Source organism: Conger conger, chromosome 2, assembly GCF_963514075.1.
Source record: "Conger conger chromosome 2, fConCon1.1, whole genome shotgun sequence".
Lineage (NCBI taxonomy): Eukaryota > Metazoa > Chordata > Actinopteri > Anguilliformes > Congridae > Conger > Conger conger.
The window spans coordinates 48,439,809-48,511,897 of record NC_083761.1 but is presented as its reverse complement, the minus strand read 5'-3'; the positions used below and the strand labels follow the sequence as shown (position 1 = coordinate 48,511,897).

Below are 72,089 nucleotides of genomic sequence, written 5' to 3'. Positions count from 1 at the left end.
TTTTGGCTCTTCATTAAACCCGTATTTTGCCTTCTAAAGATGATAAAAATTAATTTCAGTATATGTATATATATATATATATATATATATATATATATATATATATATATATATATGCATTGTGCCTTTTTATGTTCTAGAATATACTTCACTTAAAGACAAACGCCTATGTTATGGCTCAGACATTCCAGTTACTTATGGACATTGTGATCTGCTACTTAGACTTAAATAACTGTACTTCTTCAATTATTTTCAACCTAATATGAGATATTTTTAAAGTATATATGGGTCATTAGGGTCAAGACCATCCAAGTTAATTTATTTCCATTTAAGAACTGCAATGGGCTGTTCATTGCTGAAGGAAATTTACTTTTGGAGTTTATTCACCCTCCCACCACAGATGGTTCAGGAAAGGCATTAAGCTTTGGGCAGCTCTGGGGGCACATTTTCAAGGTGGTGTGAGGTAAACCAAGACCAATCAGCTCCTAATGAACCCTGGGGTCCACCTATATCTGATCAGGTCAGGTCAGTTAAAAACTCAAAGTATGTTTTGGATTTGCAGGGCACTACAGTTTCTATTTGGCCACTTTTCAATAAACCCCAGAGCCAAATCTGGGTTTCACCAAACAGAGGTTATTGAAACTGAATGTCTGTGTCGCTACGATAGTTCCCCAATCCCCCAAAGAAAAGTCCTAATAACCCGATCATGGGTAATCAGGCTAACTACCTGGCCTGGGGTCAAGGCCTTAGCCTCCTCAAGGCAGAGTTCAAGAGGTGTTAGTAATGCCTATTGTGGGTATGAAAGGCTGTCTGTCTAAAACTGTGAAAGTATGTATAACAAGCTTAAACCAGGAGACAGAGTGCGCATGCTATGACATGAGAGGAGCTGAAATCTTTTGTCAAAGTCATTGATCCCAGATTTGTGCAATCTAATCTTTTTCCCCGCTTTAATGCTTCTGCAGACCCATTTTCGTACTGAAGTGCAATTACTGAAAAGGAGGCTACTCAGTTTAAATGCTTCCAATTTTAAGTACTGAGGAGTTTTGTCCAGCTGGTAAGAGCCTTTGATTTCAATCAATGTTCAGCTGAAAGGTCTAGTGTTAGATACTTTATTGTGCATCATAATGCCTATTCAGAGCTTTGAGCAAGAGCTTCGAACTAGCTCTTTGACTGTAATCACTTATTAAGCAGCATTAGGTCTACAGCAATTAGTTTTGTTTTTAACCATCTAATTTACATGCCAGCCTTTTGATTAATCATTGCAGGATTACCATGGTGGCCTGGCAAAGTTAAACAGCATCCCTGATTGACATGTCTATTCCGTAGAAGAGGATAGAAGAGGGTTGAGGAATGTAAACAAATGATGCTGGGATAACCTGCTCTGATTGGACTTGTGAATGGTGTTTCATCTTGAAAAGGTTAACAAACTTACATGAATACCTCATTTGTAGTCCGTTAGAATGCTTGATTATTTAGTACATAGCTAGCAGGAAAGCAAGCACTTAATTCAGGCATCGCATGTCGTTGTTGAACAAGAGTTTGCCATTACATGAAGGAATGCATCTTGCATCTCTCAAAAGGGTTTCCAAGTAATATGTGCATACTTCCTACAATTAAGACAGAAGTCACTTTCATAACTAAAGTGCAATGATTATTAGTTTACTGTGTGAATTTATTGATTACAAACTAGCTTTAACCCCTTAATCATCACCTCTTTTCTCAACACAAGCATGACAATTATTATACCCAAAATAGAATGGCTAGCATCCTTGAACCCTTTTGTCTACAGGCATAATCCTGGTCTCTTCTGAAAGGGAAGCCTTTGGGATTTGTTTTCCAGAATTATTCTAAGTATTACTAAAACAAAGTTACGGAAGCTTAAACACAGTGGAAGATTATTGTGGCTCTGCCTGGTGCACTTAGAAACAAAATGGAGAAATCCGCTTTCAAATGTAATGGCAATTTCATACCTAGGCAGTTTTCCCAAAAACAACATTTGGAGACTCCAAAAGAAAACTACATTATATTATAGGTCTTATGAGTTGTAAAATACTGTATTTGTTTGCACTTCCCCTGGTCTGTTACCCTTCAGCTAACTCTCCCTCTTGACCTTACTCTACTTGTGTGTTCCTCAGACAGCAACCGGTTGAGAAAATTGTAAAAAATAAGTACAATAATCACAATAATAACATATTGTATACTAATATATTCATTGAGGTGAAGTTTTTGTCAAATACCCAACCACCATCAACAAGCAGAACATATTCCACAATTTAAAATGCTACTTTGGCTACTTGGGGTGGCATTGACAGGGTGTGGCTGCAAAAGAGCATGCGTACTCTGCCAACTTGTGTAAATAAAGGTTATAAATTATTATTATTCAAAAGCAGGCCTGCTCTTTATTTATATGCATAATAATAAAATATTTTGAGAATGTATTTAGATGCTCACTGATATAAAATGGGATCACTTCACTGAAAATGCCCTCTTTTGTGGAGTCAAAGGTGTTTATATATTTTGTAGAATATATTTTATATTATTTTATAAATATAAACCTTTTTGGGCATAAAATATCTAGAACTATTTTTGACAGTCTCAGCATGCCTATTGAAAATGCAACTGTTTTATTACGCAGGGAAGAAAATGCTGTGTTGTTTTATGCAAGGCTAACAAACTGTACACCATTGAAATCTTAATGTCATTAGCTAAAATGCTTCTCAGTTATTACTTCAATAGCATACCACTAGCCGATTCGAGGCTGAGCAGAAGTTAATGCTCATGGATGGGGCTCAAGCCTATACTGTGCAACTGCATTACTGATACTGGTCAGAAAACCTAGTACGTGGGCTTAGCATGTTCTAGAGAACCTATACAAAATGTAGATAACAGCATTTGTATTTGTATGTACTGTTGTAGAAGTATGCAACAGCGAAACTGACAACAATGATATTCCTCCAGATAAATTCTATGTATACATAGGGCATTCTACCAATGTTAGTACATTAGTAAATAGTTAGTAATAAAGTTAGTAAGCTTTTAGAGTTTAATTATTATGCATTTTTTCGCTGGCCCCATGTTGTGAAAATGACGCTGACATGACCTTGTTTTGGGTAGTATATGTATTTTAAAAATTCTGAGAAGGCAAGGTCCCCCCACCAGGGGGCACCCTTAATAAAAAAAGGCTGCATATAATAAACAACATGGATGATGATCTATATGTGATGTTCAAACATATGGGGAAACGATATACTTTTATTTCACTACATTTCCTCTCATGTTTCAATGTTTTTTATTTAGTAATCACATTTTTTCTGAAAAGCACAGGTGACAAAAAACAATTCTACTAAATAAAATTGAACAAAGTGAAATTGCCAATACCATTTACTTAATATAGTTAATCTCAGTCGAAAGGAACTATATAAAATACACTAATAAAATGGCTAGCTAACATTATCTATGAACAAAATATCTAGATAGGTGGTCGCAGACTGCCGTGAATTACGTACTGGTGTTCCCCTTTGAAGCACAAACTTGTCATGGGAAGGCAATCTGAAACCAAGCATGGACTCGCAAATGGCAGAATAGGTAGCTTTATTGACAGTCATACAGTAACATTACATTAATGGCATTTGGCAGACGCTCTTATCCAGAGCGACATACAGTTGATTAGACTCAGCAAGTGGAACACGAGAGCAGTTAACAGGAAAAAAACACTAGAACGAAGCAGGGCTCATAACAATCTTGAGCAAACAATTAAAAACAAAAATAAATATATTAATTAAAATTACAAAGAAAAAAGAAAAAGGTACGCAGTCTGTTTCAGCATGTGCAGTGGCGATGTAATTGTGCTCTCCAGTGACAATGTGGTGGGGAAGCTGCTAACGAGAGACTACCAGGCATGTTTTAGTAGTCTGGTATAGCCAATAAGCAGCCATAATCATAAAGCACATTCCTCAGGAGAAAAACTACCACTGAAAGGGTGTTAGATTCTGGTGGAAGTGACAGCTTCCCTGTGTTCTGTTCGGAACAGTGAGCCCATGTTAACGACAATGAGACTAGCAACGTTGCTACAGTTAATAGCCTATTCTGCACTGAATTTCTCCAAATTTCCCAATCTTTTCCCAATTGATGTGCTATGTCAATGGTTTTAGGAATGTTTTTACACCTAGTAGGGAGTAAGTTAGGTGTAAATTATAAGTTGTAGCTTAACTCTACATCAGAAGTAAATCAGTTCGAACTTATAACTGATTATAACTAAATCAGTTTGAACGTTATACTGGTGCTTTACAAAAAAATATTGAGGAATTTGCATGGATTGCAAAAGATCTAACGTGGTAAGTCCAGTGGTTTGATAGAAGCGACTTCCACGTGATATTAATCTTAATACATTGCTACATTTTCTCATACAGTAATGTGAATGAATAATAACTGTGTGCTGACTAATACAGTTGCTATTTCTGTGATATGTATAGTAGCCTATACCGCAGCATCCAATAGGTATATTTTGGCTTTGAAGGAGGCTAATTGATTTTGAATCTCAGTGTGACTTTGTAAATCTCATGCTTAGAATCCTCCTTTGCATCAGCAACCGCAGGGCTGATGCATAGGGGTGGCTGATGCAATGCGGGTGTGGCAGCGACTCCAAAAATTACCAGAGGCATCTGGATCATACGGAAAATGAACAGCATACCAGCTCACAACATACCAGACGCTGACTGGAGAATACTGCCCTGTATGTGCATGTGCGCACACGTGTGTGTGTGAGAGGGGGAGAGAGAGTGAGAGAGAGAGATTATTAAGGGTCATGAAAAGCTTGTTGGTGTCAATGCGGGTCTTGTCTCCTGAGATAACATGTGAGTGGATGAAAGTCTCCAAGACTAATAATTGATTGCAGATCCATTTCCCTTGCTCCACTAAACGTGGGATGCAAGACTGAAAAAACTGAAAAAATAGCCAAACTAGTATTAATGACAATTTGACAATATATTAGTGTTAGAAGTGGTTTGCTCAAGAGAGAGGGTGGAGAAACAAATGCTCAATAAAGGTGGGGGAAGTTTGTAAGTCGAGGACTCAAGTGGGCTAGCTAATGACAAATCCAGCTGCACAATAGTGATTTTAAATGTGTAGGGCCTTACTCATGGTTGAAGGTTGAAAGACATTTTATTGTTACAGTGGGGATAAAAGAAAATACCAATGCCATGCCACTAACCGCAAAAGTTCCAGTGTTCCAAGTTAGTTTCACATCATCTTCATCATCATCTCAACATAGATAAACATAGATAAATATAGACAAATGGCCTATGTAATCAAATAAAATCCTGTTTTTTGAATTAATGTAGGTGTAAAATGTGAAACAGGAATGCTCAAAATCTGAATTAAAATGTCACAGAACCTGCTTGACCATCAGTATGTGGTGGGCACTGCCCTTAGAGAGTAATTCCTGAAAAAGTTTAAACTTCAGTTGATGAAGTGTTGTAATGTCCCACTAGGGTTTTTAGTTTCATAGTGTACTTTACATGGGTACAGTGGGAGCTCATTATGCATCAGTAGCAAAAAAAGAAAAAAACCTCTAAAATGGATGAGAACCTTGACTGTTTCTGACAGAAGTGACGATAACCCAGGTCAGGATATTCTTTCACTGTTTTTAATGTAAACAGCCTCAGAAAGGGAAATATGGAACTGGGCATTGGTTCTCATTAACACTGCAATCTCAGCTAAGGTGCTATAGTTTGCAGAACGTTCCCTCTTATACTTTTTAATGTGGTGCCAATACCATCCCATTAATGACCAGTGGGGAGTTAACATAACATTCAATGTAGCATGTAGACACTACCACTCAACTTGTTCTGTTACTGAATTGAAAAGGCAAAAAGTGTTTTCCATCACAAGAGATTCACGAAGGGTGAAGAGATTTCCCTTTGCTGGGTAACACCCTGTCGAAAAGACCTCTCTTTTTACATACAGGGGGAAGCAGAAACTGACAGGTTTTCTTGCATGAACTGATCATTATCCACAACTTTTGATGCACAGAATACAGTAAGTGCCCTGAACAGCAGTAGAAAGAGGGCTGCCTATGCTGGCTGTGGGGAGTGTGCATACTCTGAGTCCAGGGACACGGAAATGAAGGCTGCACTCCTAAGCTTGGAGATGTGCTGTGGTTCTGTTCTTAACCTCCTGAGACCCTCCGCAAACAACATTGAATGTTGGCCTCCCTGAGCTCTATGCAGTATTTCTGTTAACATAAGGGAGATTCAATTAAAATGAAATAGAATCTATATTTTGAAAATATTTTCACTGCAACTGCAAAATATTTAACATACTTTTCTTGTAGGTCTCAGGAGGTTAAACATCTCCTATTCAAGTCCCAGTCCAATTCACCTTACACTATACAATAAGAACAGCTTACCTGCAATATACCCTTAGAACAATTTTAGCCAATATTTTAATTTGGTTACATAATGATTTCCATGCCAGACAGTAAACACAGTGGAATCACAAGGCAGAACAACTGATAGAACTATTGATTCATTTTTTTGTAGAGAAATGCTGGGAAGAGACAGCCACTGTGGGATTCATATTTACAGGCCTGTGTGAAACGAAGGGCTGACAAAGTACTGCTGGGAATGCTGAGAAAGACACTCAGTCTGGGATTTCCTTGTCAGACTCCTCAGCCAAGTCCTGAGAAGTGATATCCGTTGTGAAATATTATGGTTATATCACATGTACATTGTGGTGGGACCGGACCATCTCTGAAATACATTTTAGCATCCAAGGTTTTGGGTGGTAAGGCCATGTTTCTCATTCTTAACAACTATAGCTATAATATTTTTTTAGCTGTCAGCCACAGATGTTTTGCTTTGACTTTCTGTACTATTACTATGCACCTGGATTTGTACCAGAGTTCTCTCTTAAGAGGTCTCTTAACCTTTGTCCAAGCATTTACAGCTTAATACATAAAACAAAAAATGATGTTTTTATATAGAAATAAAATTTTGTTACAACATTTTTTGGTAAGCCTATTGTTTTACCCACGTATATCTAACAGTTTTTTTTTTTTTTCTTAGTTCACAAACTCACAATGGCTTACTTGGCTTTCATTGGCACAACTCTGATCCTCATGTTGACAACTGCCAATAACAGACCAAAGGCTGTCAAAAGCCTAGAATCAAGACTAGACTAAAAGCTCTCTTATATCTGCACTAAGGAAGCAATTGAACACACTTGACTAATCACAAACATCTGAAGCCATTTGTCCCAAAATGTTATGGCGCCATGAAATGGGGGGACTATGTATAAAAAGTGCCATGATTTCTACATTGTGAAACTAAGATGTATACAAATACCTTTTAACAAAAGCTGGAAATCTGCAGTTTATTGTTTCATTACAAAACTCTGGCCCAAGATATATGAAGATACTACTTTAATTTATTCTGGTGTTTATGTAGTGATGCATTCAGATGTGCACAACAGAAATAAACACAGATAAATAATACCCACATGTGTATAAGCACACCACTGGAGTTTCACCCAAAGTTGTATTGTTATTGTGCTTCATTGTTTTCTTTTCATGGAGATATCTGTACTAAAATTAAATGAATTTAACGAGAGGTAACAATAGCTCGGTATTATTTTAATAATATTATTCTGTAGTTACAGAATAACAGTATTATTACAGTCACTAAGCACTTTATTAGGAACATTTTTAATTATTACACCTACTTATTCATGTGATTATTTAATCAGCCAATCGTGTGGCAGCCATGCAATGCAAAAAATGTGATCTATGTGACTATGAGCGTGGAATGACTGTTGATGGCAGACAGGGTGGTTTGAGTATCTCAGAAACTGCTGATCTTCTGGGATTTTCATGCACACAAGTCTCTAGACTTTGCAAAGAATGGTGCAAAAAAAAAAAAAATCCAGTGAGCAGCAGGTCTGCAGACAGAGATGCCTTGTTAATGAGAGACATCAGAGGAGAATGGCCAGACTGGTCAAAGCTGACAGGAAGGTCACAGTAACACAAATAATCACACATTACAATAATGGTATGCAGGAGAGCATCTTTGAACATACAATGCATCCTAACTCTGAGTGGATAGGCTACAGCAGTAGAAGTCTAATAAATACCTAATAAAGTGCTCACTGAGTGTATATTATCAGTTATTATGACTAAGGTTTCCACAAACATAGAAATGTGCATTTTGTTTCATTATTATTTGATGGGACTATCATGTCATTGATCTCAATTATTTTTTCTCATATTTTCATGCAACATATTCACCTTTTGCTTCTCTTCTGATGATTTTAATGCACAAAATCAAATATTAATACCTATTGCAATCTATATGTTGGCTGTCTTTTTAATACTGTATTTGTGATTGTTATCAAAATACACATTATGTCATGTCAGCATAAATAATATTATTTGTAATTAGCATATTGCTATCACTTTTAAACAGTAAAACAAATGCATTTACTGTACACCATCACATTCGTGAACAATTTACTGTATGGTCGTCCAACATGGTGTGTTGTGCACATATTTCCATGCCAAGTTCAAATTCAAGGTTGACAACGGTTTTGGCATGTAGATAGTTTATGATGAAAGCTGTGATTATTATTTTATGTGTCTCCAGGTGCAGATGACATTCCTGAATTTGATGACCTGTCTCTCATTTTTTCCTCATACCAATTATCATCCCATATACAAAAGACAAAAAACTATACAAGATCAAACACATTTAACTGAGAGCTAAAACTCAAAACAATATTTAGGAAGGAGATTTCACTGTCTTTAAGCAACAGCATTAGCTAGCCAGAAAGATCAAAGGTTTGTGGATCTTTCACAACACATTAATTGTTTGTGGCTGAGAACAATTTTCATTGAGAGATCTACCATAAAATACTGACTGATGACAGGCAGGCATGCAACAGCATCTTTTACATTTCCCATAATAATTTATCCCATCATAAAGCCACTATATAAACCTGACTTTAACTGTATAATAACCATAACTCTTTTTTTGACAGGTCTACTTAGTAAGAGTGAAGGCTACTTTCTACTAACATTTTAATGTTACATCAGTGTCTCTTTCTCAGAGTTTACCCAGAATTATATGCTATTTACTCCTGTGTTGTATCTTTGGCATAATCAGGCTTGCATGAATTTGATGCTGCATAGTATTCCTGTGGCAATGAGCCAAAGGTATTTATCCAGCACAATGTCCTGCCCAAGAAAAGGAGCTTGCAGGCTTTTGAGTCCAAGGGAGGGTGATTCATTCTCGTGAGGCCAAGGAGGCATTCATGTTAAATTTTAAGTTAGGCTGTGAAACTTAATTAATTAGTCACACAGTCATTAAATACACAAGCTTTACATTTTCATTCACTTTGTTTGCTTGTTCATGCTTTTGCATTTTTTTTTGCAAGAATATACGACTGCAAGGCTATATTAGCTATGATATACAGTTGTATATTGTACAAATTTTGGAAGCCATTATGAGGCTGAGAAATTAGAAGAAAAAAAAACCAGTCAGAGACATTGGCCAAACAATAGACGGTTGGTGGGTAAGGAAGACCTTAACACCTGTCCAAAATATTGGCATTTAAATTTTTCTCATTCTGTTCCTTTTCCATCAGTTATGCAGACAATCTTTTTTCCTGGCTGCACCATTGTGGTGTGAATTGTAATTAATTTAACAAATCAGAAACGCTCTTAAGGAGGCAGCTGTGGATGTGCCAGAGACTACTGAAGACTTTACAAACAGAAATACAGAGACTACACTGCAAGATAGGGCCTGTAGCATAGTGGTTAAGGCAAATGACTGGGACACACAAGGTCCGTGGTTCTAATCCTGGTGTAGCCACAATAAGATCTGCACAGCTGTTGGGCCCTTGAGCAAGGCCCTTAACCCTGCATTGCTCCAGGGGAGGATTGTCTCCTGCTTAGTCTAATCAACTGTACGTCCTCTGGATAAGAGCGTCTGCCAAATGCCAATAATGTAATGTAAAAGATGCAAACCATTAGTAAGCTGCACAAACAGGATAGCCAGGTTACAGTTTACTAAGAGTTCTGGATAAAGGTCTTCTGGACAAAACCCCCAAAAAAAGATAAAACCAAGCTTGACTATCATAGTGATTGCAAAAAGAAAGGGTTAAAAAGGTACTGTCCAAAAGCCAAAGTACCCCATTCATCTTTGAAACATGGTTTGAGCATCTATGGCTGCCACAGGTGCTGGCTCACATTCCTTCTTTGGTAATGTAACTGCTGATAGCAGCAGCAGAATTAATTCAGAAGTACAGAAGCATCTTATCTTCTCAAGTAAAATAAAATGCTTTCAAACTCATTGGACAGTGTTTCATCCTACAGCAAGGCAATGATCCCAAACATACACCAATGCTCTATTTAATTTCAAACAGTTTAAAAAGAGCAGTTTGTAGAGTAGAGGTTGGGCAAGGCCCTTAACCGTGCATTGCCCCAGGGGAGGATTGTCTCCTGCTTAGTCTAATCAACTGTATGTCGCTCTGGATAAGAGCGTCTGTCAAATGCCATTAATGTAATGCAATGAAATATAATGTAACATTAATGTAAAAAGGGATGCAAATTCCAATTACCCAATATAGATGTACATACCCTCAAATTAAAGCTGACAGACTGGACTTTAACCTCATATTAATTGTTTAATTTTAAATCTAATGTGCTGGTGTACAGAGCCAAAAGAACAGAAATTGTTCAATTACTTACAGACCTCACTGTAGATGTATGAGAGGTTTCAGTCTGTGTTTAGGAAGCACCATAACATTGAAACAAGCTAACTGCTTTAGTAATGAATGATTTGTTTCTCTCCCTGGATTGTGGCTGTAGCTCCATTCTTGTCCTATTTAACCTAAGTGCTGCCTTTGATACTATCTACCCCCACATTTTCCTCTGTAGGCTAGGAAAATCTGTTTTGCCATTATTACATGTCTTAAAGTTTCTCTCTCTGACAGATCTCAGTTTGTTAGGGTAAGCAAGTCTTCAGAGTATTCCAGGGTTGGAGTATTTCAACTTTGGGGTCAAATAGTGTCAACTGCAACATGCAGTTTGCTTGCCTTTCTGGAATCAACTGTACAATGTAGTGTTCCTTATGTGACAGTAAAACAAAAGAACTGGAAGAGTATGTAGGCGTACCACACAGGATGGAGTGAACATGAACTGTCAACAATGTCTGCTATGCTTGGGAGAACTTCATGGGCAGCAGTCAAGCATGGTGGTCCCACCTGTGGGGTGTCGACGGATGTTTTTTTGCCATCATGTCTTGTTTGGAGAGATTGAACACCTTTTCCAATTTGGCTTGGATACTGAGCCAGAGCATATACTGTCTCTGCGCCACATCACAGCTGTTTCCAATTGTCTTTCAACGAGTCTACAGTAAGTCTGTTTTGCTTCAGCCAAGGTACTGGCAAAGGCGTCGAGTTAGTGGCAGTCTGAGTCTATCCGAGAGGTAGAGGCAGTCTAGCTTGCTATGGACATACAACAAGTTCTTGTTAAAAGTAGTAACATTTTCACAATGGATGGAGCAGCATCCCTGTATTCTCCTGGGCCATGTTTGTGACTGTCTGGGACAGGGAGCAGGTTAGGTGGTCTGTTTCAGGGATAGTGATGAGCCAACTTAGCTAGCTAATTAACGGAAACCGGCCCATGCTAATGTTTTCAGGGTATACCTTGGTTTGAAATTTCCTTTAAATACCATTCCGACGGTATGGGCTGTTTTGGGGGAAGATATAATTTGGTATTACATTGCTAGTGCAGTCTCTAGCTATTACATTGCTAGAGCAGGCATAAATCTCAATGCTAGAGCTAGTTTGACTTAGTTTGAGCTAGCTAATGTTAGTCTAATTTGAGTTAATTAACGTTACACCATTATGGGACAGTCTAATCTTGTGCAACATCTAGCTACTTATTCTGCCAGTTTTATTTACGCTCTTCTTATGACTTCTTTGATATGTAATCTGTTGTTATTAATAGACAGAATAGCAAATGTGTGTACGTCGAATGTTAACGTTATGGTATTGACGTTAAGATGTGTTTATGTATCAATAAGACACTTTTTCCAGTTTTTCTTCAGCTTGGGGAATGGAATAAAAATAAGACATCCCCCTTCAGACATTCAGTATAACATTTTCTGTTTTCCCAAAAAAATTTGCCCCTTCCTAATTTCTTCTATAATTGCATATTTTTCATACTGAATTGTTTCAGATCTTTGGCAAAATGTAATCATACAAAGGGAACATGAGTAAACACAACTTAAATTTAAACTGGTTTCACCACCTTTAGCAGCAATAACTATAACCAAACACTTCCTATAATTTGATATCAGTCTTGCACATGACTGTGGAGGAATGTTAACCCACTCTTTTATAAAGCATTTCAGGTTCTGCCACAGCATCTCTATTCGAGTCAAATCACAACTTTGACTAGACGACTGCAAAACTTTAATTGTGATTATTTTCAGTCAGTTAGATCTTGTATTTTGTATTTATTTCCCCAACCATATAAGTGGCCTTTGTATGGGATTAGTATGGGAAAATATTGGCATTTACATTTTTCTCATTCTCTGTACCTTTCCCATCAGTCATGCAGACAATCTTTTTTCCTAGCTGCACCATTGTGGTGTGAATTGTAATGAATTGGAAATGGAAATGGTCCAATTTCAGGTTCATTTTGTAAAACATTATCATGTGGGGAGAATGCCCCTGGACCCCCCTACAACAATCTCAGCCCCAAATGGTTAAACATCCAACACACACACCTGGGTACTGGATTTACAGTAAGTAGTAACTGACCAAGGACTACTAGTGATTTAAATAGATTTTTCAGAATTTAATCCCATAAACATTATATGAAGAAGTTGCTTTCCCCAGCAGTGTATTTCCAAATCTATTCAAAAAATGTACGACATTACATATTACGTATTACTGCTCATTAAAAGTAGTGTGATAATAATGTGTTGTATTAGTCATATTACTTTTGTGTTACTAATGCTTGTAGGTGGTAGGCCTGCACTAATGTCAAGGGCAAAATGCAGAAATAGGTGCTTGCTGCATTCTGAGAAAATCTGTTATAAAAATAGGCTTTAACACTTTATTTATATATTTTAATCACTAGCCTAAATAGCCTACATTTGTAGTAACCAATAAATAGGTGAGTGTTTCAGTAAAAATGCTGAAATAAAAGATGCATTGTGTGAAAGCTTGGACTGGTAGTCATCATCTTGTCTTCACAAATATACGTGGAATTGGCAGCAAAACAACCTTTTGCAAAATGGCAATAGTTTCAAATAAAAGGGGGGAAAAGGGTCACTATAAGTGCAGCTTCTGGACAAACATTTATTGAAACCACATCCACTGTATATGTTTTTTTAATTTTTATTAGTTTATTCATTTATCCATTAATAGTTTTTAGCATGTATCTGTTGTAAGAATTCTAGTATGTTCACATTTACATAGTACAGTGTGCAGCATTAGTAAGCACAGAATTTTCAGCACTTTCATTTGTTAGAAATGTACTCCTGGAACCTCTGAGAGCCACAGTGACACCTTCCCTTCGCCTTCATGTCATTGACCAAGCCCAAACGACTCTTCAGTTCTTCTCCTACCAACAGTGATATCTGATATGTAAAAACCTAAAAACTGGACTACTTGAATACTAATGAACTTAACATTGAAGGAAACAAATCATTTCTTTCAGAGTGTAAGAGGCTTTTATGTCTTGATGTCAGAAACTGGATCCATAATATTGAATAAGAAAAAAGTATAGAAAAGCTTCATTTCAGAATTATCTTCAAGACCTTGGATCCGTTCAGTCAACACAATTCCGAAGACAAGAATGTACACAGATCTCTGGAAGCATAGCCATACTGAGATATGTGCAGTGACCAATAAAAAAAAGAAAGTATTTTAAAATGAAAAGAAATCAGATAAGCTATCCAGTCATTCCCTTGAGTCAATCAGGTTTGGGCCAACTCCTCCTCCTGAGGAGGGAGCATGGATGTAGAATGGATTTGTGTGACAGTCATCCTTGGCTCCTGTGGTAAATGAGACATCCTTGGAGATGTGGGGAATGAGACAGCTGCAGTTCGAGCCTGAGATTTTACATTGCTATGACTACTGTGACCACAGCACAGGCAATTCAAAATATTTTTTTAAAAATTAAAAAATACATAAATGAAAACATCAAAGACCTCTGATGAGATTGCCAGGCACTTGCATAATACATATTTACACATAAGTGCTACAAGCAAGTCTTGTAAAAGTACACAATTTAAATGATAATACTATATAGTGCTATAATAACAAAATCCAAAAACATTTTTATAACATATACACAATGAAAATTCACCTTCATTTAGAGGTACTATATGTATTTACACATATTCAAGCATGTACTAATCATATGTTTTTACATTTTTATTACTGGAAATAAACACTCTTGTGCAGCGTTATCTGTATATGTTTATAATCTGGTGTCCAATGAATATGCAAGAAACAGAACATCTGGGGGATATTCTGATGGGCAATTCCACAGTAACCAACATTACAACTGCAGGATATTTGAGTGGTAAAGTCCAATACAGCTACTTAAGAGACATATTATACCCACAATCTGACACTGACACTGATTCCCACAATCAGTGTCACCCCACTCCAGGGAGGCACAGAGGAAGGGCCCCTAAGTGTTTGTTTTGTCTTGTTATTTGTTGTGTGGATATAGTCTCACAATCACAGTGTTTTAATTCACACATTTTATTTCTGTCTTTTTTTTTTAATCGACAATATCTTGTCTTTATAATTATTTGACTTTGAGCTACATTTTAAGTATGAAAGGTGCTATATAAAGCTTATAATTATTATTAGTAATATGGTTTTATAACACTTAGGAGGAAAAAACTCTTAGCGGTCTCCATTATGAAGCTGTATTGGGCTTTACCACACAAATATCCAGCAGTTCTTACGTCAGTTACCATGAAATTGATCGGATGGCTTTCAGGTACAGTGGTGCTTAAACTGATTGGCCAGATTTGTCATCATCTCTTGGCTGTCAATACAATGAGCACCGTAGAAAATATGTGGCAGATAATGACATCAAATACAAATAATCAAATTCACACTGAGATGATCCCCTTATAACACTGCAGAGTAGAGATGCCATGTACAAAACATGTTTGTTGCAAATTTTCTGTCAATTTTGTGAACAATCTATCTAGATCCTGTTTATTGTGAGTAAGGTAAGAGTAAGTAAGTAATTTTTAAAAACAAAAGTCATACATTCTACAGCTTATTTGTTAGGAGCACTCACAGTCAAGGTCTCTTGATTCTGTGCAAATAAAAAAACAGAGCTGCATTCTTGTATATTGTTGTGTAAGAAGGCCGCGTGAGTTCACGGTCTGGACGTGGGTTGTGTTAACGTTCCATGTAGTCAGTGGCATGTAAACATAATCAGGATTGAAATCTTGCTTTTGTATGCACTGAAAAGTCTATTGTCTACCGAACCTACCCTTTTTGATATTATAGTGAACATACTCTTTCGCCAGAAGATTGCTGACTCACTTTTGTATTCAAAGCTGTTAGCCTTCTGATTCACAGGGAGTGATCACAAAATTGTTTCTCTGTCTCATACACATCAAATTTGAAAACCATACTAGATTGTAGGAATCTGATTTTTACAGTCTGCATGCACTCTTTTCCTGCTAGTGGCACTAGAGTTTATTTGCTAAAGTATAGTGCGAGTTTTACCCTCTCAGAAGTTCTGCTCAGTCTCACAATCCATTCCCAAACACTTCTGACTATGTACTTTTTCATCCTTGGACAGAAATCACTTAATTATCTGCAGAGCTGGGTTCAACCATGCTGTGGAAACAAACAAGGTTTTACTCCAACATACTATCAACAGCATCCTATGACTAAGCTTCTCTTTTTACAGTGGTTATTCCACACAATAAGTAACATTAATATTTAAACTCTGTATGTTTTTACGCAGACTTCTACTCATATATAACCACACTGTATTGGCTAGTCGTTTTCAGTTACCCGCTATATGAAATTCTGATATTTCCAGCAGAAAGGGGTTTTCCCGACTGCGCACTTCTCTGTCCTGTAATGAGGCCCCTATCTTGCAATGTAATGTAATACCAATTGTCCATAATTTTGTTTATAATACAACCAAGCAATCGACTGCAACTGTCAAGCCATGTATGAGGAACCCTGAGAACATACTCCTGAATTTTCTGACCTGATTCTGAAGCATAATATGTATGAATACCTTTATTACTGTATATGTGGTACATTAGACGTGTGATTATGTGGATCAGTATACTTCACAAGCAAGTGGATTGGTCCTTTGCTAAGGAGGCAGCGCATAGCTACAGCAAGAAGACAGGCCACAGTAAAACATGTTGTAAATAATGTGACACCTAAAGAATACCTTCTGAGAAACAGAGTGCACATTTCATTCCGGCACTCCCTGATGAGTTCCTGCTCAAAGAACATAACAGATCTACTTTGTTCCACATTAGGCTTACAGCACTTGAAATAGCCCCAGTCGTGTTTAATATCTGTCTGGACAGTGCTCAATATTTATAACCACACTGCACCTGGCACACATTCGGGTAATGGTTAAGAAGTGGACGCCTAGGTAATAACAGGTATACTTGTAGAATCGGATTTGTTACCTTTCTGTAATGTCCATGCATTCTCTTTATGTTCTTTTCCCACCAGAAGTTATTTTGTATTTTGTATTGCAGCAGGGAGTGAGTACAGAGTGTAATGTGTGCCTGACTGCTGTGTCTTGAGAGGATCATGGCTTCCTTCCCTGTCACTCCCCTTCAGGTTCAGGGTGAAGGGCTGAGGAACCAATGCCTTGTGTCATGCAGATGAATCTCAGAGTGTAGCAGCCAGTGTCATATTTCCACTTTAAGCCGCTTGATGAAAACCCCTCTCCCCTTCCAGTCAACCTACTCAGACAACAGGTTTGTGTGAGAGTATATAGTTCCACAAGTTGCATATTCAATATACACAGCTCCACTCCAGTGTAAACTTTATAACATAAAAAAGCACGAAATACAAAGTAAAACTAAAAGGGGGATTTGTAATGATATAATTACCAGTAATTACTTTTAAAGGTACAAACTATTCTCAAAATGATTTAATCCCTGTTCATATGTGAGGTTGGACAAAAAAAGACTAGACAGGCATTAGTTTGTGGGGTTGTTGTCACTGAATAAGTGGTTATAGCCCAAACAAAGTGTGTGCTAACTTTAACCTTTGCATGCTGGCTCTCCGTTAGTTGTTCATGTCTGGCAAATCAGAGTCTCTAATCTGAGTGGGAAGATGCTGTCAGCCAGCAAAATCAGGCACAAGCCATAGAACTCTACTATATAATCACAAACATTGGTATACTTTATTTTACAGAATATACAATAGATTAATATATATAGCTTTGTGGTTTACTTCAAAATGGAGGCACTAAGGACAGTTGAGATTTGAAAGAGGATGGAATTGGTTCACTGCTTTTCCTCTAAAGAAAAAAAACGTGAGCAAATCCAATCAGGGAAATAATAGGAAGAATAATAGGAGAAATGGAATAGAAAGAGAAAATAAGAGAAATAAGAGAAAAACATAAAGAGGGAACCCACACTGGGACTTTCACTGTATAAAGTGAACCCACACTGAGATTTTCACTGTATAAAGTGAACCCACAGTAATGTGGTTTTCATGAAACAATGTGACAGACGGTGAGAGAGAGAGGCTCACCACTAGTGATGGTTTCAGGAGGGAACTGAGTGTGGTATTCTACTCTGAGGAAATACACAGTAAAGCATTATTATGGCTCTGGCAGTAGTTTAGATGTAGCCTATAGTAAACCTTGAGGAGATACAGCTTCTGGTCTCTGTTTGTCTTTGTACAAGGGAAAGGGAGTAAGGGGAGAATACTGACAATGGGTCACATGGGGAGCATACATCTGAAGGAGCGTTGGAGGTGGCGGGGGCAGGCAACTGGCAGGTAGGGGGACGAGGGCAGTGGGAGAGTCAGGCATAGTTACACAGAATAATGAACTGAGGACCACAGGTAATGGAAAGGAATGGGAGTCAGTGTGGAGAATGTGGACATGAACTCCTCGGGGGCTGGGAGGAAACAGAGGGAAGGGTTTTTTCTACTCAGTCCTTCATCAGAAACCTGTTCCCTTTGAAAGAAAAATCCAACAACCAACCAGACATTTGTCTTTGTAGGCGCCTTTCGCAAGGCGGCCTCCCCCTACCAATAGGCATCCCCTATCTCAATCACGCAAAACCCCATGGGGAGGAGAGCCTGGCCAGGCCTTCACACGGCTGACGTGGCGGTGGATTCAGTATTGGGACAAGGTGCCAGGTCAGGCGGCAGTGGGGAGGAGAGCTGGCCAGGCCTTCACACGGCTGACGTGGCGGTGGGGAGGAGAGCCTGGCCAGGCCTTCACAGGGCTGACGTGGCGGTGGGTTCGGTGTTGGGACGAGGGCGGCAGTGGGGAGGAGAGCCTGGCCAGGCCTTCACACGGCTGACGTGGCGGTGGGTTCGGTGTTGGGACGAGGCGCCAGGCTCTGGGCGACGTCGTCCCGGTTGATCTTGCGTAGGGCCGTGCAGAGAGCGTCCACGCTGGCACAGTCTTTGCTGGCCCAGTCGGAAAGCAGGGCCCGGATCGGACGCTCCTCCTGCCGGAAGGTGGCGATGTGCTCTTCCTCATAGCCCAGCAGTCCTGCGAGGTTGCACCAGTCCGTCTCCTCCTCCTCCTCGCCCGTTCCCTCGTTTCCGCAGCCCCTGTTCAGCAGCTTCTCCACCTCCTCGCGCTTGTGCGGGGGTAGAGCCAAGACGGGCCCCCCGTCCACCTTCACCACCACTGCGAGCAAGGAGAAATTAATGATGAATTAGCTCTGTGCTGAAAATCCATGTTTTAGTGATAGTCACAAAATTGCATTTTATCAGTTACCTCACAGTGAATGATGAAAAGGAAATGATGAAAACAATCATCAAGATTCTGCCAACAAATAGTGTTCACAGTCTTTAGATTCACAGTGTGGCCATTCTGCCATGACATTTGTCACAAATCTGTATTGTTGAGGCAGCAGCTGTGCTTGCTAGACTGAAGATCTGTTTTAAGTAGTTTGAAAGCCATTTCACAAATAACCTTTTAGGAAGCTGTAATATTATTATATGTGCATCATTACATGGTGTACACTGGGTGTTGTGATGGATTTTTTTGTTAAACTGAGGCTCTGAGTTCCAGATTTTCACTTCCTTTTAAATAAAAAGGGGAATGCTTAATCCCATGCAGATTTCTGTTTCTTCTTTCGGTTTGTATGGTTTTCTCCTGTTGGTTTTCATTTCATATCATCATTACAGGATTTCTGATTGAAATACTAGTTGAATGCCTTTCAAGAGCCATGGGAATTAGAATTCAAAGAGCAAAATAAACAAATTTAAAAGCAGGAAGCAGGGTGTCACAATATTCTATGTTTACAGCATCTTCCCACAAGGAGTGCTGTTTATCTCAACTGATCCCTCTCTGCTTCCCTTGTATTGTTCTCTGTATTCATGTTCATAGTTTGACATCTGCTCTATATTATAAAAATGAGATAAATACATCCTCAATATTGAATTGCATATACATTTTCTTTTGGTGGACTACATTAATACAATGTATTTCAGTCAGTCCTTTCTGTGTTCACATTGCACATGACTTGAAATAGGACTCTCTTTCTGGTTCACTTAAGCATTGATGAGATCTCAGATCACTTGTTATTCACACAGCGGCAAAAATATAAAAATGCAATTGCAATTTTATGTCCTAATGGAGGCATTTGCACTGTTGTGACATAAAACTGCTGTGCATTTCAATCTTTTTACTGTATGTGCTCTTGTGTCAACCCCTGATTATAGTGATTACAGGCCATTTTCTTCAAGATGGCCTCTGACCACACAATATCTCGGCAGCCATTCTGCTTTTTTTAGGCAGGGACCACAGGTCACGGTAGCTGCACTGAATCAATGCATGGCAAGTGTACAGCAAAACGTAAAGGTGACTGTGTTCACAGTGCAGAAAGCAAGTGGATTTCGAAAACCACGAACAAATCGTAGGGCGGCACGGATGGTGCAGTGGGTAGCACTGCCGCCTCACAGCAAGGAGGTCCTGGGTTCGAATCCCTGTCGGCCGGGGCCTCTCTGTGTGGAGTTTGCATGTTCTCCCCGTGTCTGCGTGGGTTCCTCCGGGTACTCCGGTTTCCTCCCACAGTCCAAAGACATGCAGGTTAGGCTGATTGGAGAGTCTAAATTCCCCGTGTGTGTGTGTGTGTGTGTATGTGTGTGTATGTGTGTATGTGTGTATGTGTGTGTGTGTGTGTATGTGTGTATGTGTGTGTGTGTGTGTGTGTGTGTGTGTGTGTGTGCCCTGCGATGGACTGGCGACCTGCCCAGGGTATATTCCTGCCTTTTGCCCAATGTATGCTGGGATAGGCTCCAGCGACCCTGTTCAGGATAAGCGGGTTAAGATAATGGATGGATGGATGGATGGACAAACAAATCGTGCCCAGACCACATCTTGAGTGTGTTTTGTTTGGTGATTTCATATATGCACAAAAAATGGCCCACTTGTGAGGCTGAAACAAATCAAGTGTGAAAACATCCATATTAAACTGACCAATAAACACTCAGTGAGCAGTTTATTAGATATTAATTAGACTTTTTTTAACTTATTAAGTCTTCTGCTGCTGTAGCCTATCCACTTCGAGGTTTGACGCATTGTGCATTCAGAGATGCTCTTCTGCATACCACTGTTGTAATGAGTGGTTATTTGCATTACTGTCGCCTTCCTGTCTGCTTCGACCAGTCTGGGCCTTCTCCTCTGACCTCTCTCATTAACAAGGCATTTCTGTCCATAGAACTGCTGCTCACTGGATGTTTTTTGTTTTTCGCACCATTCTCTGCAAACTTTATAGACTTTTGTGCACAAAAATCCAAGGAGATCAGAAGCTTCTCAGATACTCAAACTACCCTGTCTGGCACCAACAATCATTCCACGAGTCACTTAGATCACATTTTTTCCCCATTCTGATGGTTCATGATATCAACATTAACTGGAGGTCCTGACCTGTAATGCATTGCAATGCTGCCAAACAATATAATCACATGAATAAGTAGGTGCACGGGTGTATACTATATACTTTTTTTTAATGAAAAACAATATATCTAAATTTTCAAGTGACTCTGAAACTCTTTCTGTTTCAGACTATTTCAAGTGGCAAACAGGCAATCTTCATGAGGTAATTTGTCATTAGGCAAGTGGACGTTCTCCGCTCCCAGTCAAATTCTTAGTGAGCCAAAAACGGTGTCAGTTTGAAACTGACACAGTGCACTTTAAGTCAAATGTTTATGAACCAAAATATTTCAGTCCTTGGCTTGCATGTGCAGAGACAAGAGGATCTGACGGAACACGAGTCACGTGCTGCTTTAGTCATACTATCAGTTCGTCAACCTGACAAAACAACGTGTATTGTTGAATGTCAAAATACTCCAAACCGGTTCTCTAGGGCATGCTGCAAACTGTTCTGAGCAATGCAGTGGGGCGTGAGTAAATGCAATTTTCCATCTTTGCTTGTTGTTTGAAGCCTGTTTTGAAGTTCTTAAAGTTACATTGCTGAGGCCACCAGGAAAATCTCCTCAGGGAAGAAGCATTCCTCTTTTGCGTCCAGACTCTTCGGCAGCTAACCACAGAACCCATGCATCCCTTCACACTGGCCTCTCTTCACACACAAGAAAAAAGATTCACTGAGATCCACCCTGTTCTTCAGAGCAATCAATCCCTGAGCCTTCAAATCACAAGGTCCCATGTGCCTTAAGCAATATCCAACTCCCAAGCAAACATCAAATTTACACCAGGGTGAGGAAACAGAGACAGCATAACTGGCCAAAAAACCTTTTTTTAATTCAGTTTGCATAGCCTATTATATAGGCTATTATTTGTATGGGGGCTATGTTAGCAGCGTACCTAAAACAGAAAGACATTAGAACTGTGCACATTTCAATATTTGGTTATTTATCGCAAGTCTTATCGTCATCGCAACATTCAGTAAAGCATATTTTCCTTATATCGTGCAGCCCTAGTGGATAAGGGCCCATGCTGGTATACAACAGGTAGACCTTCACAACTGTTGTTTTTTAAAGTGTCACCCTACACTGTATGTCTGGAGCTGGGGAGGGAGGGGGGGGGGGGTGCCATCCCACCCAAATTTGGAATGTCAAATTCATAAGCATGCTCATACAGTGAACTGTTTGGGACAAAGACATATTTATTCTTGATTTGCCTCTGTAAATCATAGATTTGCATTTAAACAATTCACATCCAGTGGAAGTGCAAATTCTCTGCTTTCACTGAAGGGTGTATTTATACGTTTCACCATGTAGAAATTACAGCAATTTTAAGTACCTTGTCACATAACATTTGCATGCAATGACTGTTTACAGTCTGTGACCCATAGACACCAGCAGGTGCTGATTATCTTCGCTGGTGATGCTCTGCCAGGCCTGTACCACAGCCATGTTCAGCACCTGCTTGATAGGTGATAATATTACAAACATTCTATAAGCTCTCCCTGTTCAAATATGATATGAGCCATGCTTCAGTCAGGGTCTGAGATGTGCTGACAGGTTGACATATCGGTTATCTCACCACAATTAGAATAAATACAGCGCTATGCATCTAGAAGCATCTTCCTTTCAGGAGTTTAAAATATGTAAACAGTCTCTTATGACTTATGGCTGCAGTATACCAATGAACTGAAACTCCACAGTCACTTCACAGTTTCTTCATTTTTCAACATTTTTTTTGAAATAACCATAAATTAAGGGATGTACCCACTTCACATCCACTATACGTCATGTGAGGTGACAGTGTTATCCACTGCACCACCGTGCTACCACATATCTCATGCTACAAATATCTCTATAAAAAATCTCTATATAGAAATTTCATGAAACTATGGGAGGTGATATGCAATGAGAATAACTGTAGGTAAGGTGATTCTAGATGTCATCAAGGACCCTGTCTCAATAGCTAAGAGCCTGTTAATAAAAACTCCACCCATTTAAACCCCACATAGAAATGGAAATGTATAGACGTATAAGTCATAGTTCAGACTACAATGTAGTCTGAATTTACAGATTTACCTTTACAGTGACTTAGATTTAGAATAGATCTTTTCAATGATAAATGCATCACATATCGAATTCATTACTTAATGAATTAGAACATTTGAGCAGGGTAATTTCAATCTTGTACAATCGCAGTCTGACCATATCATTCACTTCATGAACATAGATTTCCCACAATGCTCCACTTCTTCGTTTTTTTGCCCATTCAAACAATGTCAAGCACTTGCAGTACTGTACATCACAAACGTGAATGATGGAGATCAGCTCATTCAGCTCATGTGTTTGCTTAGTTGTAGTCTGTGCCATAAGCTATAAGGAGTGACATGTTGTTATCCTTGGGTTTCCATAGCAAGCCCTGGCCTGCTAGCATAGTATATTGTGGCCCGAATAGAACATGAGTGTTTACCTGTCTGTGCCTGTGTCTGCTGCTGTTGTTGCTGCTCCTGTAGGCTTTGGGTGTCCACAGAAATGCCACTGTCACTATGCAACTTCTCCCCCTCTGGCGATGGAGTTTGGTTCACAGTGCGATTGTTGGCACCCTGCTTGTTCTGCTTGTAACTATTCCACCTGTTTCGTGAGAATGGAGAGACGGCAAAGAGGCAAGGTTTTTAAAGTCTACCACTGCCTAAAAAACACCAAGGGCTACCCCACCCACACTGCACAGGTCTCATCATGAACTGCTGATCTTGGACTGAGTAAGTCACAGACATGGGGAAGTCAGTTTGCATTCATCATAGTGTACTCCCACACCTAAACCGCCACCTGGAGCCCCTGTGCTTCAACGTATCGCTAACCATCCATTTTAAGCATTTAGACGCTGCTTATTTTTTTAGTAGTAGCTAGGTGTTCAAGGTATCCCCGATGGTTATTTTTCAATCTTTGGAAAATGTTGTGATCCCTTATGAATGCATCTCCACGGTTTACTTCAGTGTGTACAGTATGTGATGAAAGATGTCTAACTAGGTGCCTGAATATTTCATAACCCTATATTTCATAATCCTGGTCCCAGTCCCTATTGCCCCAGGCTGTGTTGCTCACCCAACTGTTCAGAACAGGATGAGTTTGATTTCATCAGCCTAGTTGTGTATAGATTACACAATCAAACAAACTATTTAATAATAGGACAGTGTGTGCTTGATAGAACTGTAATTGTATTGCATTCAAGAGCCCAGAATCAGATAATAATTATGCTTTTCATGAACCAATTTTCATGTTCCACTACCCACTTCACCAAGCATAATACTGCTCCTCTTTTATTTTAATAATTCTAAGCAATTAAAGCAATATCCAGCATGTCTTGAAATACAATCTGTGCCTGAATACTGATACCACCATGGTAATTGTGCATTCTGTGAAAATAACAGACTATTTCCATTCAATTGCAAATTGTAAAGACTTCAGAACTTCACAAGATGGAACAAGTGAGTGCAATCAGAAAAGCATCGCTATAGATAGTTTCCCAGTATTTTTGTGTCCCACCTCTTTAACTGTGCTCCTCACCTCTTGAAAATGATGAAGGCCAGGACCCCCAGGACCACAGCAGCCAGGATGGAGCAGTAGATAGGTATAAGCTTCTCATTGAGTCCATTGAACTCTGGGATGTTTGATATTGTGGTGGGGGCTCCATCCTCAGTGGGGGATACGGGCAGAGGTATGTCCGTGAAGGCGGCAGGTGAGGGACTCAGTGAAGGCAGTGATGTGACCGGATCAATGGGTGGCTTTAAATCTATGGGAGAAGGTACAAAATATGTAAGAGGAAGCTGAGGTAGTGTTATTCTTAATCATTTGTCATTCTGTAAACAGATGGATTTGCATACTGGTACCAGTATTTTTTCCAGTCTCACTGGCCCAGTCTTACCGCTCGCGGTTCTATCTACCTACCTATAACCTATTTTAAGAATGCCATTGCTTTAGCGACAACAGTTCCTTATTTTGTAACATGTGGATGGTAAAACAAGTGTGGGGGGACCTGACTTTCTCTGCAATTTGGAAATCCACATACTACAAGAAATACGGTGATGTCAGTGTCCTTTTCACAGTGTCCAGCGGACCATTATAAAAATGTGTTATCTCAGAGAAAGGTTGATAGAATGTCCATTGTATAATTGTTGTATAATTGGTTAGGCTTGCATAAAACAACAGCATTTTTTTTTACCTGCGTAGCGAAACTGTGGCATTTTCAGTACATACACCGAGTCTGTACGAGCCACAGCTACAATAATCTGTATCCAGTCAAAAACTGAATTATTATTATTATTATTATTATTATTATTTTAATTGTTTATTTTTTATTTGGCGTACTTCTGACTGACTTGGAAAGCAACCTCCAAAGTACAACCCCCTGTAGTCAAAAGGGTTCAAGAATACTAACCATTTTATTTTGGGAATGTAATTTTTAAGCTTGTGTCAAGAAAAGGGGTGATACACTGTCAAGTTTGTCTCCAGTCTGAGAGCCCTACAACATGTTATGTTTGAGAGCAGAGCATCAGGGTCCTGTTCCACAATGCAGGATTACTGAGGTAATCACATAACTGCACTGAGTAAAACCTAGACCCTACCCAAATCTGGAACATGGACTGAAGTATAAATAGCTGTTCCGGGTTTTACTTTGTGCATTTCTCCAGTTAGCTGAGTTAGCTGAGTCCTGCTTTGTGGAACATGCCCCAGAACATGCCACAGATCTCACCTCAAATGAATAGGAAACTCCACTGTGTAGGGGGCTCAGGTCTCTGGCTCTAATTGCACCTCATATTTCTGCCATTTTACAACTCATTATTTTGGTGCTGAAGTAATATGCCTGTTTCCCCCACGCTTACAGCATATTACATTTGAATAAACACTAGAGTCATCCAGGACATGAAATCCTGACACAAGGCAGATCTGAGGTGCTGAAATTCACAGTGATTGAGTTGAGGATAGAACACTCCTGGCCTTCAGGGTGACTTTACAGAGCTGGTGCACTCAGGCTGGTGGCAGATGGAAGGATGCATTTGTTCCCCCCCCCCCCCCCAGCCATCTTCCTATTCTCCCCTTTGAAGAGCAGCCCATGGGAACAGGCTCATCAGAAAGAGGGGGAATAAGCCTGTTTGCATATGATGGAATAACCCCTCAGGCATGACCCCAGTTCTAAGCCTGCTGTTCATTAGCACATATGGAACTGGGTTTAGAGGGGGCACTCAAGCCCAGTGGACGGAGGGAACTGGAACGCAAGTCAGTTTCCATACCCGACATGCGCCAAGCACTGTGAAAGCCTGGGCCTTTTCCATGACATCACCATTATCAGTTAAACCATCTTATGGTTCACTCTAAGTGAGGATACTGAAACCTTTCCAAAATGTACATTTGCTTATATGAAAGGCAGGGAATAATGAGTTTCAGGTAGACTTCAGACCTTCACAGCACCGTCACAGTGGAGAGGGAGGGGATGAAGGAGACATTTAGACTTCCTGAAATAGATACGGTGAAAATCTAAATGAAAGCTTGTTTAGAATAGGTGGGGAAGTTCAGCAGTTCTACTGTAGATAACATAATGGTAAGGGCAATAGGAGGAATGTGAAGTGACATATTCCCTCCACATTCAGCATGACTGTTGCTGTTGATATGCCCATTTGTTCTTAAATCCAGCAAATGGTTTAATGCCTTAAATGCATCTCCAGAAAGGATCTGCAGCTCTTGTTAGGATGTAGTATTCATAGGTGTTTCCTTTGCATTGATAGAGCAAGCTCTGCCCAAAATGGTAAAATGGTAAATGCCAGCATTTATATACTGCCTTTATCCAAAGCACTGTATAATTCATGCTTCTCATTCACCCATTCACACAACGGCAATTGGCTCCCATGCAAGGCACCAACCAGCTCGTCCGGAGCAATTGGGTGGTAGGTGTCATTCTCAGGGACACTGCGACACACCCAGGGAGGGATTGAACCGGTAACCCTCCGACTGCCAGACGACTGCTCTTACCTCCTAATGCTTGAATTTACTAGAAAGTCAAATTGAAAATGTAGATTGAATATACATTCCCCTCCAAAAGTATTGGAACAGCAAAGACAATTCCTTCCAGTCAGTTCAGAATTTCAGCTGCATGGTCATTGGGTTATGGTCTTGTGATTGACTTGGCCAGTCTAAAACCTTCCACTTTTTCCTCCCAAGTCAAGTTCTTTGGTGTTGGCAGTGTGTTCCTCCCAATTAGTTTGGATGCATTTCTCCATAAGTTGGCAGACAGTAAGTTGTAGACTTCTGAATTCATCCTGCTGCTACCATTAGTTACATCATCAATAAAGATTAGTGAGCCCACTCCAGAAGCAGCCATGCAAGCCCAAGCTATGATACTTCCTCCACTGTGCTTCATAGATGAGCTTCTATGTTTTGGATCATGAGCAGATCCCTTTGACCTTTCCATCACTTAATCTTGGTCTCATCAGTCCATAAACATTTGTTACAGAACTTTTGTGGCTCATCTCTGTACTTCTTTGCAAAATTGCCTTCTGATTCTTACTACTGATGAGTAGTTTGTATCTAGTGGTATGGCCTCTGTATTGCTTCTCTCTAAGTATTCTTCAAATGGTTGATTGAATGGTTCCAATACGTTCACCTCTGCCCTGTGGATATTGTTTGTGATGTCACTGACTGATGTTTTTGTGTTTTTCTTCACAGCTCTCACAACGTTTCTGTCATAAACTGCTGTTGTTTTTCTTAATTGTCCTGTTCAATGTCTATTGCTCAGTACGTCAGCAGTTTCTTTCTTCTTCAGGACATTCCAAGTTGTTATACAAGCTATCCCCAATGATTTCCCCTCTTTTCTAAGCTTCAAAATGGCTTGCTTGTTCCAATACTTTTGCTCACCTAAAAATTGGGTGGTCTGATACAATAGGTGATATGTTCTAGCCCTCCTATTATGTTCCAATTTTATGACCAGATTTACATTTGGGGTAAAGTTGAGCCCAACAAAAAAATTTTCTATGACAATTATTACAAAAATAGACACATATTGTCTCTCAAATTACTAGCCTTTTATCAATAAATATGAAAACTCTCATTTTAGAGCCTAATGAACAGTAAGTGAAAGTTAGCTACCTGTATGGGAAAATGCCACCAGAAGAAAAATGGTTGTGAATTTTGTACATTTTATACAAATACAGAGGGTCAAAATAACACTGCACAACACATTTATATGTCAAGTTGGTACACAACCTTGCATAGCATTATATTTATTTTTACTATTTAATCCCACCAAATTATAAAATTATAAAAATCATACAGATCAATATAAAAAAGGGTTAACTGGTTTTTAAGAGATGTCAAACACTGGGGTCAAATTGACCCAAAACATAATAGGAGGGCTAACAAATCTAGATAAAAATACCAGGAAATAAAAGCTGAAATTCTGTCTCATGTACATCTTTTGACCTCAAACTCAATTGTCTTCAGTATATAGAAAACAAAGAAATTGACCTTGCTGTTCTGATACTTTTGGACTGTAGGCCGAAGCCTGTTGCATTTGTCTGGCTGGATGAGCCAGGTGGCCTGCCTGACTGCAGTAGGTAAAGAAGAGGTGAATCACCTTCCCTCTGCCTGGTGTTAAATGAGCCTGGAGCTGAAGCTGTGCTTTTTCTGGGCATGCTGCTGAGTCAGCCCTTTGCTCTCTACCAACACAGCCAGCAGACTCGGTTGAATGTTCCCTACTGTTAATCTGTTGATGCCCTTTTGATGCTAATTTAATTGAGCAAAGACAGGAAGAGAAACAGCAAAAAGCTATTTGTACACAGCCATTTGCCAGGAAAGAAAATGTTTTGCTCTTTGCATTACAGACAGCACTAAGTGGCAAAACTGTAAAATTATACAATGACTGTGCATTTAGAAATAACAACTGGTGTCACTAGCAGGAATAACCACATACTCTCAATTAGCCATTTTAGCTTACCCATCTAAGGTATAACCAATTTTTTACAAGGTTTCTTTGCTGAGGATGACTGAATTTTACTCAACCCTGTTACCAGAATGTATGCAATTGTAATTCTTGAATCTAAGAAAGCATGTATTTAACCGTTCCAAAAATTTGTTTAACCTATTATCTCAGGTAATAATATCCTATTTCCGCAAAGTTTCGTTGCTGACGATGGCTGCATTTTGTACACAGAAATAAAGTGACAGTGGAGGTCCTCAAGGATCAAATTTCCCAAATGTACCCTGAACGTAGAGTAATATTCTCTTTGGGTACAAATAAGTATATTTTCCAAGCAAATAAGGTACAAATGAATTATATTGCTGGCTAGGGGTACAATTTCATTCACCTATAGGGTACTGCCCCAGGAACAAGCATTTGTACCTTTTTAGCCACTTTTCGTACCTTTATTTCTGAGACTGTGTTCAACCCTGTCAAAATAAATTATATTACTTCCAAAATAATTTAAAGGGGACCAGGGTTGAACATAACAGGGTTGAGTTCTTAGCATAGAATAAGTAAATATGCAAAATGTGGGTAACTAGTGTTCATGCTGACATGAGGACATTCTAATAATTTACCTAAAATGAATTTGAAAAAATATAAGTTCAAGCTATAATTTTGGTAACAAGGCTGCACTTGGAGAGTGTCTTTCTCAGTTAATATCACAATATCAGTGAAAATACAGATTATTATTTTTTCTTCTTCCCATGACCTTCATGAAATTCAAATGTTATTTTATAAAGGCATTTATTTTGTGTTACAGACTGGGACTGGCATACATGCTGTCTGCTGCTGTACAGTTCTGTATGTAGGCTTAACTAAATATAGGTTTAGGTGGTTTATCTTAAACTTACATGTAGGTTGTTGTATAGGACACTTCACTTGAAATTTTACTTGACACTTTACAAAATTCCTTTACTTTAAATGCATATTTGTAAAGTGTGTAAGTTAGACACAAATGGCACAATGGTGGAATCACTCATAAATGGATTGCATTGCGTGTAAGGCAAGACATTGTTTGTGGCCTTGGACATGTGCTAAATAAATATGCAATCATATAATCAAATATAATCATTTTTAATAAATCAGTCTCCTTTCATGATATATATTAAACATGACTTTATATCAATAGCAGCACAGTAGTGGCAGAGAGGCATCCTCTGAAGGAGTGTTTCATACACACTAGCTTTTGATGCTAATTGCCGCCTTATGCTTTTAAAACTGGCTATAAAAGCAAGAAAGGGCTGCAACAGGCATCGTATGACCAAAAAATAAAGCTAAAGCACCTGTACACTTTAGTTTGTTTTATTGTTAAATTTAGAACTTCATCTTTACAAGCTTAGCCCTATAAAGTGTATATGAAGGAGTATGTTTTTATTACTGCTAGTCTGGCCTTTCTCAAAATGATTTTGGATATCAGTTTGCACTTTACCTACACCACAAATCCAAATCTTCCCTCTTACAAAGACTTTCACCCCTTTCCCTCAGCCCCCGCATCACACTCCACCCCAGCCCCCGTAGAACTTTTCACCCCAAGGCTCTTTTTACCCCCACAAAACGAAGGCCTGTGGTGGTCGTGGTGGGAAGGGTCAAAGCCAAATGCCGTGGACTGACAGAGACTTCCTTTGTCAAGCACAACCAGTCCCTATGTTTCGATCTCTCAATGTCTCTCCCTCTTGTTCAATACTCTCTGTCTCTATCTCATTATTACATCTTGCTTACGTTCTGTTGCCCTTTCCGTCTCCCCCCGTTATCGCTCTCTGCATCTAGTCTCATTCTGTCGGTCCACAGCTCTTCTTTAGACCTCTATTCTCCCGATTACATCATTTATCTCCCTCTTTCTCTCTCTCCCTTCTATTCTTCTCTCTCCCGACTGTCTCTTCCTCTTTTTTTCCTGTTAAAATGTACATGAAATGTGGGCTAGTGTGGGAGAAAGTGAATAGAAATACTGCTAGAAAGTGCTGTGATTAGCAGGAGTAATTACGCTATAGTAAATGGACTGAGCACAATGTGACTCTCCCCCACCCATGGAAACTCACTGGTCACGTGTGCAGATGGAAAACATGTTCTAGCTCAGATTCATTCATTTTTCAAGCATTTACTCAGTCATCCATTTGATATAAGGGCAAGAAAATTGCTTAGACAGATGTTCATGTACACCTGGCCCATGTATTCAAAAGGAACCATTCAAAAGGGAAAGGCAGCCTCATTAGTATTGAAGCGCTGATTGATGTTTTACCATTATGAGGCTTGTCATGTTCAAGAAAAAAATTTGCAGAATCAAGAATTTATTAATTGACTCAAGGTAATGTTCTGCATTAGGCTATATTTGTATGCAGCAAAATATGCCAGACATTTTAGCATGTATATACAGTGCAGTCTGTAAGTATTTGGACAGTGACACGTGCTTTGTTGTTTTCGCACTGTACTCCAGCAGACAAACAGTAAAAAAAAAAAAGAAGAAGAAAAAAACAGCTCAACATAGTTCACCTAATACGGATGGAAAAACCCACAAATTAAAGCTGAAAGTCTGCACTTAAACCACATAGTGATCGTTTTATTTGAACTGTTTGTTTGTGGGATACAAAGCGAAAACAACACTGTCCAGATACATACGGATTGCACTGCGTATCTGAATATAGACCCATGCAACCACACTAAACTATGAGCACAAGCTTTGGGTTAGCTGTTGTCTAGCTGTAGTCAGCCAGACGCAAACTACACGAGTGAAAGCAAGTTCCAGCAGGTGGTGGAATATCAATGTTCCACACACACACACATTTGCACAGTTACACCCAAGCAAACATACAGTAAGGTCCATAAGTATTTGGACAGTGACACAATTTTAAAGGGCTGTAATTCCTACACGGTTCACTGAGGGTTTGCTATTTTGTGATTTTTTGTTTATTATTCTGTCACTGCTAGAGAAAGGGTTGATTACTTGTACGCTGTCGGACAGGAAGAACATAATAATATATTTCAAGTAGAACAGCAATGGCTACAGAAAAGACATAAATCTAGGATTTATGGGTGGTTCACACCATGAGCAATGATGTCACGCAGAGACAGAATCAGACATTTCAGGACGTGTGCTTGTGTGCGTCTGTGAACCTCTCAAGCTGTTCCACAATCCCCTGTAATTTCTGATCCTAACAGCAACCAACAGGTGTTCCAGCACTCTTAATGATTATACAGTGCAGTCAGACTTGACTAATGGATTCAGGGTTACAGGAAAAACATTTTCCTGCTGGCATAGTTTTATGACCTGTCATTATGGTTTGGGACCCTGAACACCACCGCTGCTGCCACAGGGTGATTCCTGTCTACACTGTGTTTAAAATTCACTTGCACTCATTAAATATGTATGCAACAAACAGTATATTAATCATCTCAGCAAGACTCTTACATTATATCATATGGCACTCTGTATTTCATCAAGTACCTTGAGAAAATATTTGAGTATGTGCAAAGTATGTGTTCTGGGTATTTAACCCACCTGGTACATTCTTAAATAGGTCTGATATAAATTACCGCTGTGACCATCAAGCTTCTCCATTGAATATGTTATTAGCTTTGGCACAAACCAGAAAATAACTGGCTGAAGCTAATGATCAAACACAAGGTGAATGCAGTTCATCTCTAGGCCATCAGGCGAGGATAACACACCCATTTGAAGAACAAGAACTGAAATGTCTTGTCATTTGCAGCTAGTTATCTTAGCGATGAGCTTTTTGTACGACAAGGAGAAAAAAACAAGAAAACAAAAGGGTTAGCATACTGCTATCAATCTCTATCACACTTCAAGCTGACTGCTTGCTTTCAAATCTCAAACCAGACTGGCTGGAACAATGACACGGTAAGGGAACCGGGGCTACCTCTGCTGCTGAGCTGACGTTTGTGGAGAGTGCTGCAGAAAGGGCTGGGCTCTGGCATGGGGAGGAACAGAGAAACAGAAGAGAGGAGAGGCAGAGGATGGGATTGCAGTGGGGGTGCACCTGGGGCTCAAAGTGAGCGCTCTGCAGCAGAATGTGATCAGCGCCTCACAGAGGTCACCCAGAGAAACGGGAGAACACGGAGGAGAAACCCTATCACTTTTATTGATCCGGTGCCTCTGCTGTCTCTCTCTTTATCTTCCCCCCTACCTTACCCTCTCTCTCTTCTCTTTTCCTCTGCTGTTCCATCTCAGCCTCAAGAAAACAGACCCCATTAAGAACTCAAGCTCAGAACCAGTGGCAGGCAGTTTGTAAACATATTCCCAAGAGATGCGTGTATTTCTGCAGCCTCAAACAAATGGAAGTGAATTCCTAGATGAGATTAGGACTCAATAATACAGACTGCAGCACAAGGGACTACTCAAGAAGCCATCAAGACACAAATAACCTTTGTTGAGAGCTTCAGTATAAAGAAGAATATGGACCAGCTGCAAGACTGGGGAGCCGTTCTATGATCTCAGTGCAGATGCATGGTGCATTCTCTTTATACTTATGAAGGTCAAGAAAAGATAAACAAAGCATAGAAAATTCCATGCGGGTCACTTCCAAAAGCATGTTGGAACATTTAACTTAATGTTCTTAGAATGCTCACCAGTTTCCCTTTAATCAGTCGCTACTAAGAAAGAACAACTAACAGTGACCTCAAAGTATGGAGGCCACAATATGCCTACTCCAAGCATGCATCAACAGGAGTCACAGAAAAGCAAATGACCTTTCAAGGATGCCAACATGAACGTGCAATGTCATGAGTTCAGAATAGCTACATTTCGGCTGTTATGAGTAATATGCAAGATGTGAATGCCAACAGTGAAGATGTCAGATTGCACAAAGGGTGAGAGGAAAGAGGAAATCTGTTGTTCCCCAATGGAAAATAAATCGTATTTGTTCACCCAGAGTGAGTAAATGCACCCCAAATCCCTCTTCAGTTCAGCATACATAGGACACAATGGGAGCGGAGAGGAGAACAAGCCTCAGCATACAGTGACACCCATCAGAAATTAACAAAGAATTTACAACCGGAAAATTGGCCATGAATAGAAGACACGAGCGCTGGCATAACTTTTGCCATCACCCCTGGCCGGTACAGTGGTGTACAGTACACCAGGAATGCCCCTGGAATGTTGGGCATCAAAAGCGGCAAATTCCACAAGATTGCAGACTGTGGCATATTCTGAATAACTGCCTCAAGAACACAATTCTTTGATTTGTTGCATGGGAAAGAGCCATGCAGGCTTTCCAACATCAGACCATGGCTCTGTCCACAAACGCACCACAAGGCTCACATTGTGCTGCAGAGGGAGCAACAAGTTCATAAAGAAGGTCAGCAATGGCACTGACAAATCTAAAGAACATGGGTTGTCAATGGTTGGCCTCCATAAAGAAATATGATGGTCTTTACACCCACACACGCACACACAAATAATGGTCTTCCTAGCTCTGACTCCTTGAGTGTCATACCAATTGATGTGACCATTGCCTACCTATTAAACCTTTGGCGATACTGGAATGTTAAACAAGGTCACTAAAGACCAAATGTGAGTATATGCACATGCATTTGGTTTAAATAAGGACCTAGTGACTGAATAAGCTTACCCTTGACTGATACAAGCTATCCATGCCAACTGCTGTGTCAGAGTAACAATAAATACGGAATCCCTCCTGCCTTCAACTCCATACACAGTACTCTTTCATGTAAGTGTCAATTGTGTAATATGTTAGCAATAGATCTCTAGTTAATCAGCAACTGTGTGTCAAGTGCTAAGTCCACCCAAACATGAGGATGGAACATTTATCTCAGAGCCCAGTGACTGGCAGAACTGACCTTCCACTGAACCCAATCTGACCTTCCTGTTACTCCAGAAAAAGCACATGCTATTGGCATGGGTCACCTGTCAAATCCTATAACACATCACATCAACCTCAACCTATTAGCCTGAAGCATTTGCATCCAGGGGAAGCCAGTCGTTGGAGTTAAGGCCATGATCTGTTAACCACAGGAAAAGCCTGAAGGACCTTGTGAGGAGAGCTTTCTCTCTCTGCTCACCCAGGGATGGAGACATCTGGGTCAGAGTAAAGCCAGACTAGGGGCAGATAACAGAGGACAATTGGGGGTTTATGGATGTGGAGAAGCCAGGAAAACACGCATGATCCCAAAGCATCTTTTTATCTTAATCTTTCTCCTTGAGTCCTTCACAATATTCAAAGAGAAATTAACCAAGCATTCACTTATATCATTAAAACATTTTTGCCATCTGTACAGGCAAGTTGTGGTCAGACCTTGCAAGCAACCAAATCATAGTGGATAGGACCGTCTTGTTTTGAAGGAGAACCTAGCTTTCTTTCAAGGAATTGGAGCTTGCATTAGCACAGTCCATGGCATTACATCATTAGACCATCCTGCTCTTCTTCTCTCCCTGTGTGGAAATACAAGATCCCGGAAACACCAGGCGCACAGCTACGATCCCGAAAGACAAACCCTGTTAATCGAATTGTGTGCCAATTTCATGCCACATCTTCTCCCATCGCAAATAACTTCCTATGTTTAAGATTTATGTTCACACTCCTGCTGTCACTGTGCCCTTGTACATACACGGTTACCTCTAAGATCTGAGAGTTGCGAGGATGGATTGTTTTCATTTCATCTGAAGACCTGAACTTGGCAAGGTCAAAACTTTAAGCAGCAGTCTCTCGGATCTCCATTTCGGAGGGGATTATTTTTTTGTTGCTCCATTTAAATTCCTCCCAGTGCTCCATGCCGATCCACCCTTCCAGACATCCCTCTGACGGCTGGCCCCTGATGACCTCTGCCCTTGGCTCAGATCCGTGAATGGCATGGGCGTGGGAGCTAATCACTAGTGATGACCTTTCATTTTCTTCAATAAATTAATCTTCAGTAGACATCTCCATGGACATATAACCCACAGTTCCTGCTAAATTTAGTCTGTTTAAAAAAAAAAAATGTTTGTAAAGGAAAATTAGTTACTTAAAATCCCATTATGTAATTTCCACAGAACGTTCAGTTGCATTGATGACAACAAAATACCTTGGTGGATCATGGTACCCACAGTATTTAATGTCTTGCACTTTGTGACCTGGGGCTCATTTCACGAAAGTGATTTGCAATTTATATTTTTATTTTACGTAGGCCTGTAATTCTAATTTAACTGCAAAATTTAATTTTCCACTCATTGGACACGCATGGACAGCCCACCTAGACCTTAGGAGTGTTGCTATGTGCAAAGCTAGCTAGTTTGCTAGGTTCAGCTTTAATAAGGACATTATAGTTGTGCTTTTATCTTACCTTGGCTAGCTAGCTAGCAAAAATTATTACTTAGTACTTACCTTAGCTAATGATCGTAGTTCATATAATAAGTTAGCTAGCTTGTGAAAATTCAGATGATCACATATCATGGAGGTAGCTATGGCAACAAACAACAATGTGTGGAAAGTGGGGGCACAATCTGTCAATCATAGCTAATTGACAGTTCTCATTACCACACCCAGACAGTTTGGGTGAAATTTTATAGAGGGAAATTTAGGCTTAGAAAAGTAAGTAATTCCAAACAACAACCAACCAACAACTAACAAGACAAACACTTTGGGGGCTTTCCCCTGTGCTTCCTTTGAGTGAGACAACAATGATTGTAGGAATATGTCATTTCAAACAATCAACCAACAAATAACAAGACAAGTCAAACACTGCATAAAGAATACTTTAGAATACTTCATGCAAAATAGATGGACACACCTACTCACCCACACCAGAACACATTTTTTCAAAAACAGTGTCGAAGGTGGAGCTAGGCAGAAGCAGCGAGTGGAATTACTCTTTAAACCAATTTCTTATTGACAAGGACTAAGTGAGGTTTTTGTTTTAGGAACTTTTATGAGTATGTGATTGGAAGACCTGGCATTGCATGTAGAGTAGGCGTATGGTAAGATGATTTGACGATAAGGCGGGGTCAGACCAAGAAGGGTTTTTTAAATGAGTGTGAGCCACTGCACCTTTTGAGTTTTGCGCAGAGATGGCCAGTTTATTGGGGAGTACAGGTTGCAGTGATGGTTTTTTTGTGAGGAGCATTGATGACGAATCTGACGGCAGAGTGACACAGAACATCTAGCTGCTCAAGGGCACCCTTACATACACATCTATACATGACACTTCCGTAATCCAGCATGGGGAGGAGGATGGTCATTTGGACATGGGTCAGTTTGGTTGAAGGAGTGAAGGAGGATTGGTTGCAGTACAAAAAGCTAAGTCTGGATTTAACTTTGTAAAATCTGTAATTTGGATATGTGTAATGAGAAGGATAGGGTGCTGTTTAGCCATATTTATAGGTAGTGACTGTCTCAAGCCAGAGGAGGTTGTTGTTTACTTCCTACCAAGCCACTTGACTTCGTTTTTAGAGCTGTTCAGGGCCAGGGTTAGATCAGAGAAGGCATAATGAATGCTCTGAAAGTTTTCTTGAAGAGAGCTCAGAACAGGATCCAGTGAGGGGCCAACTGAATATATGACCGTGCCATCTACAAATACAGTGCCCTCCATAATGCTAGGGACAAAGACCCATCATTTATTTATTTGCCTCTGTACTCCAGAATTTATGATTAGAAAAAAATACATGTGGTATAAGTGCACATGTCAGATATAGATTTTGGTTTCACCATGTATAAATTACAGCAGTGTTTATACATAGTCCTCCCATTTCAGGGCACCATAATGTTAGTGACACAGCAATATTATGTAAATAAAAGTAGTCATGTTTATTATTTTGTTACATATCCTTTGCATTCAATGACTGCTTGAAGTCTGCAATTCATGGATATTACATTACATTACATGGCATTTAGCAGACGCTAAAGGCATCACCAGTTGCTGGGTGTCTTCTCTGAAGATGCTCTGCCAGGCCTGTATTGCAGCCATCTTTACCTCATGCTTGTTTTGGGGGCTCATTTCCCTAGGTATTCTCTTCAGTATAAGAAAAGCATGCTCAATTGGGTTCAAAACGGGTGATTGACTTCACCACTCAGGAATTTACCATTTGTTAGCTTTGAAAAACTCCTTTGTTGCTTTAGCAGTAAGATTGTGGTCGACTGTTGCCATAGTCGACTGGTCTAATGATTTAACTTTTATGCAAATGGTTTCTGTACAATTTGGCTTATATTTTTATGTAACAGTAAACTTTGCCAATTCATTTGATTTTATATGGCGCAGGGCAATCTTTTGTGACAGGATTAATGTGGTATTTTTAAAGCAGGGAATTTTCGCTTTCAATGTCCGATGGATATCATAGGCTACTGGTCTAAAGATTTTTCTTTTATGCCAACAGTTCTACTTTATTTTAGAAATAGTTAAACTACATAAGTGAACCAAACAGCTACATATTTAAAACACACAATAATTATGTGATTACTATAATACTGCAGCATTCAATTCCCTGTGGTGTTTGCATTCTTACCCCCTGAAATAGCCCAGAAAATGTAACTGCAGTCAAGGTGTGATTCTTCTTGAATTTGTAAAACATATCCTATGAAACCCTGATCATCATGTCTGATTATAGCTTACGATGACCCCCTCCACCCTCCCAAACATTCCCTCCGTCCCCTGCCAGGCAATCAACCACTGACTGTGGTCATCCTTGGACCACAAACACAGTGGCATACATGTGTAACACACATTAATTTATTTTTATGACCTGTACAATTATTCTTATGTAGCATCTCAAGACACAAGTTGTAGAACTGTAGCCCTGGAGGTTAGGATGTTCTGAGTGACCTTCTGATCTGTACAGCATATATGCATACTGTAAGTGCACAAAAACTAGGCATCAGACACACACGCGCCTAGTAGCAAGCACAAACTGTGCTCTGTCATGTGGAATAATGATGATATTCCAAGCTCTGTCCAGTGAATTCTTTGCAACTCATCCAACGCGCTCCTAATTCCAATGCCCTGAGGGCCAAGGGACTGAGTGCGCTGATGGTTTATGGGAGAGACAAAAGACTCTTTTAGTTCTTGACCCCCTTTCTTCTTTTGCCTACGAGGATGCCCGCCTGACTGATACTGTTCAATGGACCGGCTTTCTTGTTACTTTACAATAGGGCCTATCTAATCTGGGCATAGAGAGAAGAAATCATCACTGACTCCACAGTGTGGAATGTCACTTCTCTGACCCTACTTGGCTCTGACAATGATGCATACACAGATCATCTCCAGATTAGATTAAATAGCAGTAATTGAGGATGCTGATTTACTACATCAATCTCTATTAATGCACCATTAGACATAGACCAGGCCCCTAACCACACAGGTGGATGTGCTAATTGAGAGCAATTGTCCAACATTAACTGTTCTCAATCCCACATCTACCATACTGAAATCCATGCATGCTACAGGAGCAGTACTTCTGAACAGGAGCCCCATACAATGTAATGCCTGGGCTAGGGCGAGCCTCACCTTTGCAGACTGTGTCACTAATGGAGGTGCACTCGTACAGCTCCACCTCCACGTTATCCTCACAGGTGTTGCACGGGAGGCAGGGGTCCAATGAGTTCTCCTGGTCAGAAAAGGTTCCATCTGGGCAATCTTCACAGATGGTGTCGTGGTCATGCTCGCAACGCCCCACCATGCCCGTACCCACAGGGCACAAGGTGCATTCCTTACAAAGTCCATTCTCCCCCTCCATGAAGTAGCCATATTCACACATGCAAATGGCGTCATTGCTGTCGGTGCAGGGAGTCTGCATGCGCAACACGCCGGTGCACTGTGTGCAGGGCTGGCAGGACTCTGTGTGGCTGTAGATGTCTGAGAAGGTCTCACCTATGGGGTCAGAGAAAGGAAACAGGGTGAGAGTTAGGGTTTGTTCTGGTTGAATCGCCGAGAAGTTTTTAGAGCAAAATAGCACAAGTGTTGTATTTCATGAATAATACAAGTCGTAAGTTATTCTCTGGGAAGGAGATCTAAGCAGTACAAAATAAGCTATCAATATTGCATGTTCTTATGGAATTAGGTTTGGCTATAATAGGAAACACACTAAATTATGCAGAAGGAGCATTTCTGTGAGTAGTTATAGTGGGTGGGATATATTTCTTTTCTATGTGTGTGTGTGTGGGGGGGAGGGGGGGGGTGCTGCTAAGGATACCACAGTGGACAGGAATTACACCACTGTAAGCATCTTTTCCTGGTTCTGAATACAGGTTGGGCCTACATAGGAAACAGGTACTATCTACACCTCATGGCTTGCTGCCAAATGATGCCCTGTGGCATGCTGACCTTGTTCATATATCCAACAAATGACCATTTATTGTATTCCACTTCAGTCAGCATGTAGCAACCAGGCAGTGGCCCCACTCATGACCTTGAAACCTTCTCAGAATGCTGGATTGCGAAGGCTTCCATTTTGAGGTTGTTAAAGTCAAGGGGAGATGACATCTCTATCAGAGTCAATTGGCACCCATCAAGCTGGAGCCTTTCTAAAATTGATCTGCATCATGAACTAATTACGAAAAACAGAAAGAACACCAGGCAAAGAATTGATGGCCAGCTTCTTGCACTCTGTGTGATATGTCCAATGGCATGTATGTGTCTCTGAGCTACAAACAGACCTTTTTAGGCCATCATTCAGATTGACAGGTAATATGAGAACTGGAGATAGTACACTGCATTTAACCACGAGCATAACATACAAACGTTTTTGGATACAAAACATAATGGAGGTATGTGTGGTTTTCATGTGAAACATTTCTGGAAAGATGGCAGCTTAACATATTGCCTTGTAATAGAACTTCTGTGTTTGACTGTTCATGTGTAAACCAGTAAATAAGTCGATGCAAATTATATAGTAAATCATAGGAGAAGAGGAAAAGGATGATGAGCAGCAAGGTGCTATGATGCATGGGCTTATATGGTATTGGATGGCTTATCCTAGAATTTGATATGGTATATTTAAGCAGTAACTCACGACAGGCAGTGGTATATACAAATTTTATCACAGCTAAGGGGCGTTGTTTGCACGATGCACAGCGAAGGGTCTGCAACCCCCGTAGCTGTGATAAAATGTCTATATATCACATCCTGGAGTTATTGCTTTTATAAAACAGTTACCAAACATAATAATATAGGTATTATAGACACAATCCTATTAAAACTTTTTTTTAATTAACAGTTTCTTTACAATAAAAATTTAGAAGAAAGTAGTTCCCGTATACTTGTAAGTAGTACCAGGTGGTTGCTATGCAACGTTAGTAAACTCTAACGTTGTTCTGGCAAACTCGCCAGCTAGTTAGCTTGCAAGCTACCGTGAGTGAGCAAACAAGACTATATGATGTTGATGTTTATATGTACCACTGTGTAAGCAATGAAAATCTGTCCAACCATGTTGCGTAAGTCTAGTCATTTTATTTTTTGCAGAAGCGCTGCTCTGTTTTCTCCAGTCCACAAAGTTTCCACGTTCTGGCCAGCCTAAAGCCCTCGTACTTCTGCCTGCTTACTCAGACAAATCTCTCGCAAATCAGACCGGCCCTCCAGGACCAGAGTTGTTCACACCTGATCGAACGGTTTTACATTTTTGACTCAAATGGCTGCTACCAATCAGATTGCGAGATTTGTCCTACCCGTTTTATAATCTCCCATTACTTGTAATGATATAAGCCTCTTTTTTTTAGATTTTTTTTGGCCTTTTTCAGCTTTATTGGATAGTATAGTATAGAGAGACAGGAATAATGGGAGCGAGAGAGAGGGGAAGACATGCGACAAATGTCAGATGGTCGGATTCGAACCGCTGACGTCGCGGCTCGCAATGAGCATGTGGTCTACAGGCTGTGCCACCGAGACACCATAAGCCTCTCTTTGAACAAGTATGCAAAGACCTCAAAATCTGATAAAAATGTCATGCGCTGCTTGACTTTTGACCTACAGCAGAAAAAAAAGGCGATTTTCTGTTGCATTTTCAGAGAATGGCCCCTGTGTTTTGTCTCATATATCTTGTCGAACAGGTCAACGGCCTCAGGGAAAGTGTCTTTGATCAGTAATCAGACTGGAGGGTGTGAGATGGATGGGTGTGTGTGGGTAGAAAGGTGAAAACAAAATTGTGGTCACTACTATTACTATTCCATACTCCGAATTCCAGAGTTCCTATTGAAATGAAGCTACATGTGTCAGCAATGTTATCCAAAAAAGCTATATTTTGCAGCATATGAAACATAATTTTAAAGACAAAGTGTGAACACATGATAGCATTTCACCAACCACAACAAATAAGGGAGCTACAGTAACAGTACAGTAAGGTTAGGTAACAATGTCACACTGTGTAGCCTACAAAGTAGATATGCAAATGATTTTTTATCCACACTCTGTAAAAGTAAAAAAAAGGCAGAAGTTGCGCAAGGTACTGATTTTAGACTGTGCAAGTACATATGCTCCCATTCACTGTTTTCTTCCCACTGCTCTGTAAATGCAAGAAACGTTTTGCTGATATCTTTCCACCTCTGGCACTTCTCTACTGTAGTCTTCTTCTTCAGATGTTAGCAGAGGTCCTGGTGGTCTCTGATTTTACGTGCATGCTCTTTTGCATTTGTCCCGCAACATTTTGTTTGTGAGTCATCAATTTGAATACGTGGTGGGAATGTCACACCGGACACCACTATGGTGTCGGTTTACTGCCAGTTATCAAGAGCAGAGTAATTAAATGTCAGAGCACAATTATTCTTCTCTCATGCAGAAATAAATACCCCCTCATATTAAGCCTGCTCTTGCACAGAACTGTGCACGCACTCTCAAATATATTCTGCTCTCACATACATTTGCTGTTCTCTCATTTGGAGACCATGTAGGCCATTCACACGCACTCACACTCCATGATCTTGCTAAAACTTCTCTACAATTTTCCAAAAACACTGCCAAAAGTCCTAAACCAGTTTTGTGGTTGTGGGTTTGACTAATAAAATGAAATTGTTAGGCCTACTGCTACCTTACATTCTCATTGGTTGGAAGAGGGTGGAGGAATAATTTTTTCCTGTTCAACATTTCCCTTAAATAAAACTTAATGTTATGACACATGGAGGGTCCCGGATAATTAAACAATATTATATGGCCATTTTATGCCCTTTGTTTCCAGTTCATTTCTGAGTGTGAGAACGGTTTCTTTATTTCCTTTTAAGGAATGATGGTATTAATAAGATTATATTCTCAGTTATAGTGGCCCAGAATCAGAGTTTTCCATGAAAAAGTGCCTTCTGTACAGCATCAGAAGGTTGAGGGCAAGAGCCTCTTTTTCCCTATGGAGTAGGCGCCTATGGACATTACATTCAGAAGATGCCAACCAGGGGCTAGTTTCATGAAATTTGTGAAGTGCGAGCTGAGATCTGCAAGATGCGAAAGATTTCCCCTGCTTTTTTTGGAGCGTTTCATGTATAAATCACAATTGCACACAGGTCGCTGGCACTCAGTAAATCGGCTATCATTTACATCTGCCTGCCTCATTTTCATTTTGTGCACAGCAACATTAAGCTTTATGTGGGTTGGCCATGGGCATCCGAGAGATGGAAAAAATTTTTTTTGAAGTCAGATGAAATTAGAATTATAGACCTACATAAAATAAAAATGTCATTTTAATTATTTTTTTTATTTGAACTATTACATCTCCCTGGTGCACCTTATAGCCTACACTTTATAGTAACGTTAGACATTTTGCTACTTGCAAAAGTGGTAACACAAAGTGGTAACACAAATCACAGTTACAGTACCCCAAATGTAGCGTGTTCCCAGATTAACCACAGTAGATAATAGCCTAGGCTACTCTGTAACTCCCGTTACGTACAACTGGCAAATGGCAATGTTTACAGAGTGGAAGCCTACCCTTCTCTACACAAAAGAGTGTTCGTTCTCAGTCGGTGCCTTGATGGTGGAAATTTGATGGAACTAAATTAAACACTTAAACACTTTAGCTACACTATTACATAACCTAGGATTTAGTTCTGAAAAAGTGTACTTAAGGTATAAAACCTTTTTTGTAAGGTTGACAGCTCTGTGCTTCCTTGCAAAAGGCAGCTTTCCCAGGGCTGTCGGACAATGCCATGGAATATGCAAAGCATCTGCATTTAGATGTGTCTGTTAAGTGATGACTGCTCTACACATTGTAAATACTGATTTCATTCATTTTCCCAAACCTCACAACATAGGTGGCAAGTGAAAGTTTATTCACTGTTTGAAGTCCTTTGTCAAATTGATAGCTAGCAAATTCCCATCAGGGCAGCAACTGATAAGGAATACACTTTTGTGTATACAAAATGGGACCACTCCATGAACATCATGAAGTCCATGAAGTCATATGCGAAGCATATCATGCTATATTATGTCTATTGGGGAGACCTAATTATTCAAATGAAATAAATAATTAAAATTACATTTTTATATTACAATGTATAATTCCAATCAATTTAATCTGATTGCAAGTCCCTTGGCTGCTGACCCACAGCCCATAGAGCAGAGGAGCACTACAATGTTGAAATCCATGTGTGTCCAACAGTGCACAAACGCAGAAGTGAGGCAGGTGGATGAGAACGATAGCTGATTTACTGATTGCCTACATGAACCCACTTTGTGACATGCTTTTCCAGTTTGCAATTGCGATTTCTATGTTGAACACTCCCAACACGGGCAGAAGAAATCTATCAAATTTTGCAGATCTCAGCTTGCATGTCACAATTTTCATGAAACAAGCCCCTGGAGTCTATGACCTAAAGGATACTAATCTGTCTCCTATCAAATGCAATTCATGGACCAAATCTAATTTTTACTCATTCTAACGAATTCTCTGTGTACAAGACTGTACGCTGCCTTAGCTCGCCTATTAAAGCTTCCTTTGGAGTGTCACATAGACATGTCTCAACATGGCCATGTGCACTGAGATATTCCAGTCCCACATGGCGAGCCAGGGAGAAGGTATATACTAGGACATTACGAACCTGGAAGCAAAATAACATGTCTCTCACTCCCATGGTGCACGCCACTCGATCTGTCTAATAGGACCATCATGATGACTGTGACTAGTTTAGGGATGGGGTGGGGTTGTGTGAGCAAGTGCATTTTCTGCTTTGGAAATATGTCCACTCAGCCTTTTCACCATGCCTCCCCTGACAAGCAACCTCCAGCATTTCTCTCAAGTCCATTACCATAATGCCATCCATCAATAATGCATGTCAATACATTAATAAAGTTCACCCATGTCTGCGGTTGCTCTTTTTTATGATCAGTACATTATAGCAGAGTGCTTTCAACAGAAGATAAGGTCTCCTCCAATATATTGTTTTTTTGTAGCTCAATGACAGGACTAGCTTGATGCTGAGTGTATGGGAAACCTATAGCATGAAGGCATAGGATCCTGGTGAGTTCTGGTTATTGAATGTCCCCGGACATTGCTGTACTCTCATTGTGTGATAAATTTCTGTTTTGTTTCCACAGGTCTCTCCATTCCATTAATTTTTCAGTACACCGTTAATTAATTCTCCATCACTTCTCGAGTCACTGAAGTCACTCTTTCTTCGTGTAAGTCTTCCTAGGATGTATTTTAAAGGAAAACACTCTTCTGCCATGCTTCAGTGCCACAGCTCCTGGTTTCAGAATGGTTGATTCACCCAGAATCTGTGGCAGCGTGGTCTTAGCGCTGCTGGCCCTGTCTCCAGTGCTATGATGCAGTCCTGGTATCGGTTTGAATGTGCTCTGAATGGAAATCTGATCCACTGATGGCTGGCGTGACAGTCCTCTGACCGGTTTGTCTCTACTTCCAGCCAATGGTCGAATTTCTATCAGTCTAAAGGGAAGTCAGAGGTAAATAATTCCTAATTTAATTTCATTCTATTATCTGCTATGTTTTTGTATATGAACTTTCAGGGCCTGTTTGTTTTTAGGGGCAATATGACCCCATGACCTTCCCGCTATTTTGTTTTTGAACATACGGATTTTGTGAAATGCCTGAGTGCTCCTTTGAGACTCACAGATTTAGAGCATCTGTTCAAGAAATTAATATGATTATTATTAACCAAAAGAGTGTTCTGGTGATAATTATATGTGCCCTTGATAATGTTTCCATAGTGGTTCCATTTAATGCAAGGTCATGTGATTGGCTTCCTTTGCAGTTTTCCTCATATACAGAGGATTAGTCTATGCATGTATGAACTCTTGATCTCTCTGTTCCAGTTCTACACATATAATCAGGCTTTATGATTCTCAGGGAGCTGGTCTGCCTTTTATTTGATATAGAAAGGACTGGATGAGAAAAATGATATTTTTTCAGCTGTGAAGTCTGTTATTGTCAAAATATCAACGGCAGATTGCTGCTGCCAAGTTTCACAAAGAAAAAGAATTTCCTTCCTGAAGATTTGTAGAATTAGTTCCAATGAAAATGAAAAATGATAATAGAGTTTTGGTTTTTAAAATAAGAATACTGAATCCTTCTGCAGTGCTACCTGCTGGATTCGTTACAGCTCGTCTGTCTGGCAGGAAATGCCAAGATTAGTGTTTGTCCTAAAGACTACACCACACATGCCTTTCACCATCTTGTCAGCCAAATCTCAACCAACATATCTACAAATCCCTTTCTGTGGCTGGAACTGTCTTTACTGTGGTCCAATCTGTGTCCAGAATCTTTCTGCAAACTGCTTACCATTTATTTAAAAATATAGCGAAGATTAATGCTCTCAATCAGCTTAATCTTTTATCACATATGGGTTGGGGTTTGTATGGGTTTTGAAAGTGAAGAGTAAGATCCCTGCAGGAAAAAAAACAGCTCAAGTTAGGTTTAGAAACAGCTGGTAGCGGGTCATTTCAAGCTGGTCATGGCTGGATTTTACACCAGTATGTATGAGTAGGAGACAACAGCGCGTGTATAAAGTCATGGTCCTCAACCGGACAACCCTTTGAGCAAATCATTTCCTGGATTCAAATTCCGAAAAGTTTGTTCTGCTGACATACTTGATACTTTCGAACCAGAAACTGTCAGGAGAGGTCTGGTTCTTATTTCTGGGCTTGGCATTGTTTTGCAGTGAATGTTGTGCTTTGTTTTTGTAGTCTAGACAAGTACAGCAAGACAGTACTGACACTGTTTGATTGTGAGTCAAGATGAGAAATCAATTCACTCAAATACTTATCTTTTGGCTGACCAGTTAAGCCAGCCTCAGCAGAGGTTCCTGTCTTAGCATTGGTCAGGCAGTTATTGTTGAAGCTGCTCTGGCATAAAGAAAGCTTTCTAGATCTACTGTGGAGGAGCATATGGCCATACGCCAGGCTCTCCACCACATCCAGCCAGACATGGGAATGGACACAGCCCAAACAGTAAAGCCACACTGTGATTCCCACCTCCCTAAGTCTCACATAAATTTTTGAAATCTTTGAAAACAGGATCATCCATATTCACAGGCCGAAATCCTTTAGCCGATCTGCAATTATTTTCTGCAACAGTACTGTGTTGACTAAAAATGTCTACGTCTAGTTGTCGCCTACTTTTCTTCTCTTATCTCTTAATATGCAAGTAATTTCACTCTACTGTCTCTCTTATTCATATCCTGTCCCTGTATTCTCCCCCCAGCCCAGGGAATCCACAGAGAGGTTAAGGAAACATTACTGAAAATAGAGGAGGTCAGGCAGTTACAAGAATGCATGTGAAGATGGGAATCATGTTCATTTCACAACACTCCCAGAAGTGGACAATTGATACGGGTCATTGCTGTCTAGAATAAGCAGGATTTCGTCTGTCAGGGTCAGTGAATTAACTTTCAATCCACACAATTCTGTGTTGGCATATCATTAAACCAGAACTGCCTGTCCATTGCCCTCAGACTGATATACAAAGACCCCCTATTAAATTATGCTGGTAAGGGCAAATACAGTTATAATATAAGCAATATACTTTTCTTAACAAGTGCAAACATTGTAACAACAAATTAAAATAGTGTGCAAAAATCTGATCTCTAACATGTATTACAAGCACTTACATACGTGCCCTAAAATGTTGTCCATTTTATCAAAATTCAGTGCAAACCAGAATATGCTGGAGAAGCATTCAGACCCCACAAGATGATCATGGTGCTGTGCAGCTGCAAGATGATGGGTAGCACTGTTGCTATAGGAGAGCATGAAACACAGAGAAGCAGAACCTGTGTGAGTTGTCTTCATCCACAGTCAGTCATGCATTTTGAGGCCTTGTGAGGCCTTTTGATGGATAATCATGCCTACAAAATTAGTTGTCAGAGGGCTGTCATTGTCAGATCAAAAAACAATTTTATTGTACTAGGGAACCTTTTGAGCGCAGTAATTCATGACATCATTACATTTTTTACATTTTATGATTAATGGGTTATCCACATAAAATTGGAAGAAGCTACTAATGCAAGTAATGGAAGCAATGTCAATGAGTTATTGTAGTGTTGTGTCTCAGTGGAAATGTATGCTATAATCTGAGCATAATTTATATAGCCAAAACCAATTATTTCAATTAGTTGATAATATCAGGTCAGACAAGACGAATCTATCAGGAAAATGCCCTACACGGCACCGGATCATTTGTCTGAAGTACAGAATACCTATTCATCAGTGTTGTGTCCCTCCTAAGGACATACAGAATAAAATAAAGGATGCACCGAATGGTGACTATCAAAGCAGGGAATTTCTTGGAATGAAACCAGACTCTTGCTTGTAAAGTGACCTACTCGGTGGTGGAAATGTATTTAATCCACTGCATAACACTTTTGCACAGTGTATCTCTTGCCGCCACATTGACAGTAACCTTTTATTCAATCTGTCATATACCAGCCTCTTTTACCAATCAGAAAGCAATGTTTAACTGTGACTGTACAAACAGTTCTCTTTCTTAAACAAGTAACCAATCTAAACATGGCTTAAGTTAACCACAGTCAGTTGACTTACAAGCCACACTGCTGAAGGTGTCGGTTTGTGGGCCTTTTTCCCTGTTATGCACAAAGAAGATGCATATTATATTTTATGAATATTATATATATATATATATATGTGTGCCTGTGAGAACATATAAAGCTAACTCAGTTCATACACAGATAACCCAAGTTAATGCAACCACATACTGTTAACAAAATGTTAATGCTGGCTTTCCAGAGGTCACGTAAATACAATAGTATAGGATCAATATTAACATATGTTCCGATTTCCAAATCATAGTAAGTGAACCCCTCCATTTATCACACCTTCAAATCCATAAAAAATCAGGTGTTCCAGATTAGGTGCCAATGATAAGAACCTCCTTAGGGAGTGCAGGTGGAACTGTCTTATTTAAATCTGGCATCTAGGGTCTGCTGTTCTCTTTGCTATGAATTGCGTGATGTCATCATGCCAAGATCTAAAGAGCTCTCTTATGCCTTCAGAAGAAAATGTGGATGCCTATGAGTCTGGCAAGGGATTTAAAAAGATATCCAAATTATTTGAAATAAATCATTGCACTGTAAGTGGTGTAGATTTCAAACGACTGCCAATTTCTCCATGACTGGCCGCCCCAGCAATTTCAGCCCAAGAGCAGACTGTTTGATGCAAAAATAAGTCTCCAAGAACCCCCACATTTCTTCACAGGATCCGCAGGTAACTCTTGCAACTGTCGGTGTCAAAGTGCACATGAAAATGAGATTGGACCTGCATGGGAGGTGTGCCAGGAAAAAGCCTTTGCTATCAAAAAAGAACATTAAAGCAAGACATATAGGCAAAGACCAGGCCTTTTGGAATAATGTGCTCTGGACAGACAAATCAAAAATAGAGTTGTTTGGCCACAGACACAGTAGACATGTTTGGCGCAAACCAAATTCTGCATCATATCAAAGAGTGAGGCTATCTGTCCGAAAGTTGCAGTTGAACCGGAAGTGGACCTTTCAACAGGATAATGATCCTAAGCACACTAGCAAATGCACCAAGGAATGGCTCAAAAAGAAGCCATGGAGGGTTATGGAATGGCCTAGCCAAAGCCCAGATTTGAATACCATTGAAATCTTGTGGGGGGATTTGAAATGGGCAGTACATGCAAGAAAACGCTCAAACATCTTGCAACTGAAGGAATTTTGCATGGAAGAAAATTTCAACGAGACAATGTCAAGAGACTGGAGGACAATTATGCAAAACGCCTAAAAGTTATAATTTCTGCTAAAAGGAGCAATACTTCTACGTCCAAATGCTTCTAAGGCCAAGGGTTTGCTTATTTTTTCCACAGAAAAAACTATTGATGTTTTTGTAAAAGTATATCACCTTTAAAGTATATTACCTATAGGCAGGGTATCAAAGAGTATCAAATGTTCACGCAACTCTGGTAATGGGCTTCCTCCAAATCAAAAATAGAGACAGAGACAAAGATGCTCTCACTATTTACTAGGGATGTGTACCGAGAGCCGGTATTTTTTGGTACCGGTTCCTAATTGGTCGGTACCAGAGTACCGCTAAAGATTCTGGACAAATGATACGGTTTTCGGTATTTTTTAAGAGTCTACCAAACCGTCGCGTAATTATGACACTGCCGCAGTCGACAGGTTATGACGCAGCGCCCCGTTGTCTTCTCTAGTAGTCAATATGTCGGCCGTAAGAGCTAAGCGCTCCAAGGTATGGGCTCACTTCATCAAACTCAATGAATCCTCGGCTCAATGCAATATATGCAAGAACGTAGTTGCGTCAAAGGGGGGTAACACCAGCAACATTATGAAACACTTGCAGTCTACCCATAGCATAAAGCTGAAAGAGTGCGGCATGTTTGACTGCCTAAACAATGCGTCTAAAGTTAGCATTAACACCGTAAGTTAAGCTTCTGTTCTGTTGAAGCATTATCACATTGACAGTTACCTTTAAGGCTGTATGGAGCTGCCTGCTCGTTTTTTTGACATACCTCACACTGCACATGTTGACTTGCTAAGGGCTTAAAAGGCAGGTGCTGTAAGTTGTTTAATGATGTTGCTGGTGTTACCCCCCTTGTGGTAATAAAAAACGATTGAATCTTTTACCATCTTGTAATGTCTTTATTTTATACACTAAATTACACTCCGTGGTATCAATAAGAGTATCGATAAATACCGGCATCGGTATTGGTATCGGTATCAATAAAATCCTAACGATACACATCCCTACTATTCACAGGCTTGAAGATTGAAAAGGGTGTCTCTGGCCTTTATATCCATCAGTCTTAACATTTCCACTATCGTGCCCAAAGGGGGCTGACTGTAACTGCAGAAACCTAAGGCTTCTGTAGTGATATTGACTATAGCCACATTCTCATTTCCTGTTCCTTTTTTCTTCTATGGCTGTTCCAGTCAGAGTGCAGTCTTTAAAGAGTGTGAAACAAAGTCACTCAATTAGCACAGTGACAGGAATGACACAGGAGAGGTTTCTATTGGCACCCTTTAATCCACTTTGTTCCAAATTAATGTAAATGATTGATTGGATTTTCTCTTTGAAAAGCATTGCTTAACTCCCTGGTCTTGCACTTCTGACGAGAAGTACCTAGCACACTCCCTTACCAGAGGGCAACTACTGAACTCAACGTGACTCAACTGAACTACTGAACTTAATATATATAATAATTTGCTTCGTGTGTAATTTAACAATTTCATGCGGGTTTACTATATGCCCTTAGCACAAAACATATACAGTCAGCGAGCACTTTATTAGGTATTTATTAGACTTATTGTTTAGACTTATTAAGTCTTGAGCTGCTGTAGCCTATCCACTGAGATTTGACGTGTTGTATGTTCAGAGATGCTCTTCTGCATACCACTGTTATAATGCATGGCTATTTGCATTACTGTAACCTTCCTGTCAGCTTCGACCTTTTCCTCTGACCTCTCTCATTAACAACATGTTTCTGCCTGCAGAACTGCTGCTCACTGGAGGTTTTTTGTTTTTTGCACCATTCTCTGCTAACTCTTGAGACTGTTGTACAAGTTTACCTAATAAAGTGAGCACTGAGTATATATACAGTACTATGCAAAGGTTTTAGGCAGGTGTGAAAAAATGCTGTAAAATAAGAATGCTTTCAAAAATAGAAATGTTAATAGTTTATTTTTTATCAATTAACAAAATGCATGCAAGTGAATGAACAGAAGAAAAATCTAGATCAAATCAATATTTGGTGTGACAACCCTTTGCCTTCAAAACAGCATTTTCTTCTGTTCACTGACTTTTCATTTTGTAAATAATTATAAATATTTCCACTTTTGAAAGCATTCGTATATTACCTATAGGCAGGGTATCAAAGAGGATCAAATGTTGGCTTGTCCAAATATGTTGAAAAACTGAACAATTTCTATGGGGTGTACATATTCTCACATGACTGTAGTCTCTAAAAGGGATTAAGAGATGCAATTGGCTATAAGGGTTTTATAGACATTGTCTTGGCAGACATCCAATAGGCAGCAGCCAATTCCATTATACAGCATATGTGGCTGTGTCCAGAACTGCTTTTAGACATTCGTAGGTTCCCCATTCAACATCAAGTCATGCCACTCTGGTAATGGGTTTCCTTCAAATCAGAAATAGCCCTACTGGCTCAGACAAGACAGAGACAACGATGCACTCACTATTCACAGGTTTGAAGATTGAAAAGGGTGTCTCTGGGCTTTATATCCATCAGTCTTAACATTTCCACTATCGCGCCCAAAGGGGACTGACTGTAACTTCTGCACAGTACTTTATATCAGGGAACGGTCATGCTTAATTGGTAGCAATCATAGAAACTGCTGTTGTGAGAGAAATCCAGCAGCATGCACTGCTTGTACATGTTTATACCCTCAAATACTGCATTCAAAGAGGTAGGCCATGCACGAATGAACAATGAGGCCTTACGCATCCACATAACAGTAGATATAGCTACAGTAGATGAATTGAGAAAGAAGGAAGTTTCACCAATGGAAGATAAACAACTTGCTCCCACATTGCTGGGAGCTCAAAAGTTGAATAAACATCGGAACACAATACAGACAAGTAGGCCTGCATTTCAACACTAATTCAGCTTAAGCTAGATTTTCAAGCAGTTAGTAGCTGGTTCTGACCAGTTCCCAGCTTGACATGGTTTGACCAACTCATACCCAGCAAGACCAGCTTCATGACCAGCTTGGCCATGCTATATATATTTATATATATATATATATATATATATATATATATATATATATATATATATATATATGTATATATATATATAGCATGGCCGTATACATACTGTATATATACACAGTCTATACACTCACTGTGCACTTTATTAGAAACATTTTTACTTTATTACACCTACTTATTCATGTGATTATCTAAACAACCAATTGTGTGGCAGCAGTGCAATGCATACAATCATGTACATATGCTTCAGTTAATGTTCACATCAACAAACAGACAGAAACGCCTTGTTAATGAGAGACATCAGAGGAGAATGGCCAGACTGGTCAAAGCTGATAGGAAGGTGACAGTAACGCAAATAACCACAACATTACAACAGTGGTATGCAAAGGAGAATCTCTGAACACACAAGTCAATAGGCTAAGTCTAAAAACAAAAGTGTAATAAATAACTAGTAAAGTGCTCATTGAGTGTATAGTATAGTATAGTATAGTATAGTATAGTATAGTATAGTATAGTACCTGTGCCCATTGATACATGCATATGAGTGCATGTGTGTCTCTGTCTGCTGGTATGCCCGTGAGCCCATACATGGGTGTGCATGTCTATGTAAATGAGTGTGAAAGTCTAAGAGATCAGAGACCAACAGAACACAGGTAGTGGTTCTAACTCTTGATCAAATCCACGATGCCTACAGTGTTGGGGGTTATACATAAATAACAAATAATTTATGAGGATGTATCTGTTTGACTGAAGGCTACACAGATCATTCACTCGATCAATATTTCATGACAATTGTGTGAGAGACATAATATAAAAACTGGTGGAGGTTGTACTTTTATGCATCAAACAACTTCAAAAAACAAAGCTTGATATGGATGAGTCAAAACAACAAGTGATCTGGCTGACCAGATCTGGTTCCAATCATAAGCCCATGCATTCACTAGAGTCTCAGAGTTTTGCACTTTGTCACACCATATTTTTTGACATCCAGTAACTAAACATGAGCCAAACATATTGATCTGATTTAATCTAACTCACTTAGTATTAGGTACCATATTATACATGTGGCCATAAGGTAATGATCAAGCCACAGGAGTTAAGTACCTTTTTTGACTATTTATTTGTCATTGCCAGGTTTCTGCAATGAATGCAGATGCATTCTTTGGTGGACAGAGAACTGGCTATTTACAAAAGGTGATCTTAGTGTGTTCTTTTATATTTATGTTGTGGAAGTAGCGTAATTGGGATAGGAAGGGCACTGGGTTGTACTCACTGTCCCGGCATTGGGCGCAGACTGTTTGGGTAGCTCCACACTCCTGCACCATCCCCTCCCCAGGCTGGCACTGCTGACAGCACTCCCCGCTGGTTGTGTACGCCCCTGAACTACAGTCCTCTTTGGCCCCCAGAGCCCCCACCAGCTGCAAGCACAGAGAGAGGCATGAAGACCTTTTACATCAATTAAAATGTGAGGCAGTCACAATACACCGGAGTCAAATGTTCATACTGACAGACAAACAAAGGCACAGGCATGCACAACAATGTGAGAATATGCACAACCACAGTGGCGCATAAGCAATTATGGACATACAGTAAGATCCATAATTTTTGGAACAAACGCATATTTTCGGTACATTTATGAAAGGGTACTTTTATATATTTTGGTTTAACCATATAGTCCCCCATTTCAGGGAACTATAATGTTTGGGACAAATGACTTAACAGGTGTTTATGGCTAGTCAGGTGTGTTCAAGTGCAGGTCCTCAGAGAGCTTTCAGCATCTAGTCTTGATAATAGGCTTCTCAGCTTCCTTGACTTTCATTATCACATTATAAGGCTGAAAAATAAGAAAAGGCAGTCAGAAACATGGGTTAAACCTTAGGCTTACCAAAATCAACTGCCTGGAACATCGTTATGGAGAAAAAGGGTACTGGTGAGCTCAGTAATCGCAAAGAGCCTGGTATGCCAAGGAAGACCTCTGCAGTTCATTCTCATAATAATGATGAACACCTGTCCAATGGATCAGAAACACCCTTCAGGAGGGAGGCATGGATGTATGAGTGACTACTCTGCAAAATCAAACCACTGGTTTGACACAAATTCAGAATGGCAAAATGAGTTTTCTGAGAAGTACCTAAAAGCAGTTCTGAAAAAAGGTCTTGTGGACAGATGAGACCAAGATTGACAGAGTGATGACAAGTATAAACTGCCCAAAAAAGTGGTTATGGTTTGGGCATGTATGGTTGCCATAGATACAGCCTTACTTCTCTTAATTGATGAAGTAACTACTGACAGGAGCAGAAGGATTGCTCATCTGCTCATCTGCAAGCCAATACATCCAAACTCATTGGATGGTGCTTCATCCTACAGACAAGACAATGCAACAAAGCAACAAAGGAGATTTTCTCAAGCTAAAATCTTGATCTGAATCCAATTAAACCTGTTTCATATGCTAAGGAGAAAACTTAACTAAACTCAAACAAGGAGGAGCTGAAGATGGCTGCAGTAGTGTTCAATCAATCTACTATTCTTTGACCAGAGCTGGACACTAACCTATGACACTGGGTCTGAAACAGCGTCATGTTACCATATTTTTATCTATTTATTAATTTTTCTTCTAATTGTTGTCTCAGTGAGCACATTAGGTATTAGGTATTTATTACTTCTTGGCTTATTGATTGGTCTACTGTAGCCTATGCACTTTAGAGTGTTCAGAGATGCTCTTCTGTATACCACTGTTTTACTGTGTAGTTATTTGCATTATTGACACCTTCCTGTCAGCTTTGACCTGTCTGGCCCTTGTCCACTGACCTCTATCATTAATAAGGTGTACTTTTGCCCGCAGAACTGCTGCTCACTGGATATTTTTAGTTTTTCGCACCATTCTCAGGAAACTCTACAGACTCTAGAGAATCCTAGGAGATAAGCAGTTTCTGAGATATTCTAACCACTCCGTCTGGCATCAACAATCATTCCACAGTCAAAGACACTTAGATCACATTTCTTCCCCATTCTGACATTTGGTCTGAAAAACAGCTGAACCTCTTGACCGTGTCTGCATGCCTTTAGGCATTTAGTTGCTGCCAAATAATTGTGTACAGGTCTACCTAATAAAGTGCTCAGTGAGTGTATGTTCGATGCAATTTACCATCATGCAAGACCACTGGAGAACTGACTTTCTCTACCTATGCCTTTTAATATCGATTCTCACGCCACCTTTTGTGGTAGTTTCCGATGACAAAGCTCTTGGGAAGCTGGGGTGTGTCACGGGAACCTGTCATCATATGCCGGTGAAAGTTGCCCAATGCACCGAGTGCAGGCAGCACGGTGTACTGTAAAACACTGTGGAGAGTGAAGGCTTGTGATTGATGGAAACAAGCTGTGCTTCGTTTTAACTCCACTCCTTGGAATGTGGCTCTGCAGATGATGCCACTGAACTATTGTCCCCCCAGGGTCTTTTGAGTCAGCAAGCAGGTGGAATTGGCAGCACCTCTACTCTATTGCCCGACCCCTAATTATCATAGCCGGCATTCCCCTCACGTCGCCCCTGGTACACACAACCTCCCCTTGAACATGCACTTCCTGGGTTTGTTGAGCTACTCTCAATGTTTACATATCCAAAGAATGTGGCCACGAGGACTAGGGAAGCACTCAAAATTGTTGAACCGGGTATTAGGTAATTTTAGGCTGTTTCATGTCTCTACCCCAATGGGATATATGAAACTACCAGTGCAAAGTTAAAGCAGAAGAGGACGTGCAGTTTCTACTCAATTTAACTTTATCAGGTACATGTTTTAACAACCTTTGCTGATATCAAAATAAAAAATTAATCATATTAATGGCGGAAGAATTTGCTGAATTGCTGTTTTGACTAATTCAATGCATCTCCGTAGCAAGCAACCTCATGGACAAAACATGCCACAGTAGAGTGATCATAAAAGGCAGTATAGCACTAACTTCCTATATCATAGAGCACTCAACAGACAAGCAAGAGAACAATACACTTTAAGACACTCTGCCAATCCAAGAAGGCAGATTACAATACTCTCAGTCTTATGTACTGTCCTTCAGTTCAAAAGTGTTTTACTGGCATGCCATGACTATATTTTGAGAGCATGTATCAGAAGTGAATTTCAAGAACAGAACATAATGTGTATTTTATAATCTATGAAATTATTGTAGCATTGTGGTTAAGGTACATGACTGGGACCCGCAAGGTTGGTGGTTCGATCCCCGGTGTAGCCACAATAAGAACCGCACAGCCGTTGGGCCCTTGAGCGAGGCCCTTAACCCTGCATTGCTCCAGGGGAGGATTGTCTCCTGCTTAGTCTAATCAAGTGTACGTCGCTCTGGATAAGAGCATCTGCCAAATGTCATTAATGTAATGTAATTCATTTTCGGAATTGAAATGCAACTGATCCTAAACCTCAGATTCACTATTGTTAAATCTGGACAGATAGGAGAAACTCTGAATAAATAATATTGAACCTATAAAGAGAAAGAGAAGAGGCTAGAGCAGTGGACACATATTGATTCACCTCTATTAATCTCAATGAAATGCAAATAATCAAATGTACAGTTACATTCTGTCATTATACTGGAAACAAATAACATTGTAAATGACTACTAAACAACTGAACATGGATGGGCACCTTAAAACAACTGAAATTAGAGGCAGCAATTTAAATTATTTTAAAAAGTAATGTAGAAGTATTTCTTGTCACTTAAGTCATGAACATTTCATTCCACAGAGCAGAGGGACAATGAGTCTTAAATATGGTAGAGCCCGCCTACCAATAACAGATAATTGGTCAGTAATTAGACTGCACCTGGAAACCAATTAACCAAGGCAGCAATCTGCCCGAAAAACGATACTGCCTGGAAAATTAGTAGGAAAACCCTGACATGTACATATTAATCCTATGGGAGGCGTCTCCCGGGCATCTTTGGCAGGTCTAACCTGCCTTTCCCATCAAGGTTTTTATCAATGTATGTTTCAAGTATGCGTCACGTAAGGATGTAAATAACCCACAGCGCTTGAGATTTCACATTGACAAACTAGTCTGAAAGTGAAACCAACTCTATTTTTACCCTTCAATTCTATTATTTAACAGAAAGCCCTGAAGCAGAGGAAAGAATCAAGCCAGATCACAAGGCTGTTCAGAGAGCATGTGGTTTTACCTCTAGCCCCAAGCCACAGACCCAAAAAGATGCCATCACGCATTATCACCAAACAGATGAAGCACAGACTTCATGAGTTAGCCTAGGAGTTAGCTTCACTCGGATACATTTGACTCCCTGCCCTTGACCTGTCAATACTGGTTAAGTCTTTGAGAGATCAACCCCCCTAAAACATTACCCTTTTTTTCTGTGTCTGGCAGTGTGTCACAGGAGGGGTCCGTCCTGATAAATGCCCCTTTCAGCCCCTGTGTGCGTATACGCATGTTTGCATGTGTGCGCTTGTTTGTACTGTAGTTTTATATAGAGGATAAACTGATAATTGGCCTCAACTGACTCAGTTATTTTGCATGATTAACTGCATACCATAATAATATATTGTCAAATCTAAAAGCATTTTCTTAATTGTGTCTCACATTGTTGCCTTCCCTCCGTTGTGCCACTGCAGACAATGTAGAGTGAATGTTAGATTTCAATGTAATAAAATCAATTGAAACATTTTAAATAATGAAAACAATTTCAAACTAAAAATAAAATCGGACGCCACAAGACGAGCACAGATGAATGGATTTTTACGACGTTAATATAACTTGACGTTAATATAATATGATTATAAATTTGGGCATAGAGAAGCTATAGAGAGCAGCTCAAATAAACAAATAATAAGATAGGCTGCACAATTCTGTGATATTACAAAAATATGTGCTCTCATAGAATAAACTTGGGTACAATCAGCTATTTATCATTAATAGTTTGAATAACCATGGTAAGTAAATGGAAAGATGTTGAGAATAAAAATTATTCTGTTCTTGTCCAGGGTTTGTGTGTGTGGTTTCTCAGTCTCAGGTCAGCGCTTTTGACACACTCCAGCACTTAACAATTGGCATTATCAAAAATGGAATTGTTCTATATGTGACAAATTGACTATTCCAATGTACAAATCTCTCTTTAACATCATCACATGTTTAGGCATATTAGGTGCATCCAACTGTGTGACGGTGCAGGTAGTTAACACCAATTTGTGCCTGCCAAGTTAGGAACAGCTGTCACAAGATACAAAAACATCTGTTGGGGGAGACTGACTGCGACCTTTAAAACACAAGCCTTGACTGTGGACTGATTATATGACACTGGGGAAATGCGGGGTCATTATTGGAGCAAAATTCACTGCTCAAAGATTAGTGATAATTGACTCATTACAGCTGGGATGACCAGACATCCCATTTCTCTCAGGACAGCCCCTTATGTTGGCTCATTTTCCCCATTCAGTCATATCATAGCCTATTTCAATGTGCAATGTGACTGTATTCAGATTATTATTGGATTATATACCTCCATAAAACCAGAGTGCCAGAGTCTGCCTCTACAGGTAACAGTAACAGCCAAGTATACGCACCATATTCAACATTGCATTAACTTTTATGCAACAAACAAACTGCTACATGGGAGTATGCAAATGTTTCAATACAACTTCACTAGCCTAAACTCAAATTTATAAGTGTAATCCAGAATTATGCTGAATTTAATTTAATGCCTGCGGTAAATTTCCCTTCCAATAGATATTATTGGCTAGCAAACGTCAAATTCATGCCAATGCGATACAAAAAAACATTTAACTCTAGATTTTAGTAGATCTAAGTAGGTGTTCAAAATCTAAACCCAATAACTTCAACGAGAACAAATTAAGCCCGAGGCTGGATTCAGCTCAAGCGGACCCATTCATGTGTTACAAGTACAGAGCTCACCTCACTCCTCGCGGTAATTCTAATAAAGCCTGAGCTTGATGTGCGTGTTTACAGCTCCCCTCTAAAGCCATAGGATTCCAGGCAATAACAGGCTTGCCTAATGTAACCTCCCCACTGTAAACAATATCTCGGCTGATCAGAAAATATACCATTATACCACTGCTGAGGACAATGAAAATCGAGAGGGAGAAAACAGACGACTATCGTTACTGTTTCAAATGTGCATTCTTGGGTATGAATCTGAATGAATGTTTTAGTGGATGCTTTTATCCTGATTTACCTAAATAGTGTGTAACAAAAGTCATAGGCTATCCCCTAATATAATAATATAATAGCGAAATACATCAATGCAATTATAACCTACTTTACCTCATTACTATATCCGAAAACGTGTGGTGTGCGTGTATGTGAGTGTGTGTGTGTGTGTGTGAGAGAGAGAGAGAGAGAGAGAGAGAGAGAGAGAGAGAGAGAGAGAGAGAGAGAGAGAGAGAGCTCATAACGTCATACATGCAACCAAACGCGACACATGCGACCAAAGAACGTGTGGAGGTGCAGGGCGTGCTGAGGATGTGTTCATGAATTCAGTATTTACAAGGCTATTTGTTATATCAAGAAAGCTGAGAACTTTTGACACATCCAGCCAGTGACGATCTGTCAAACTTTAAAGCCACATCATTGACAGAATGTAGCCTACCTGCAGTGATAGCCAGACGCTAATCCGGCTCTTTATCATTATACCACAAGCAATAGCCTACATTACCGATTATGCACTTAAGACACCTGATGCCACATGGCTTTAGTTTATTGTTGGTTTTCGTTTGGATATGTAATAAACGTTATGCAAAATTAGACACCAACAGCACGATTATTATTATTATTATTATTATTATTATTATTATTATTATATGTAGTATTAGTATTATTAGTATCAGTAGTCAATTAGTATTAGCCTATTCCTACGCACAACAGCTGACATTGTCACACATTTCACACATCTCAGTATAAGCACTCGCTTGTAAAACCATTTTGCTTCAGTGTTGCGAAAGATTATTTTGCAATCTTTGCAAACACCGAACATGATGAATTAGTTTTCTCCCGGTGTATCCGTGGCCGACAAACACATTACAGGGTCCAATTGAGGGGGGCGAAAGACAGTATCCTAACTCCAATCACGTATCGGAGTCAGCGCACTTGCCTGCCCTGCCACACAAATATAACCAACACTCTAGAGGCTATTGTAAAATAGAAAAGTTATTTTTGAGCAGCCAACAAAATATTAACACGAAAAAATAAAATGGCGAAATTAACTATGTAATACTCACCGCTCCGAGTAATGCAATTAACGCCACGGTGCCCATATCCTGCGTCTTGTCACTTTGGTTGTGGTTTATGTTTTTTTAAACAGTTGACGAATTATAAAAATTCGAAAGCGCAAGATAATTCATATATTGGGGGGTATGTATAATGTACGCATTGATTAAATCCAGGGTTCAAAATATAAATTATTCTTTTTTTATCCTCGTGCGTTTTTTCTTCCCTCCCTGAGTTGCTCTGGTGTGTCACCGAATCTTCAGCATCAAGAATATAGTCCATGCACTTCGGTAACAGACTTTGGGAGTTCTCTGGAACGGCAGGTTGTTGCTTTTCTTGTGTTTGTGCGTTGATGTATTGCTCAGAGTGCACAGTGCACAGCACGGAGACGCGTGGTGCGACTGAGCTAATGCTTGTTCGCCAGACTACTCTCACGCGTGAACGAGTCACTCCCCTTTATAACGCGTCCCCGACACCACAACACCGATAGCTGATTTTCTCTCTCTCTCTCTCTCTCTCTCTCTCTCTCTCTCTCTCTCTCTCTCTCTCTCTCTCTCTCTCTCTCTCTCTCTCTCTCTCTCTCATATACATACACTTTCCTTTTAAAATTATGTCACAGCTTTATCTCTAATAATGCCTAAGATGTGGGACGGTTTATAAATGGGACGTGTACCTTTCCACTAATTAGGTTTGTTGTTGGTCATTGCGACAGTAATGGTAGGCCGATATTAACTTATTTTCAGGGGTTTATAACAAATCCTAAATTGATGTAATAAAGTAATGCGTGTAAAAATAGCTTCTTCCATAGCTGTTACTGAAACTTGTAGGCCAAATGAGCATTACTATATTAACGTTCTCATCTGGGTGGTGCTCGGACGTCTGCGCCCATCCTCAGGTGTCATACATCTACCACAAGGGGGCAGTTTAGGCGTGTTATAGACAACGCGGCTCAGGGTTTGCCATTCTCTGAGAAGCTTGCAAGCTCCAGTGTTTACTCGGGGCATTGCAGTTTTGTAAGCCCCTGGTGTCCGAAAGCAAATTTCCCCATTGAAGTCCATTCAAAACTCAACGAGTGGCTACGCTGATTGGTATTTTGATTGTGATTTTGATATTATTAATGTGAATGCGTACTACTGTTCTCTGAAAGTTGTATTAGTGTGATTACAAAACAACAAACTATTGTTATCCTAAAGTTTTATTTATTATTATTCTGCCTCCCACAGTTTTGAAGATATCCACACCATACCAAATAGAAAAATGTCCGACTTGGTCCCGAAAGGTGTGCTTGTTCATAGCTTTTCGATATTCCCAATAATTTCTCAGATATTTAAGGTTTTCCAGGGAAAAAAGTCCAATAGGAATGAATGGCAGAATGTTCAGTTTCGAGCGTGGTGACAGTTTTTGACCCGTTTTTTAAACTGCCATTACTCACTCAATTCTTGAACTACATACATATATTTTACATCAAAATGTTCAGAATTTAACCACATTTGGTATGACATATACTTATTACGAGCATTTGTTTCGGAAAACCCACTGAAACCACCGAACAACACCCGAGCAACCACCTGGCAACCACCTAGCAACCACCTAGCAAGACCCTAGCAACTCCTTAGCAACTACCTAGCAACACTTTAGATACCACCACAAGTGCTGAATATGAAGATGGTAAACTTGTCAATAATAAATAAAATAATGGCCTACATACAATTAATTTATTAACAGAATTTACATTTTTGCATTTTATCCATTTGTTATTTATTCACTACCCTCATAGGTCAATGCGCTCAGTAAGCACAAAAAAATTGCCCATGTGCTGTGATAGGCCAAACATCATGTCAGTGGGTACAAGTCAGGAGTTTATATATTCTGAGTAATAAAGTTATTTTTATGCTTATTTGTCCTATGGTTCCTGTGAATTGCAGACAATGCCATTTTCTTCAGCTTTTAGCTGTACTAACTGCTTTTCAAGCAATACCAATGTCTCATTGCCTCTATATCATGATAATACAAAAATATGTTGGGTATTTCCATGTATTTTCTTTTTAGCTGTAGGGTATTCATATCATATAAGGACAGCCAAATAAAATTATATTTAATTATGAAGCAAGCTAGCAAATTTTCATGGCTTTGGACTTTGCTACTTGATGATAGAATATTAGTAATTGGTCTGATCCTTGTTTGTTCTTGTTCCAAGTCGCTTAGGATAAAAGTGTCTGCCAGTCAGCCAAAATAAACAAGGCTTGCATCTGGGTTAATAACATCATGACAGTCTTCATCAGAGGTTTGGGTACAGCATCTATTTCACACACTGGAACAGTTTTTAAGGGATCAGGTACATTTATCAGCACTTGGAAATTATATATTCCTGTGTCATTTCCAGCTTATACTGCTTGTACTGTATTGTGTTATTACCAGAGGTCAGAATAATGACATTGCAGTTCAGAAAGGTTGTCTGCCCTTAATTGTTCTTCCCAATATTGCATTTAGGTAATTTTATCTCTTATTTTATTACTACATGCACATTGTTTATGAAACAGATTGTATGTTTCAATTTCAATAAAAATAAGTTAATGTTGATTCAATCTTTTGCCTTCTTTCTTATACCGCACAAACACTTTCTAGACCTAGATCAATCCAGGTGAATTATATTAGCTGTTACAGTCTGCAATCATAGCTTTTCGACGATACATTATCATTTTAAAAAACAGTACTTATCTACCCAGCTGTGATATCACATAATGATTGACTGCACGATTGTCCGTGAAAAGGATTATAGTAAGATGTTGTGGAGAGGTAGCTGTAATTAATGTTACTTATGTTACACCCTGCTGGAAAAAACAGCTCAAGCTATGTTTTAAAACAGCTGGTAGCTGGTTGACCAGGCTGGTCATAGCTGGATTTTACACCTAGACAGTAGTTGAGTACCACAGAATGTAACGTCATTGTTTGGAACTTTTCTACTGTGGTACAACTCCATGGCTAGCTTGTCAAACATAATGGCTATTTAGTAGTCTAGCTAACCACAACGTCTGACTAGTACAGTCTCGGCTTACAGTCTCGGCTTACAGTTAATGTTAGCTTTTCCTGTAATGTTACACTCACCGAGCAATTTATTAGGAACGTTTACTTTATTACATCTACTTATTCATGCGATTATCTAATCAGCCAATTGTGTGACAGCAGTACAATGCATACAATCATGTAGATACGGGTCAGGAGCTTCAGTTAATGTCCATATTGACAGGGTGGTTTGAGTATCTCAGAAACTGCTATTCTGCTGGGATTTTCACGCTCACATCATTGTTCTGTGTTTAATAGTCTATACTGTGATCCTTCATGTTTAGGTACCCAGTGTGCATACTCTGCTGCCAAAAGTCCTATAGTCCAACATGGCCACCTCCATGAATTGGCTTCTGTGTCATTGAGCAGCTCCCATAGGAATCCATGGGACTGATAAGCGGATGTCTCCAGTTCTTATATATCTTGATGGTTATAGACCTGTAACACCTTTTGTTTAAACTGCACTTGCGCTGTCAGTCTGTTCGAGTAGTTGATTCCATCAAGGAACATGTATATACTGTAAAACCTAGAAATATGGCTGATAGTTCAGATGCTCTCCTACCTTATTTAAACCAGAATACACTGTCACGTTTCAGGTCTGTCTCGTTCATGTTGTCTTAGTCACGTAGTGTCTTATCATGTATTATGTTAGTCTAGGTTCGTCATGTTGTTTAGTTATGTTTCGTTACGATTTCTTTTCTTGTCATGTTTAGTTATGTCTCGTTACGATTTATTTTCTTGTCATGTCTAGTTATGTTTTCGTACGATTATACTACCTGGTTATGTTGAGTGATTATCGTCTTAGTTTCGCTTTGTGTTATGTTTTGATGCATGTTTATTGTTACGTTAACTGGTCGTTGTTATGCATACACTTTTACATGTTTTTCCGCAAACCTTGCGTTCCGCCTTTTCTCTCTCTCTCTCTCTCTCTCTCATTCTGTCATTCACTCCCCTAAGTGTCTCCATTTGTCTACTTACTAAAACTACTAACACTAGATCAGGATTGGGTAGAGACTAACAAACTAATCATGTGTTCATGTTACCTTACGTTTCTCGTGCATGTCATTTACTAATTTACTAATGCTAGGGCAGGATAGGTTTATTACTAACGATTACTAATCTCCTTGTTAAACTTGTCATCCATCGCACCTGTTTTCCATTGCCTTGCTACGCTCTAACTAATTGTCTACACCTGTCTACACCTGCATTTATAGCCCAGTCGCGCAACTGTTCACTGCGAAATTGTCTGCCTCTAGTTTTACTACGCAACTCTTGAGCATTATTTTTCTGATTGATTCACGTTAAGATCCAAGCCTGTTTTACCGACCATCGTTATTGATTTCTGTTTCGTTGACCATTGTTTGTTTTTGACCACGTCCTCGCCTACCGTCTTTGTACTTTTGCCTCGCTGATTGTTTTATGGTTTCGACTTCCGCATCGTCCTCGACTACGACTCTGCCTGCCGTCCGCCTGTACATCTGCCCCGCTGACAGCTCTCCTGCTACCGGACCTCCCTGCACGTTTACCGACTACGAGTTTGCCTCTTCCCTCGGCTCCGTGCTGTTTGTTTGTTTAATATTTGTTTGGCTGGATCTACGTGTATGGACATTGCTTGTTTTGACTACGCTCCTGGGATTCGTCCCGAATAAAGCCCTGACGGGACTTTATCTAACCTTTGTTTCTGAGTCGTGCATTTTGGGTCCAACCCCCACGCACCCGTCTCATACACCATGTTATGTTCAGTGGTGGCAGCTATTTATGATGGGCCCCGGTGCAAGATGCCAACCAAGATGCAGGCACATGCACGCAAACATATATAACCTACACATGCATGCGCGCGCGGACACACACACACACACACACACACACACACACACACACACACACACACACACACACACACACACACACACACACACACACACACACACAGCACCATTAGACAGATATTTTACAGACAATACTTTGGATTTCATTGTGTCTCCATAACTTTGGTTATGGAGACACAGGCTACATCGTTTGCGATACTTTAGAACATTTGTATTAATCAAGTCAGAACCATGGTCCAATAAAACAACCTTTAAAATCTGATCGAGTGAGGAAACAAACGGTAGGGAAACTCAACCTTACGTCCTACAGATTATTATACCTACCTAGGTATGCTGTTGGAAGCCTGGGTAGGCGTCTCCCTTGCACTATAGGCATACCTAGGTTCTACTCGCCTCGTCTTACAACCACCATAATCGGTAGGACGTAAGGTGGAGTTTCCCTACTGTTTGTTTCCTCGCTCGATCAGATTAAACTTTTTGACTGTTTAGATGGGTCGTTTTATTGGTTGGCTAATTGCCAGCGAGTTATTTAATCCCTTTCTTGTTTACCCCTTCCTCCTCTGGGGTGTATCTCTTGTCTTCAGGGATGCCCCCAGAATTATCTCACATCTTGTGGGTAACCTTTAGAACCCAACTCGGTTGCATTTGTTCCTCCGACCCCACTCCCCCTTATATCGTCATGCTATTTAGCTGTTTCTTTGTGTAGAAAATGGGAAATCAACACCAATGCCTGCTTTATATTACTCCAAGTATGCCAAGACAATGGGTATTGAAAAAGCAACTCTTCTTCAAATACATGACATCAGGTCTCAGCCTTAGAAAATGTATCTTGCACTAGTTTAAAACAACAAATGCAAAAATGTATTAAGCTTACCATGCAGGTGACGTAAATGACTTGCCATAGGTAAATGATAAAAGCTCATCTTGTTTGCTATACCACTTCACCAGTCCCCCATCTCTCTCCATGGAGAAACAGGATAGGTACTGCATTTGTGATTCTATTTATACATTCATATCCTACTGTCCTCTCTTGTCATGAGCAGTGAGATAGACACACCACAATGTAAACTACAGAAATAAAAATGCATTCCTTTGGAAAATGTTATTCGACTGTAGAATATAGTTTTTCTGATAGTGTATGATTGTGATACATTTGAGCATAGCTTTACTTACTGAAGAATGCATATTTAAGGATACTGAAACCTACCAAAACATACAATTTACAGATGAATATGCTATAATAAATGTTGTACATGCCTCCCTTACCCAGGGATTTCAAACTCCTTGGAGTTAAACTAGATTTTGAAGTGTTACCGCACATAAGTGATTCATTTGTCATGGATTGGCTGAATAGTGCACGCTCCCTGTTTCGAAGGCCAAAATTAGCTGCTGATTAAAAGGAAACCACAGAACCATGCAGACACTGTGCCGAGCTCCTTGTCCAAAACTGTTGATTAATTATTATAGTTCATCTACCCAGAGTATTCAATGAAAGCCACACCTTTGGCCCCACGCCAAATGAATGATACATGGTGGTACATGCAGCCTCCTGGGTTCAGCATCAAATGCAATGGAATACAGCTTTGTCATGCTTCAGAACCATGCTTGAGACATGTCACACCAAGCCATGCAATGAGAAGTATGGGGGCACTGAGATTAGACTCAAAGACAGACATGTACCAGGTGAGGTTTGAGAACGCAGAACAATGCAGTGAACAGTACAATGTGTTCTGAATAAGGAACAGAGGTTGGAGATTTTGATCTGTCAATCTGTAAACACTGGCAAACAAAAGAAGGTGCAGGGATAAGATAATGACTGAGCACTGTGCTTTCACAATGCTCTTTTGTCTAGTATAGCTTATGATGTATCATTATTGATGCCAATCCATCATTTTGTTCTGAATCCAGATATGTGTCATCGTCTATTTGTATCACCCCTTTCAACCTTGTGACTGTATTGTTCAAGGTCATGTTGTAGTAAAGTCTGAGTGAAATAGCCTGTTTTACATCACATAGTGAGGCCAATGAACTTCAATCTTAATTTAGTTTGAGTTGTCACTAATATAGATGATATTATCTATGGCAAATACAGTTCTGTGTAACAATTCAACTTGTCGTACAACTTGTGTTTATACGCGAGTGCCACTGAAAAAAAAATGTTTGCTATCACAAAATGACATTTAAAAGCAGAAAAAGACAAGGTGGCCCCAAACTTTTGAACAATAGTGTATATAAATATTTATATATAATATAAATGTCAGTGGAAACATTTGTAAGCACAGTTAATGATAAAAGCTGTTTTGTGAATGAGCCCCAATATGTTTACCATTTTAAATATGTATAACATATATGTCAATATGTATAACATTTTAATTATTGTACAACAGGAGCATTTAAACTTGTACAAATAACATTGTTGACAAACATTTCAATAATTTCCAACAGAAATATGTTGATACAGCCTGTTCCTCTGTTCATAATCAGACTTATCAATAGAGAATACAATTTTTACAGAAGAATTGTCATTTATGTTTAAAAAGAGAATATCAGTGCAATATGTTTTTCTGGGGTTATGTTCTCCATAATTCAGATTAAATTATTATTTTTTATTTTTTTATTTTTTTAACACAACGAGAAGTCTTTACCCAAAATAATTTTCTTGTCGGTAATAGACCTTACCTTATTATCTGTTCCATTATGGTTTTACATAAGCATTTCATAATTATCTGATCATTAACAAAACTACTTACTGACACTACCTAGATGAATTTACATCTGAATACTAGATGACTGAGTCTTCTAGTGACTAAAAAGCTTATCCAATATTTGCAGTTTTGCACATTTTGCCTGATCGGAATTGATTTCATGACACCGACACAAGAAATATATTACAAAAATAACAGGTGCAAATGGAGAAAGCCACAGATGATTATGGAATGTACTGCAGTTGATGAAGTATTTATGGAGATTTTCCCCTTCTCAGCAGTTATTGACACTGTAATTAAGGAAACGGAGTGTGAGAGGATTGATCAGTGACAGCCTGGGAGTCAGGTAGAACCAATCAGATCCTTCCCTTTCAGACCACCCACCAATTACACTATTGTCTCCTAGACATTTAGGCTTCCATCCCTCCACTTACCCCCCATCTCAAAAAACATCCCACAGAAAAAGGCTTATGAAGGAAGCAGGGCCCCGATCCTTTTTAGCATGGTGCTCAGGTTTCACCAAGCGTTGCGAATGTAAAATGTTCAGATGCTATCCAGTATTGATCTCTGCTTCAGTCGATGTAGCCACATCCTACATCCAGCAGCACGACCCCCCTCTAATTAATGAGCTCTCATTAGAGGACCAAATGTTCATTTCAGATATATTACCCAGTGGCACGCAATCCTACTTCTCTGTATTCTTTGTATAGTAGCACCACACTTTCAAGGCATCTGGCTTCTTCTGCCACAAGATTAAACTATTTTCTTGCTAGGGGAAGCCTTCTGATCCAAACTTTCAATTCTCAATTTCAGTCATGCAAATATATGTAGAATAAGCCAATCAGTCAAATGCAACAATTTATTTTGGCACAGTGTGGCAGGACTTAATCAGGTATTGAAAGAACAGCAGTATATTATTGGAAAATAATTACGATGCAGCTAGTATGCTGCTGGCACAGACTACGGCTCTATGTGTACTTGAACCGGGCAGACCCATGGAATTATTTGGTTTGTCCTGGAAGCTTGTTTTTTATGCTTGCCAACTGGGGAATGGGACATTGGCGGCGAATGGTTACCTTAAAGCAACAGTTAGATAAGAAACATGATTTCCTATAAAGAAAGACAAACTAGGTAATTGCCTCACAAATCTCTTTGTTAAAGGCTGTGGACAACTTTAAAGTACATGGATGTGCAGAATATGAAAGGAATGCTCCTTTTTCTTTAGGCACATATTCTTCCTGATATTATTTGTCGAATTGTCTGAATGACCATCTGAATAACATGCAGTTCAAAGATGAAAAGTTGAGATAAATGCATCCTGGGCTGAGCTAATCTTAGTGCTACGCTTGCTTAGATTCAAGCCAGACTTCTCAGAACCACAAAATTAATTGGTAGGATTCCTTCCTTTCCATTGAACAGCTCAATCAAGGTATGGAGGAGGATTACTGTCCCATTCGAGACCCATATATAGTAGATGGCATGACAATGCTGCTCACTCTGATGATCCTAAAAGTCCCCCTCCTCCAGTCTTGTAGGACAGCCTGTGCTTTCCCTTCGATGGACTGCAGTCTCTGTTGCGATGAGTTCACACTTCCAGTGAGCAAAAGAGGGAAAGTGAGCAGCCTTCCCACTAAGAAGACATATCCTCAGATAGTATCATTCCTTTGCAATTTCATATTCTTGGCCACGTGCCTGATATGCGCTCATGCACTTCCTGTTTTGCGGTGTTCTGGTTAAAGGAGACAAGTGAGATTGTGTGAGTTGAGATTGAGTTGTTTTTTGTACTTTTAAGTGGGAGGCTGATTTTAGTTTGCATTTCAAAAACCAATATTACAAACGTGGTATGGTGGATTTGCTGTTAAGGTGAACATTTTTGTTGCCGTTTGGGGACAGAGAGGGACTTTCCCCCCGTTTTTCCTTCATGATGCAATCGGCTGCATGCCGGTTATATAATCCGACTGAATTCAAGAGTTTACCTCCAACGTTAAGTGTACATTAACTGTACTCCATTATAAATGGATTCCAGATAAAATTTTGTGTGTATTTTGTCCTGAGATAAATCAAATAAATAGCCAGCTAGTCAGCTAGCTACCCAGTCTTTGAGTCAGCTTACTGCTGTTTATCAAAGCTAATGTAGACCAACTGTGTTCTGGACCTGGTCATCATGCAAGCCCTCTGGACTAACGCTCTTACAGGCGTCCCTCTGTGGTTTGGGCAGACTCTGGCTTCTATGCCACAACCCCCAGGTGGACTAGCTCCAAGGGACCATCACGGGCTGGAGCCCCAGCTGCCACAAGTCCCGTCTGGCCAGTCCACTTCTGCTCTTGTGTCCAAAGAAATGCCTCTGACCAGTCCTGTTCCGCCGGCTACCACAATGTTGGCCAAGTTTTCAGCAAGTCTGCTCATTGCCTCCTCACTGGTCCTATGACCGCACCATCAATTTGCTACCTGGCTCGACTCCCCCTAAGGGGCGTCAGTTCTCACTGTCTGCCCCAGAGACCCAAGCTACCCTCCGCTAAAGAGACAGTAGAGCTCCTATTCCTCAACGTCTTCCGTCTGCATTGCCTGCCCCTGGAGGTGACCACGGACTATGGCCCTCAGTTCAACAGTTGCTTCTGGAAGTCGTTCTGTATGCTCATTGGTGCCAAGATCCAGTTGTCGTCTGGCTTCCACCCCCAGACTAATGGCCAGACTGGAAGGATGAACCAGGAGCTGGAGAAGATGTTGCGCTATTTGGTGGAGAAATCCCTGTATTCCTGGTTTGAGTCGCTCCCTTGGGTGGAGTACACACGTAATTCGCTCCCAGTTTCCTCTACGGGACTTTCACCTTTTGCCTGCTGCTTGGGCTGGACTTTACACACACACAAAAAACAAATTTCTTATTGATTCGTCATTAAAGTAGCACTGTTTGGAACATCGTGAGCTAATTTTGTGTTTAACGTTACATTTGAACACAACACGGTGAGTATATGTTAGCTGACTAAAATCACATCTGGTCATCCTTCTGCAACAA

The 72,089-nt window shown here is 39.8% G+C and overlaps 1 protein-coding gene across 1 annotated transcript; it reads right to left on the bottom strand.

Annotated features, from left to right (window-relative positions):
• Nucleotides 1-13,716: 13,716 nt before the first annotated feature.
• Nucleotides 13,717-61,895, bottom strand: LOC133122989 (tumor necrosis factor receptor superfamily member 16-like). Its single transcript, XM_061233321.1, has 6 exons — nt 61,491-61,895; nt 54,522-54,666; nt 39,602-39,964; nt 24,712-24,937; nt 23,618-23,778; nt 13,717-18,904 (listed from the first exon to the last, which is right to left on the bottom strand). The coding sequence occupies exons 1-6, from the start codon at nt 61,524-61,526 to the stop codon at nt 18,558-18,560; spliced, it is 1,278 nt and encodes a 425-aa protein (XP_061089305.1). The 5' UTR covers nt 61,527-61,895; the 3' UTR covers nt 13,717-18,557.
• Nucleotides 61,896-72,089: the final 10,194 nt, after the last annotated feature.

Excerpts from the sequence above, each read along its gene's own strand:
- LOC133122989 (XM_061233321.1), bottom strand. The coding sequence starts at position 61,526 with ATGGGCACCGTGGCGTTAATTGCATTACTCGGAGCG. Across the intron at positions 54,667-61,490 it reads TAATTGCATTACTCGGAGCG|CTGGTGGGGGCTCTGGGGGC; the intron begins GTGAGTATTACA and ends CTGTGCTTGCAG. Across the intron at positions 39,965-54,521 it reads CTGCGCCCAATGCCGGGACA|GTGAGACCTTCTCAGACATC; the intron begins GTGAGTACAACC and ends CTGACCCCATAG.